Here is a 72,089-nt window from a genome sequence, read left to right on the forward strand (position 1 = left end):
TCTCTTTAACAAGTGGTGCTGGGAAATCTGGTCAACCACTTGTAAAAGAATGAAACTAGAACACTTTCTAACACCATACACAAAAATAGACTCAAAATGGATTAAAGATCTAAACATAAGACCAGAAACTATAAAACTCCTAGAGGAGAACATAGGCAAAACACTCTCTGACATACATCACAGCAGGATCCTCTATGACCCACCTCCCAGAATATTGGAAATAAAAGCAAAAATAAACAAATGGGACCTAATTAACCTTAAAAGCTTCTGCACATCAAAGGAAACTATTAGCAAGGTGAAAAGACAACCTTCAGAATGGGAGAAAATAATAGCAAATGAAGCAACAGACACACAACTAATCTCAAAAATATACAAGCAACTCCTACAGCTCAACTCCAGAAAAATAAATGACCCAGTCAAAAAATGAGCCAAAGAACTAAATAGACATTTCTCCAAAGAAGACATACAGATGGCTAACAAACACATGAAAAGATGCTCAACATCACTCATTATCAGAGAAATGCAAATCAAAACCACTATGAGGTACCACTTCACACCAGTCAGAATGGCTGCGATCCAAAAGTCTACAAATAATAAATGCTGGAGAGGGTGTGGAGAAAAGGGAACCCTCTTACACTGTTGGTGGGAATGCAAACTAGTACAGCCACTATAGAGAACAGTGTGGAGATTCCTTAAAAAAACTGGAAATAGAACTGCCTTATGATCCAGCAATCCCACTGCTGGGCATACACACTGAGGAAACCAGAAAGGAAAGAGACACGTGTACCCCAATGTTCATCGCAGCACTGTTTATAATAGCCAGGACATGGAAGCAACCTAGATGTCCATCAGCAGATGAATGGACAAGAAAGCTGTGGTACATATACACAATGGAGTATTACTCAGCCATTAAAAAGAATACATTTGAATCAGTTCTAATGAGGTGGATGAAACTGGAGCCTATTATACAGAGGGAAGTAAGCCAGAAGGAAAAACACCAATACAGTATACTAACGCATATATATGGAATTTAGAAAGATGGTAACAATAACCCTGTGTACGAGACAGCAAAAGAGACACTGATGTATAGAACAGTCTTATGGACTCTGTGGGAGAGGGAGAGGGTGGGAAGATTTGGAAGAATGGCATTGAAACATGTAAAATATCATGTATGAAACGAGATGCCAGTCCAGGTTCGATGCACAATACTGGATGCTTGGGGCTGGTGCACTGGGACGACCCAGAGGGATGGTGTGGGGAGGGAGGAGGGAGGAGGGTTCAGGATGGGGAGCACGTGTATACCTGTGGCGGATTCATTTTGATATTTGGCAAAACTAATACAATTATGTAAAGTTTAAAAATAAAATAAAATTAAAAAAAATCAATATCAAATAGTGTAAAATACTTAAAAATAAGTTTAAATATATGTATTGAACAATAAAATTCCACAAACATACTATAAAAAAAAAAGAAACAGACAATGTGAATAGGCCTATATCTTTTGAAGAAATTGAATTAATAAACAATAACTTTCCAAAATAAAAAGCCCCAGGCCCACCCAGATGGATTCACTGATATTCTTATAAATATTAAAGGGAGAATTATACCAATTTTCTACAATCTCTTTCAGCAGATAGAAGCAGAAGAAATACAGCTTAAATCATTCTATTAGTCAAAATTACCCTAATACCAAAATCAGACAAAGACTTCAAAGAAAAACTAAAGACCAATTTTCTCATGAACATAGATGCAAAAATATTCAACAAAATAGCAGATTTTATCCAACAATGTATAAAAAGAATTATATATCACAACCAAGTGGGATTTACCTAGGTACACATAGCTGGTTCAACATTCAAAAATCAATTACTACACTCTGTCATGGGGGCTTCCCTCATAGCTCAGTTGGTAAAGAATCCACCTGTAATACAGGAGACCCTAGTTTGATTCCTGTAGGGAAGATCCGCTACAGAAGGGATAGGCTACCCACTCAAGTATTTTCAGGTTTCACTTGTGGCTCAGCTAGTAAAGAATCTGCCCAAAATGCGGGAGACCTGGGTTCAATCATTGGTTTGGGAAGATCCCCTGGAGAAGGGGAAGGCTACCCACCCCAGTATTCTGACTTGGAGAATTCCATGGACTAAATAGTCCATGGGGTCACAAAGAGTCAGACATGACTGAGTGACTTTTACTTTCACTTTTCACTTTCACTTTCACAATCCATCACATCAACAACCTAAAGAAGAGAAATTAGATGATCATATCAACATGTGCAGAAATTTCTTTCGACAAATCCAACACTCATTCATGATAAGCAATCTAAGCAACAAGGAATGTGGGGGAGGGGATTTCCTTAGCTTGACAAAGGACATTTACAAAAAGCCTACAGCTAACATCACACAGTTAATAAATCACTATCACTAATGGCGAGAAACTAGAATCTTTCCTTCTAAGATCAGGAACAAGGCAAGGATATCCTCTCATTACTCTTTTCAACATTTTACTGGATGTCCTAGCTAATGCAGCAAGACAAAGAGAGGAAATACAAGGAAAACTGATTGGGAAGAAAGAAATTAAGCTGTCTTTGTTCACAAATGACATGATTGTCTATGTAGAAAACCCAAAAAATTGATAAAAAAAAAAAACTCTTGGAACTAATAAGCAATTATAGCAGGATTGCATGATACAAAGTTAATCTGTGAAAGTCAATCACTTTCCTATACACCAACAACAAATAAGTGGAATTTGAAATTTCAAATGCAATACCATTTGCACCAGCATCCAAAGAAATGGAATTCTAAGGCATAAGTCCAGCAAAATATGTATACGATCTATATGAAGAAACTTATAAGACTTTGATGAAGACAATCTAAAGACTGAATAAATGGAGAGACAGTCCGTATACAAGGATAAGAAGACTCAATGTTGTCAAAATGTTACTTCTTTCCAAATTAATCTATAGATTCAATGCAAGCCAAATCCAAATACCAGTAGGTTGTTTTGTGGCTATTGACAAACTAACTCTAAAGTTTATTTGGAGAAGCAAAAGACCCAGAATAGCCAGCTCAACACTAAAGAAGAACAAAATTAAAGGACTGACACTATCTAATTTCAAGACTTACTATAATTCTATGATAATCAAGACAGTGTAGTATTGGTGAAAGAACAGACAGATAGATTGATGGAACAAAACAGAGAGCCCAGAAATATACCCCTATAAATACAGTCAACTGACCTTCGATGAAGGAACAATAGCAATACAAGGGATAAAAGATAGTCTTGTCAACAAACAGTTCTAGACCAACTAGATATCCACATACCAAAAATATGAATCTAGACACAGACTTTATTCCTTTCACCAAAAAAGATCAACTCAGAATGGATAGTAGACCTAAATGTAAAATGGAAAACTATAAAAGAAGATAACACAGAAGAAATCCTAAATGGCTTTGGGTATGATGATGACTTTTTGAATATAACACCAAAGCACAACCCTTGAAATAAACCATTGATAAGCTAGATTACATTAAACTTTAAAAATTTTGCTCTGCTAAAGACAATGTCAAGAGGATTGAGAAGACAAGCCATATATTCAGATCAGATCAGTCGCTCAGTCGTGTCTGACTCTTTGCGACCCCATGAATCGCAGCACACCAGGCCTCCCTGTCCATCACCAAGTCCCGGAGTTCATTCAGACTCACGTCCATCGAGTCAGTGATGCCATCCAGCCATCTCATCCTCTGTTGTTCCCTTCTCCTCTTGCCCCCAATTCCTCCCAGCCATATATTAGGAGAAAACATTTGCAAAAGACACATCTAATAGGTGAAAAGTAAAAGTGAAATTCGCTCAGTCATGTCCAACTCTTTGCGACCCTAGGGACTGTACAGTCCATGGAATTCTCCAGGCCAGAATACTGGAGTAGGTAGCTGTTCCCTTCTCTAGGGGATCTTTCCAACCCAGGAATCAAACTCAGGTCTCCCACATTTAATAAACTATTATTCAAAGTAACAAAGAGCCCTTAAAACTCAGCAATAAGAACAGAAACAGTGTGACTTTAAAAATGGGTCAAACAACAGGTACATGAAAAGATGCTCATCACTAATCGTCAGGGAAATGGGAATCAGAATCACACTGCGATGTCACCTCACATTTGTTAGAGTGGTAATTAACAAAAAGGCAAGAAATAACAAGTATTGGCAAGGATGTAAAGGGTACCCTGATACATTGTTAGTGAGAACATAAATTCATGCAGTAATTGTGGAAAGCAGTATAGAGGTTCTTCAGAAAATTAAAAATAGAACTACCATATCACCCAACAATCCCACTTCTGAGTATCTACCCGAAGAAAACAAAAACACTCAAAGAGATACCTGTGCCCGCCCGTCACTTGCCACACGATTCACACCAGGAGAACAACCAGTGCTCATCTACAGATGAGTGAGTGGGTAAAGGAAATACATATACACACACAATGGAATAATATCCTTCCATAAGAAAGGAGAAAATTCTGCTATTTTTGACAACATGGATGAACCGGGAGGGCATTATGATAAGTGAAATTAGACCCAGGATGACAAACACTGTATACTATCACTTAACAGATGAAATCTCAAAAACAAACTCATAGACGTGGAGAGCAGATTGGTGGTTTGCCAGAGGCCAAGAGTAGGGAGATTGGGTGGAACTGGTCAAAGGGCACAAACTTCCAGTTATACGATGAACAAGTTTTGGGAATCCAATGTGCAGCATGGTAACTATAGCCAACCATGTTGTATTATACATCTGAAAGTTGCTATGAAAGTAGATCTTAAAAGTTCTCACCAGAGGGAGGAAAAATAGGTAAGAGATGCTTTAACTAATCTTATTATGGTAATCATTTCACAACACAGATCTTCTTTGATTTATAGTGGGGTTAGGTCCCGACAAACCACTTTAAGTAGAAAATACCATTAAGTCCAAAAAGCATTAAGTGCACATACCCTACAAACATCATAGCTTAGCCTAACCTATATTAAACATGTTCAGAACACTTGAATTAGCCTACAGTTGGACAAAATCAGCTAACACAAAGCCTACTTTATAATAAAATATTGAATATCTCACATTTTTGTTGGCTATTGCATTGAAAGAAAAATATCAAATACAATATCACATATATGTGGGAATCTAAAATACGACACAGATGAACCCATCTACAAAGCAGAAACAGAAATAGACTCACTGACACACTCACACAGACTTGGCATAAACCTGGGTGAAGGCAGTTCATAGCCAAGAAGTCCATTTGATTTTGACTTGGGATGGGCCTCCCAAACTTTTGCAAGCCCTGTACAAACTTTTGGCTTCCCAGGTGGCTGAGTGGTAAAGAATCTGCCTGCCAATGCAGGAGACACAGGAGACTTGGGTTCAGTCCCTGGGTGGGGAAGATCTCCTGGAGAAGGGCATGGCAATCCACTCCAGTATTTTTGCCTGGAGAATCTCATGTTCAGAAGAGCCTGGTGGGCTACAGTCTATGGGGTCTCAAAGAATCAGACACAGCGTAGCGACTGAGCACACATGTATAAATTTTAACAGTGGTCAGTCAGTGAGTGGTTAGAGCTATTTCTTAATATCTCGAAACTTGACAAAAATGGTGAGACTTCTTGGTGGCCCACTCCTAGTGCAGGGAGGCCCATGTTCAATCCCTGGCCAAGGAACTAAATCCTGCATGCCGCAACAAAGACCCCACATGCTGCAACTAAGACCCAGTGTGGCCAAATAAATAAATTTTTTAAAAAATTGACAAAAACAGTACCTTCCTCTCAATAAATCCACATGGGCTAATTAAAATGTCTATGCCGTTGGTTGAGGTTATCCCAACTCCATGAGGTAATGGGGTTTGGTCCTGCAATCCAGTTGGTAACTACACGTGACTTTTTATTAATAAAAGATTAGGGGGAAATTAAACACCTTTAATAAGCATAGTTTTATAAAGAAAACATTTTTACAGAAAAAAATATTGACAGATTCTTCAATGGAAGTCCATCTTCATGATGAAGCCCTACTTCGTCACTTGCAGCCACTTTATTTGCTGAATCTTCTCAACTCAGCTGTGTAACCCACACAACCACTCCAGCACCCTGTCTGACCCGGTCAGACATTGAGCCAACCTGACCCGACTCCCCCACAGCCTGCCCTTTGGTATCTGGTGATAGCAGGTGGCTCTTCTGGCAGCAGCAGACCACTGCCCCTGTGATGTCAGCACTCCCAGCTTCAGCACCCCAGCCACCTGCCCCCGCTACCAGTGAAAGTTGCTCAGTTCGTGTCTGATTCTTTGTGACCCATGGACTGTAGCCCACCTGGCTCCTCTGTCCACAGGATTCTCCAGGCAAGAATACTGGAGTGGGTCACTATTCCCTTCTCCAGGGGATCTTCCCAACCCAGGGATCGAATCTCAGTCTTCTGCATTGCAGACAGATTCTTTACCATCTGAGCCACCAGGGAAGCCACCAAGCCTTAAGTCAAAAGCCAAGCGTGTGGTCCAATGGGGACACGAAAGCAGGAGTTCAGGACATCTACTTCTGCTTGTCTCTAAGTGAAAGCCAAGTCAGTAGACTGTTTTCCACTAGCAAGTTGTCAGGTTCCAAGAAATAAGGTGAGCTAACATGCACTTCCATGTGGAAATACAAGTAGCACATTGTACACATAAGAAACATACTACACAAACATCTACCTAAAGAAACTAAAGACCTATATATAGAAAACTATAAAACACTGGTGAAAGAAATCAAAGAGGACACTAATAGATGGAGAAATATACCATGTTCATGGATTGAAAGAATCAATATAGTGAAAATGAGTATACTACCCAAAGCAATTTATAGATTCAATGCAATCCCTATCAAGCTACCAACAGTATTCTTCACAGAGCTAGAACAAATAATTTCACAATTTGTATGGAAATACAAAAAACCTCGAATAGCCAAAGCGATCTTGAGAAAGAAAAATGGAACTGGAGGAATCAACCTACCTGACTTCAGGCTCTACTACAAAGCCACAGTTATCAAGACAGTATGGTACTGGCACAAAGACAGAAATATAGATCAATGGAACAAAATAGAAAGCCCAGAGATAAATCCACACACATATGGACACCTTATCTTTGACAAGGGAGGCAAGAATATACAATGGATTAAAGACAATCTCTTTAACAAGTGGTGCTGGGAAATCTGGTCAACCACTTGTAAAAGAATGAAACTAGAACACTTTCTAACACCATATACAAAAATAGACTCAAAATGGATTAAAGATCTCAACATAAGACCAGAAACTATAAAACTCCTAGAGGAGAACATAGGCAAAACACTCTCTGACATACATCACAGCAGGATCCTCTATGACCCACCTCCCAGAATATTGGAAATAAAAGCAAAAATAAACAAATGGGACCTAATTAACCTTAAAAGCTTCTGCACATCAAAGGAAACTATTAGCAAGGTGAAAAGACAGCCTTCAGAATGGGAGAAAATAATAGCAAATGAAGCAACAGACACACAACTAATCTCAAAAATATACAAGCAACTCCTACAGCTCAACTCCAGAAAAATAAATGACCCAATCAAAAAATGGGCCAAAGATCTAAATAGACATTTCTCCAAAGAAGACATACAGATGGCTAACAAACACATGAAAAGATGCTCAACATCACTCATTATAAGAGAAATGCAAATCAAAACCACTATGAGGTACCATTTCACACCAGTCAGAATGGCTGCAATCCAAAAGTCTACAAATAATAAATGCTGGAGAGGGTGTGGAGAAAAGGGAACCCTCTTACACTGTTGGTGGGAATGCAAATTAGTACAGCCACTATGGAGAACAGTGTGGAGATTCCTTAAAAAACTGGAAATAGAACTGCCTTATGATCCAGCAATCCCACTGCTGGGCATACACACTGAGGAAACCAGAAGGGAAAGAGACACGTGTACCCCAATGTTCATCGCAGCACTGTTTATAATAGCCAGGACATGGAAGCAACCTAGATGTCCATCAGCAGATGAATGGATAAGAAAGCAGTGGTACATATACACAATGGAGTATTACTCAGCCATTAAAAAGAATACATTTGAATCAGTTCTAATGAGGTGGGTGAAACTGGAGCCTATTATACAGAGTGAAGTAAGCCAGAAGGAAAAACACCAATACAGTATACTAACGCATATATATGGAATTTAGAAAGATGGTAACAATAACCCTGTATATGAGACAGCAAAAGAGACACTGACGTATAGAACAGTCTTATGGACTTTGTGGGAGAGGGAGAGGGTGGGAAGATTTGGGAGAATGGCATTGAAACATGTAAAATATCATGTATGAAACGAGATGCCAGTCCAGGTTCAATGCACGATACTGGATGCTTGGGGCTAGTGCACTGGGACGACCCAGAGGGATGGTATGGGGAGGGAGGAGGGAGGAGGGTTCAGGATGGGGAACACATGTATTAAATTTAAAGAAGAGAGAAAAAAAAAAAATCTAACCAGTAAAAAAAAAAAAAGAAAGAAACATACTACACAAACAGACAAAATAGTCACCCAGGATGACTTGCCTATCACAAATCACAAAAATCATCTTCTAAAAGAGTGCAAGGCACCAGACGCATCAAGTAGTGAAGACCCAATCCTTGCTTTCTGCGTGCCTTCAATCTAAATAAAGAACAACTGCAGAAGCGCACAAATGACTATAAGGTGGCCTCGACTGAGAGAGAGTGTCTCCTAAGATGCAACCATGACAGGTTCAAAGTGGGGAGCAGTTTCCTCAGGTTTCATGGAGGAGCTAGTGTCTGGGAACTCAGCCAGGAGAGCTGGAGAAAGTTTGGTGAGTGAAAGGAAGAGCAACAGCAAGGGCACAAATCCCAGGAAGCAGGGGAGGTGATCTGGAAACCACAAGCCGTTCAGTTCCCTGGGATGCGCAAGGAGCGAGCACTGGAAAAAGAAGGTGGCGAGGGATGTGGGGCCCACCCTAGAGAAGCGGGATCTGAGTCAAGAAAGGGCGTAAACTCCCAGCACCACACTGCATGGGATCAAACCCCCATGACTCCTCCTGAGAGATTTGTGACCTTAGATATAATTTCTTTGTAGCTCAGCTCCTTCAGCTGTAAAGTGAGGACAATAATCGTGCCTGCTACATAGGGTTGTGAGAATGAAACTGATTGCTGCTGCTACTGCTGCTGCTAAGTCGCTTCAGTCATGTCCGATTCTATGCGACCCCATAGACAGCAGCCCATTAGGCTCCCCCGTCCCTGGGATTCTCCAGGCAAGAACACTGGAGTGGGTTGCCATTTCCTTCTCCAATGCATGAAAGTAAAAGGTGAAAGTGAAGTCGCTCAGTCGTGTCCGACTCTTAGCGACCCCATGGACTGCACCCTACCAGGCTCCTCCGTCCATGGATTTTCCAGGCAAGAGTCCTGGAGTGGGGTGCCATTGCCTTCTCCATGAAACTGATTACTCTGTGCAAAGTGCTTAGAACAATGCATGAGTGGTGCCCACTCATGGGTGCCTGACTCTTTGTGACCCCATGGCCTACAGCCCACCAGGCTCCTCTGTCCCTGGGATTTTCCCAGGGAGTGGGTTGCCATTTCCTCCTTCAGGGGACTTCCCGACCCAGGGGTTGAACCCACGCCTCCCAAATCGGCAGGCGGCTTTGCCACTGAGCCAGCTGGGAAACCACAGCGTGTGGCGCGTAGCAAACGCGGTGTGAGTGACAGGCGCCAACGCTGTGCTTGTGCGAGGGTCTCAGAGGCCGGAGTGAAGCGTCTGCACTCGGTTTAGACAGGGAGCCAGGGAAGCTTTTCTGAGCTGGGAGGCGATAAGATGAGAACTGGAGGTAAGAGAAGTCTGGCCAGCTGTAAGGGATGAAATGAGACAGAAGTCGGGCTGAGGAAGGGGATGGGGAGTGGACCCAGAGCAAGTAGTGGGCACCAGGCTGTGAAAGAGGGACTGAGCTCTCTCCCTGAGGTTGATGTGAGTGGTTCCGAGGGGACCCTGAACATGTGGATTGCTGTCTTCTCTCAGAGTCTGCCTCCTCATTCAACTCACCTGATTAAAATGTAGAGGAAACTGAAAAGGGTTTAATTCATGTGGCAAGGAGCTTCTACCAGTCTGAACCCAATGATGGAAAGCAACTCCTGATATAGCAAAAGGCAAACTGACTCTAAAAGCTTCCAGCGTTCCTTCCGTGGCCTGAACTAAGACTGAAAGGAAATTAAGAGTCTTGTTTAAAAGGACACAGAGTTCTTTACTTCTTTACCCTGCAGAAGGTGTTGAGGTTTGCTAAAAGCTTCTGCAGAGCAAAGAAACCATAAAGAAATGAAAAGACAACCCACAGAATGGGAAAAAAATATTTGCAAATGAAGCGATTGACAAGAGATTAATCTCCAAAATATAAAATAGCTCATGCAGATCAATATCAAAAAGACAAACAACCCAATCAAAAAATGTGCAGATCTAAACAGACATTTCTCCAAAGAAGACATACAGATGGCCAAAAAGCACGTGCAAAGAGACTCCACATCCCTAATTATTAGAGAAATGCAAATCAAAGCTACAATGAGGTATCATCTCACACTGGTCAGAATGGCCATCATCAAAAAATCTATAAACAATAAATGCTGGAGAGGATATGGAGAAAAGAATGAAATAATGCCATTTTCTGCAGCAACATGGATGGATCCAGAGATTATCATACTATGTGAAGTAAGTCAGAGAAAGACAAATACCATATGATAACACTCGTGTGGAATCTAATTTTTTAAATGATATAGATGAACTTATTACAAAATGGGAACAGATGCACAGACTTTGAAAACAAATTTATGTTTACCAAAAGGGAAGGAGGGAGGGATAAATTAGGAGTCTGGGATTATCATATACACACAACTACATATAAAATAGGTAATCAACAAGGACCTACTGTATACCACGGGGAACTCTACTCAATATTCTGTATTAACTTATACAACAAAAGAATCTGAAAAGGAAAGGATATTTGTATATGTACAACTGAATCACCTCGCTGCACACCTGAAAATAACACAGCATTGTAATCAACTATGCTCCTGAGTGGGGCGAGGGTACAGACGAAAACACACGGTGGGGAGGGGCGGAGCGGAGCCCACATTTAGGAAGGAAGCAAATGTCGAAAGGGGAGCAAAAGGGTTAGGGAATCTATTTGCCAACCTCAAAATCTTGTTGGAAACCTCCCCTGACATGCCTAGTGGAAGCCTACATCTGCCTCCCGAACTATACACCCTGGACGATCCCTGGCATTGGATTCAGTGCTCTCTCCCTCTGGGTGCGTGTACACCCCTGCCAGGGACCTCTACTCACTCATTTCTCCAGGGAAAAGGAAAAAGAGAGACAAAGAGAGACAGTAAGAAAGTGTGAGATCAAGAAAGAGTGAGAGACCAACCAAGAGGGAGAGATTATGTATAACTTTAATCCTCTGGGATTTCAGATGGTCTGAAGGGCTGGATGTCATCCTTCCCACTGGCCCCAGATGCCACTAAAATCATAGACCTCCAAACTCCTCTGTGTTTCATGGGAAGACTATGTCAGGCTACATGGCAAGAGAGAATAAAGATCCAATGTAGGAAAAAGAAATTGCTTTAAGCCGAGTTATAAAGAGGCTTGTTGCTAACAACTCCAGGAATTAAATGAAGAGTTTCTCTTGCATCCTTAAATGGGAACAGCAGTGAATCCCACAGATCTCTTTGGGAAGGCAGCAGACTTCTTTCCCCCACTCCCCGCCCTCCGGCAATAGGTGACCATTGCCCCCTTTCCCCGGGGAGGAAAACCACAAGCACTTAATTAGGGAAGAAATAGCCAGCTCAGCCAGAAAGGGAGTCATGCAGTGATAGACTGGCCAACTCATTGGACATGACAGAGCACATCCTCAGCCTGCTCAGGAAAGCCTGGGGTCCCTGGGGTGAGGGGGTATCCCCAAGAGACTGCTCTTTAATTGGCTCCCCCACATTGCTGAGAGCTGGCTGGGCACTCGGGGCAGAGATGACTGCTTCAGGGGCACCGCGACACACTGGCTGACTAATGAGTCATGGTCACCCACACACACTCGCTGATGCCACCACAGCTAACAAATCCCACGTGTGCTGCCAACCCGGGAGGAGAGGGAGCCGCGCTCTGCAGCTCCTCGGCCCTTCCGCCAGAGCTAAAAGAGGATGATGACCCAGTAAGGGTGAGGACTGACATCTTTTTAGGACGGTGCCGAAGCAGGCAGTATCCCCACGTGAAAAATCCATGTGCCCTTCCATCAGTTGTGAATCAATAACACCCCCTCCCCCGCCCAGCCCAGGGGTCAGAGCCTCAGCCTCTCACTTCCATGGAAACTAGTCTTCAGAAGCTTTAACTCCAGACTGACTTTGATACACTGTGCAAAAGAGACATCATCTGCCTGTATTAGCTGATCCAGTCCCATTTAATTCATCGTGATTCCTATCAATAGAGAAACACTCTTGCAGGCAGAGCTTTGTACAAAATGAATTTCAGAGTTAAGCCATGGGAGTGAGTTGCTTTTCCTTGGGCTTTCTATGTGGGTTACCATGGTACTCCCTCTGAGCAGATTTCATATTTTCAATACACAAAAATCCAGCAGACACTGTTTGGACAGTGTCTGGAGAGAACCGCCCACAGCTAGCGCACATGCATCTCACACTGTTTCATTGCTGGTTAAATTGACTTCAAGCAAACTTGTTTATTCACTGTTTTATGAAATCACACAATCCTTATTCCTGTAACCTTCCGTCTGGAGGAGCTGGAGCAGAGTGAAGGGTCTCAGGTCGCCCCCGAGCTACTCTGAGCGGAGGAAGAATCAGGCTCTGGTGGAAGGAGAGCCCGTGGTGCCCCTTTCTCAGACTCCTCTCCCCTGGGGATGGAGACAAGGACTGGAGGACCGAAAGCCTCTCTCACCTTATACGAGTCCTACCTTCTGTCCCAGATGCAACCATGTCTGAACTATTTTCAATTACTTTAAAACAATTAATTCCATTGCCTTGTTCATGGGATCGATCCCCTTTTAAAATAAAACTCTCCTTAGAAGCTGAGTGTCCTGGGAGAACCTCACTGGAATGAGTTCATGAATAGACTTCTTTAGAAGGAATCCCAGGCGATAGGAGAGGACTGGGTCCAGTGGCTAGGAAAGTCAAGGAAGCTGAAATAGAGGGACAGGATCTAAAAAAAGTTTGGGGCAGGGGGTGGGGGGGAGAAGGCGTAGTTTGTCTGTTTTACAACTTTGCCAGAGATTGTTGGCCCTTCCCAACTTAACCTCAAAGAAGGAGTTTTCCAGAAAAGTCTGATTTGTTCGTCACGATTCAGGAATGGAAAAAACATCTATTGTATAAACCAAAAGAAACATGCAGGTCTCCAACAGATGTGTAATTCAAATACCTGCACAGGCTAATATCTTGATCAAAAGTCAAAGGATTTCTGAGTTTGTCTGGGACATTTCCCCTGTGGCAGGGACAACACGTGCTGCAAATTCTACCAGTGAACTTGCCAAGAGCAGCAACCCACAGGCCTTCAACAGCAAGATCCCTTCTCTCACACGCGTGCTTCAGAGATACAGGTAGCCATTGGCTACCTTGTAGATTCCCAGAGCACACCAGTGTGTAGTCTTCAGATTGTTTCAGGAGTTGGTGTGTACCTGTACACTGGATTTTCAGAGCTAAGGTACAAAAGAGGAAGGAACACAGTTACATGAACTCAGTCAATACCCCCCCCTGCTTTTGCCTTGTCCTGAAAGACCAAGCAGCTCTAAAGTATGACCAAGGAAATTCAACTCCAAAAATCTTGTCCCATGAAGAGGTACCTCAGGGCACATCACAGCAAACATCCTGATGTGCTTCACATAACATCCTATAGCTGATTAGCTTTTCCCAGTATAGTTGGGTGGCAAGGGCTGCTGACCTGGGAAAACCTTGTATATTCTGGAGAAAAGTTGACAACCTCATCTCTAGCAGGTAGCAACATCAAGATCTGGACTCAGGCAATCTGGTTTCAGACCCCAACTTTCTAATCCTCAAGCTAAATTTCCTCTCTTTGTAAAAGAAGGAAGACAGGACTGATGTTAAGTAAAGAGGGGTACCAAGAGAGGTTTTTCTATCCATGTCTGATTTTGGATGGGAAAGTTATTATTGTGGGTCTAGACTGAGAAAAGCGATCAATGGAGAAAATATAAAGACCCTAAAAAGAAAAGCAAATCAAAGGAACAAGTCCCCAGAGGAAGAAGGTGGAAGCAGAAACCATTCCTTATCTATTAATATTACTAATTCCTCCAGCCCTTAGTGAATGCCTACATGCCAGACTCTGCTTGGAATCAGGGATTCAGTGGGGAACTACAGACATGGGGTCCCTGACCCCAGGAAGCTTCCAGCCTCGCAGTGAGGAGACATGTGAAAAACGAAAAAACAGACCAACAACATAAACCATGGTGTGTGTGATGAAGGAAACGAATGGGGTGCTGGGAGAGAAAACATTCTCCCATAGATGGTGACATTTAAGCAAACCTGCCGTTTGGGAAAGAGGCAGCTTTGTGAAGACTGGAGGGAAGGAGTCAAGGTGGTGAGTAAGGGGGAGAGTGGCATGAGGGGCCACTTTCTCAAGGTTTTTGTATTTCCATACAAATTGTGAAATTAAGTCACCATTGCATTGAATCTATAAATTGCTTTGGGTAGTTTTAAAATACCGCTGGGACTTCCCTGGTGGTCCAGTGGTTTGGACTCCATTCTCTTCGTTGCAATTAATGGAATTGTTTCTTTAATTTCTCTTTCTGTTTTCTCATTATTAGTGTATAGGAATGCAAGGGTTCATTTTATATCCCTGTCAGGGAATTAAGATCCGCATGTTGTGTGTGGTACTGTCAAATTAGACAAATAAATAAATAAAAATACTGTTGACCAGGGAGTCAGAATGTCTGGTGGAGGTGCCTAGGCAGGTTAGTTTTTTTAAGTTCTGCAGTGCAGCCTGGGGTGAAAAATACTGTTTTCGTATAGACATTTCTAGAAAACCACAATGAAGGGTTTGCTTTTTAGTCAGGATACAACAGAAAGCATCTAACACCATATACAAAAATAAACTCAAAATTTAAAGATCTCAAATAAGACCAGAAAAGCATTTCAAGTAGAGAAATGATCTTACAAGCAACTCCTACAGCTCAACTCCAGAAAAATAAATGACCCAATCAAAAATGGGCCAAAGATCTAAATAGACATTTCTCCAAAGAAGACTACAGGATGAAAAGATGTTCAAATCCTCGTCTCCAAAAGTCTACAAATAATAAATGCATTGCAGGCAGATTCTTTACCAGCTGAGCCACAAGGGGAACCCCAATGTTCATCGCAGCACTGTTTATAATAGCCAGGAAGAATACTGGAGAATGGGTAGCCTATCCCTTCTCCAGGGGATCTTCCTGACCCAGAATACATTTGAATCAGTTCAGAGGTGGATGAAACTCCTGCAGAGTGAAGTGCAGGTGGATTCTTTACCAACTGAGCCATGAGGGAAACCAGAGAAACAATATCACATTTATGCTTTTAAACAATCAAGCAAACTAAACAGGAAGTAAATCAGTTTTATGGGGGGGGGGGAAGTGCAGCTCTTTTTTAAAACAGGAAAGAAAGAATGAAATACTTTTATAGACAAGGTGAAATGTGAAAGGGAGAGTTCATGCCTAAGGACCTCTACTACCTCTAAGAAAAATGGAATTCCCTGGTGATCCAGTCATTAGGACTCTGCTTTCACTGCCGAGGGCCCAGGTTCAATCCCTGGTGGGGAACTATGATCCCACAAGCCACGCAGCATAGCCCTCCAAAAAAAAAAAAAAAAAGAAAAGAAGAAAGGAAAGATACAGTCTCACCTGCAGTGAATGAAGGGCGTGGGGATGGGGCTTGAAGCAGAGATGGGGGATCAGAAACAGCCAACAAAGGGGAGCAAGAAAGACATCTGGAAAAATGAAAGACCTACAGGGTAGCCTCAGAAGATGCCAGGAACCAGCTCTTCTGGTGGAGTCATTGTTGCCAGTAAGGTTGGGTAATCACCTCGACTGTGCCGAAGAAGAGTGTGGAGACGGCTAGACTAGCTGAGAGGTGTGAACCAGAGAGCAGGAGCAGAGGAAAAACCTGGGAGTGGAGAATTTATGATTAAAAAAAACCATAATCGAGATTGATGGTGTATTCCAGACCATGTCAGATAGCAAGCCGGGAACATGGGTTAACCTGGAGCGGTTGCTCTTTAGGAGCTTTGAGGCAGTTGAAGAACAAACAGATGTAGTGATGGGGAAGAAGAGGGGTGTAAGCGTGTGGACGCTGGGTGGGGATTCTTAACAAGAGCTGTTTCGAGCAAAGCCAAGGTCTTGACTATGACCAGAGGAGTGGAACTGGCAACATGCTGTTCACCCACTGCTTTCTCCAGGGAGCCTGGCAAGCAGCTGGGCTTTTGTTTATGGACATAATTTAGAGTCCAAATTAAAGTTAAAAGTGCTGTATGTACTTTTTACTCTTAACATTCTGATACAACCACTAAGTATCAGAGCGTTATTGTGAAGGGATGCTGGGGAGATGGCTTCAGATCATAGGCTTAATGGTTGCCTGGCATCTTCCCTGTAGCACTTAAACCCTGAATACAAACAACCACGAACCTATATTATCTCAGCAGGTGGGAAAGGTCTATTTAAGAACAAGAAACCATTACGCCATCGAGAAACCAAAATCACTGTCTCAATTGAAAATGTCACACTGTGGCTAACACACAATTCTTACAACCCCTGGTTATTTCTCAATCTTGGAGGAAATGCCTGGCAAGATCTCAGTTGGCTTACTACAAGATGATTACCCCTGGGTTGTCAGCTTATGTATTTGTTTTTCCAGTCAGCTGGAGGCTTGGCTGTGAGAATTAGCTGACAATCCAGTGACTGCTTTGTGAGGAGTGAGGAGTGAGGGTGAGGGTGAGAAGTAGGAACTGAAGCCCAGTGCATCTGGCTGTGAGAGGCAGCAGAGGAAAGAGTCAAGCGCACTGACTCATAGTCCGACCTGGGTGCCTCAAACTCCATGGCCACCTGCCTGATGAATAGATGAATCCCATTCTCAGTGTCCTCTTCTGTGCTTTGGGCTGTTAGTCTACTTTGTCTGGATACATTTTTAAATGAAGAAAATCCCAGGTGGATGAATGCCGATACAAGAGACACAAGAGAGGTGGGTCTGATCCCTGGGTGGGGCAGATCTCCTGGAATAGGAAACGGCAACCCATTCCAGTATTCATGCCTTGAGAATCCCATGGACTGGTGGGCTACAGAATTGCAGAGAGTCGGACAAGACTTAGCAACTGAGCATGCACTAACTAGCTACAGCATGGACAAAGAAGGAGAGGGATGGACAAGACCACAGCTAGGGAATCCTCTTGGAGGCTGTTACTACAACCTGGGAAGGAGGTGGCGGTGACCTGTCCCCGAGTCTTGTCAAGATGGAAAAGAGGCAGCAGATCTGAAAGATGTTTAGGAGACAGAGCTACCGGACCTGGTGACTGATAGGAGTGGGGTGTGAAGGATAAGGGTGTCTGACTTGGCCACCAGGTGGGTGAGGGGGCCTTTCTCTGAAATACTGAAAACCGGAGGAGGAAGAGGAATACCGGAGGAGAAAGAATATGGGCTTCAGTATTGAGGTGGAGGCACCTGAGAGAGGGGGACAATCCCCTTGGGGCTCAGGAGATAATTCTGAGCTGGTGATAAAGCCTTCAGGGTCTCGGGCACATTAGTCATGGCATAATCCCTGGGAATAGCTGAGACTATTTGTGGGGGTGTGTAGAGTTAGAAGAGGAGGGGGCTGAAGGTAGAACTCTCAGGGTCATCAGCATGAAGGCCCTGGAAGGAAAAGCCCCTGGAGGAGCCTGAGGAGGAGCACCAGGAGGAGTCAAAGGAAAACCAGGTAAGTGAAGTCACGAAACTCAAGAGAAAACTGTTTCTAGAAGGAGGAATCAGTCAGCAAAGTTATATGCTCCTGAAAGATCAAGACAAGGAGGATTGGGAAATATTATTGGAGGTCCCTGCTGACTTTGGCAAGGCTCCTGTGTCCATGGGATTCTCCAGGGAAGAATACTGGAGTGGGTTGCCATTTCCCACTCCAAGAAATCTTCCCGACCCAGCATTGAACCCAAATCTTTTATGTCTCCTGCATTCGCAAGCAGGTTCTTTACCACTAGCACCACCCGGGGAGCCCAGAGAGCATGCTTAAGTGCTGATGGGGAGGAGCCAGTAGAGGAGAAGGCTGATGGAAGAGGACAAAAGATGTAATGTGGGCCAAGCTGGACCTGAGATGCATCCTGGGTCTCATATCACCTCTCCAGGATGGAATTAGCACCTAAGGGTCTCAGAGCACCCCCAGAGTTCACCGTCCCACTGAGGAGAAGAAGGGACACCGGGGAAAATGCATAAGTTAGACAACTTGGATCACACTAGTACCAAGCCTCGATTTTAGTCAAAGCACTGCCATTTGGGGAAAATGTGACTAAAACTTTCTTTTTAAGCTATGCTAAGAATAACTTTCCATGAATATCTTTACCAAAATAAATCTTTACATCCTTTAAAGCTTAGAAAAGGGGTCCAAACTAGCAGCCTGTAGGTCCAATCTGCCAGGCAGACAAATATTTTGCCTAAATAGTATTATACAATTCAGGAAATTCCACATGAAAATCTAGACTACTTTTTTCAAAAGTATTTTAATATTTACTTATTTGGCTGTGCTGCATCTTAGCAGCAGCATTCAGGATCTTCGATCTTCCTTGCAACATGTGGGATCTAATTCCCCGTTCAGAGACTGAACCCGGCCTCCTGCATCGGGAGCTTGGAATCTCAGCCACTGGACCACCAGGGAAATCCCTAAAATCTGAACTTCTGAATTCTCTTGCAAACCTGAAATCTGGAAACGCTGGGACTGCATGGCATCCATCAGGTGAGCCGAGTGGTTGCTGAACTCATGGGAAAGAGGTAAATGCCATCTAGACTACCCTAGCCTCACCCAGCCTCTTTCCTTTCCTGCCTGGCCTCTTGAGGGGGACTCTCCCACGCAGACATCAGGTTGGGTGAGGTGATTCTGTCGGCTGTCCCAGCCCTGCTTTATCATCAGGCACCTTCTGTGTGCTGGGCAGAGGGCTAAGGCGCCGGGGATACAACTGTGAGCATGGCACTGTCCAGGCTCATGGAGCATGGAAGTTAGAGAGGCTGTGTGCATGCATGCTAAGTCGCTTCAGTCATGTCCGACTCTGTGACCCCATGGACTCTAGCCCACCAGGCTCCCCTCTCCATGGGATTCTCCAGGCAAGAATATTGGAGTGGGTTGCCCTGCCCTCTTCCAGGGGATCTTCCCAACCCAGGGATCGAACCCAAGTCTCTTATGTCTCTTGCATTGACAGGTGGGTCCTTTAGCATTGGCGCCATGTGGGAAGCACAAGGAGCCCAGCATGCTGGGCACCTGGGGAATAATACAGGGCTTCTGGCGCCCTTTGACAGCACAGATTTCACTTTACATTTAGAAAACCTTCCAGCTGTCTGCTCATCCCACATACCCACTGATGAACAAAAGCCCATTCAGGATGGATGTTCAACCGGCTATAGAAATTTTGACACGAATTTCTTTCAGCTTGACATTGTACTGTAACTCCTTGCATGAGGAGTCAGGCCAGACCACTGTCTGAATGAGGTGTGGAGGCGGGGGGAGTCCAGCTTAGCACAATACGAGAGAATTTCAAAGAGCACTGGAATATTTTCGTTAGTAGCAGTCTCCTTGTATTCCTTCCTTTTTCTTTCCAAGTTGAAGTCATTTCTGATGCTGTGTCAATACCTGACCCCGTCCTTGCCAGAAGACAACTGAAGAGAGAATAAAACCACAGAACATGTATGACTCGTAGGACTCAAAAGATTTGTTTGTTTTGCTAAAACTCCTGCACCTGGTCGTTTGGCCAAGGTAAGCATGTGTGGCTGCCTGTGTCCCTTGAGGGGACTATTTTAAGGAGAAGATGCTCCTTGGAACAGAAAGGCTTTATCACTGCTGCTGCTGCTGCTAAGTCCCTTCAGTCGTGTCCGACTCTGTGCGACCCCATAGACGGCAGCCCACCAGGCTCCCCCGTCCCTGGGATTCTCTAGGCAAGAACACTGGAGTGGATTGCCATTTCCTTCTCCAATGCATGAAAGTGAAAAGTCAAAGTGAAGTCGCTCAGTCGTGTCCGACTCTTAGCGACCCCATGGACTGCAGCCTACCAGGCTCCTCCATCCATGGGATTTTCCCTTATTCCTGCTGTGGAGCGATGAGGAAATTAAATGTGATAAAGCTTTAATGTGAACTGAAAAAAAGGCGTTTCACACATAAGGAAGAACTTTATCTTTTGCAGGAGAATTAGTTTTTCACTGAATAAGAAACAAAAATGAAAACAGAGGAGGTCCCAAAATATTTCATACAATAAGAATATTCTTGTTTTTTTCCATCTGGAAAAAGAATCCTCCTGTTTTGAGAACTCATACTAACCAAAGACTCCGAAGGGGTGTGGGGTCAAAGTAAAGGAGACAAATTGGTCTGTTTGGGGCTAAAACAATTGCAGGATTTAGAAAGGAGCTCACATTGGCTGCTCTGTGGGCCTAGTGGTCCTCCGTCTGAGCCTCTCTTCCCAATCAAGACAACAGCATAGCTTGGTGCACCACAGATCAGGGGTCCTGCGTTTATCTGGTATACAACTGGATTTGAACCCCTGCTCTGGTGCTCACTTCAGCAGCACATATACTAAAATTGAACCCCACCTCTGCTACCGATTAGCTCAGTGACTGGTGCACTGACTAGCTGTTAACCTTGTCACTTCACATTTCTAATCTTCACTTTGCTCATTGGTTAAGCAAGACGATTAATAAACATTCCAGAGGGCTGTGGTGAGGATAGGATGAGGAGCCTTGCAAAGTAGTTGGTCCATAGCAAGCACTCGGCATGGGCTGCCAAAAAAAACAGCATATGGCCAAATAATTTGGGGAATCTTTTTATCATATCCATTATGAAAATTTGACAACTGAATTCTAGTATTCTTAGCCAAATTTTCAAACTCTTGAAGTGCCCATTATGTAAATCTAAAGAAACTCTGCTGCTGCTGCTAAGTCGGTTCAGTCGTGTCCGACTCTGTGGGACCCCATAGACGGAAGCCCACCAGGCTCCCCCGTCCCTGGGATTCTCCAGGCAAGAACACTGGAGTGGGTTGCCATTTCCTTCTCCAATGCATGAAAGTGAAAAGTGAAAGTGAAGTCGCTCAGTCATGTCTGACTCTTACAAAATCTAAATACGGTCAAGGGGTGGTAGAGCACATGGACTGGGGGACAAAAGGGAAAAAGATAGGTGTGAGAAGGAGAATTACTTTTTTACTCTTTATACGCTTTTCCACATGGGATTTTTTTCAACTTTACTGAGATATAATTTACATACAATAAAATTCACCTATTTTTAAGTGCACAGGTTAATAAACTGAAGCAATGTATATAGTAATGTAATTGTATAACCATTTAATCAAGATATACAACAGTTTTAGCACCCTAAAAATTCCCTTTTTCTCCTTCAGTCAATACCCTCCACCATCAGGGCCCCAGTCAACCACTCATCTGCTGTCTGTCATAACTGTTTCATGTTTTCTAGAATGTCATACAAATAAAATATGGAGCATTTGACCTTCATGCTTCAGTATATTTTAAAAATTTACCCACATTACTGCAAGTGCTATTTCATTCCTTTTTAAACGCTGAGTAATAATTCATAGTATGGACGGAGGACAATTGGTTTATCCATTCACCAGGCAATGAACATTGGGTTGATTCCAGTTTGGGGCTACTAGAAATAATGCTGTTCCCGATACGTGTATACAAGTCTTTGTATTCTATCCTTTAACTTGTGTTCCAAATGTATGTATTCCCATTTCTTAAATCAGGGTGTGTGAAGACACCTCTCTGAATAACTAGAACCTGGAATAAATGAATATAATTACAGCTTGACCAAGATTTATATAACTGCTCTTAGCATGCAATACTCGGTGTCTTTTTATGCACTATGTACGTAAATACTCAAGCACGACTTGGCTTCCTCTAAGCAGTGTATCTGGTTGATTTCCTCAATAGACAAAATTCATCAAATCACTATGATGGGACTTCCCTGGTCGTTCCAGTGGTTAAGAATCCACCTGCAATGGCAGGGGACACAGCTTCTATCCTAATCCGGGACGATTTCACATGCCACAGGGCACCTAAGCCCATGCCCCACAGCTATTGAGTCCACATGCTGCCACTACAAAGCCTGTGTGCCTGGAGCCTGTGCTCCACAACAGGAGCGGCCGCCACAGGGAGAAGCCTGTGCACCACAGCTAGTGAGCAGCCCGCACTGGCTGTGACTAGAAAAAGCCCGCCTGCAGCAACAAAGACCCAGACAACCAAAATACATACATGAATTGTTTTTTAAATATTTAAATCATTATGATGATATCAAATGCTTCCCTGTGGCCTTAAAGACGTTTGATTTTCTCTTAAAAAAAAAAAAAAACTTTAACTGCTACATACAACACATGTGCTACTCAATCAGTCGTGTCCAACTCTTTGCGAGCCCAGCAGACACCACTGTCCATGGATATTCTCCAGGCAAGAATACTGGAGTGGGTTCCATTTCCTTCCCTAACAACAGCACATTCAGTTCAGTTCAGTTCAGTCGCTCAGTTGTGTCTGACTCTTTGCGACCCCATGAATCACAGCACGCCAGGCCTCCCTGTTCATCACCAACTCCCAGAGTTTACCCAAACTCATGTCCATCGAGTCAGTGATGCCATCCAGCCATCTCATCCTCTGTCGTCCCCTTCTCCTCCTGCCCGCAATCCTTCCCAGCATCAGGGTCTTTTCCAGTGAGTCAACTCTTTGCATAAGGTGGCCAAAGTATTGGAGTTTCAGCTTCAGCATCAGTCCTTCCAATGAACACCCAGGACTGATCTCCTTTAGGATGGTTGGATCTCCTTCAAGAGTCTTCAAGACCACAGTTCAAAAGGATCAATTCTTCGCCAGTCAGCCTTCTTCACAGTCCAACTCTCACATCCATACATGACCACTGGAAAAACCATAGCCTTGACTAGATGGACTTTATTGGCAATGTCTCTGCTTTTGAATATGCTATCTAGGTTGGTCATAACTTTTCTTCCAAGGAGTAAGCGTCTTTTAATTTCATGGCTGTAATCACCATCTGCAGTGATTTTGGAGCCCCCAAAATAAAGTCTGATACTGTTTCCACTGTTTCCCCATCTATGCCATGAAGTGATGGGACCAGATACCATGATCTTAGTTTTCTGAATGTTGAGCTTTAAGCCAACTTTTTCACTCTCCTCTTTCACTTTCATCAAGAGGCTTTTTAGTTCCTCTTCACTTTCTGCTATAAGGGTGGTGTCATCTGCATATCTGAGGTTATTGATATTTCTCCAGGCAATCTTGATTCCAGCTTGTGCTTCCTCCAGTCCAGCATTTCTCATGATGTACTCTGCATATAAGTTAAATAAGCAGGGCAACAATATTCAGCCTTGACGAACTCCTTTTCCTATTTGGAACCAGTCTGTTGTTCCATGTCCAGTTCTAACTGTTGCTTCCTGACCTGCATATAAGTTTCTCAAGAGGCAGGTCAGGTGGTCTGGTATTCCCATCTCTTGAAAAAGTTTCCACAGTTTATTGTGATCCACACAGTCAAAGGCTTTGGCCTAGTCAATAAAGCAGAAATAGATGTTTTTCTGGAACTGTCTTTTTTTTTCGATGATCCAGTGGATGTTGGCAATTTGATCTCTGGTTCCTCTGCCTTTTCTAAAACCACATAGGGGATGGGAAATATATGCATTTGGAATGAAAGAATACATAAATTCAAATACAGGTAAAATTAATCTATGAAGCAACTTAGTAGCAGAAGCAGCAATCTATGGAGAAAAAGTCAGATAGGTGGTTACCTCTAGCAAGGGTCAGTGGTATTGATAGGAATTAGGCTTGGGGAGGGGTGTGATCAAGTCTTAGGGCACTGGAACTCTATCATCATCTGAGTACTGGTTCCAGGAATGTACACGTGGATAAAAATTCACCAGGCTGTGCAAGTAACATTAATGCACTTTACTATCCATATGCTCACCTCCATTAAAGAAAAGTATAAAGCAAATACTAGTAATAATCTTTAATCTTGGGTCAAATGAGATCATATGTACAACTACCTGGTATCATGGTGGTAGTGGGTTTAGTTGCTCCGTTGTGTCCAACTCTTGTGACCCTGTGGACCATAGCCCACCAGGCTCCTCCGTCCATGGGATTTCCCAGGGAAAAAGACAGGAGTGGGTTGCCATTTCCTTCTCCAGCAGATCTTCCCAATCCAGTGACGGAACCCATGTCTCCTGCATTGCAGGCAGATTCTTTACTGCTGAGCCACCAGGGAAGCCCTTGCTAACATTACAGTCATGAAGTTCGAATATTTGTTCTTTTTAGTCTGTATAGATGGTGTCACATTGTCTGCCCTGAAAACTGACACCTCATGGGGTGTGGGGAGAAGCGCAGCTCTTGGCCCATCCTGTCTTGTCTCACCTGAATGGATCCCAGCATGGATTTTCAGCTGGACATTGAGCTTACATGGAATTGCAAAGGTCTTACACATAGTAACCAGGTCCAGGGCTGTGCTTTGCTACATTCCCAAAGTGGAGGATCCCATTGACCTTAGGCATCCCAGATACCACCATGTCTAAAAACGACAGCACAGTTGAATGAGCTCAGTGAGGCACGTATGATTTTCTAAGGCTGCGAGCAGCACCTTGCTATCCCAAACCTTTACCTAGACCTTCCCTGGCAGTTTAGAAAGTTCATGTAGGGCATCGAGTCCAGAAAGACTTCCAGAAATAAGTCTTTGAGAGCAAAAAGTCAACAAGCTTGGGTGGTTTGGACATGAACCCATCCAACAGTTTTTTGTTTTGTTTTTTTTTTTGCCCCACCACACTGCATGAGAAACTTCCTCCACTGAGGATTGAACCCATGCTCCCTGTAGTGGAAACATGGAGTCTTACTCACCGAACCAACAGGAAAGTCCCTGATCCAACAAGTCTTTCTGGTCCACAGTGTGAACAGATTACCTCTTGGCAGCTGTTGGTCAATGCCTCTTATGTTTAAGTAGTATTGCCTTCCTTGTCTTTCTGAAATAGCCTTGTTCTCTCATACTCAGTTTCAAGACAGATAAGAGAAACACTTTGAGGCAAACAGCTATGTTTGAGTCATTTTCTTTTCTTTTTTTTATACTTTTTCTTCTTTCTAAATTTTATTTTATTTTTTAACTTTACAATATTGTATTGATTTTGCCATATATCAACATGAATCCGCCACAGGTATACATGTGCTCCCCATCCTGAACCCTCCTCCCTCCTGCCTCCCTGTACCATCCCTCTGGGTCGTCCCAGTGCACCAGCCCCAAGCATCCAGTATCGTGCATTTCACACCAAAATAAGGACTCTTGGCCTAAGTCCCTGAGGGTCACAAGAAATAATGAAATGATGTATCAAATATTAATTCTTTGACTTCCACAAGACCATTTATGCTGGGAGAGGGACATGTAACAAAATAGTTGCTGCTGCTGCTAAGTCCCTTCAGTCGTATCCGACTCTGTGTGACCCCATAGACGGCAGCCCACCAGGCTCCCCTGTCCCTGGGATTCTCCAGGCAAGAACATTGGAGTGGGTTGCCATTTCCTTCTCCAATGCATGAAAGTGAAAAGTGAAAGTGAAGTCACTCAGTCGTATGACCTGTCTTTAAAACCCTGAACTTCCTTAGGGAAATGTGACAAAAATCTCAGATGTCTGAAACAGTGCAATGTGTAAGTAAGTGGTTCTCCAGAGTGGGGATCCAGGATGTTAGAAGTTCCTGCAAGAGATGAAGCTGGAAAAGTTGGAGGGGAGAAGGCTGACACAGCAGGGTCAGCAGGGTCAGAACACGGTAGAATGGTGATGGGCACTGATACATACAGAATGAGAATGTGGACCCTGACCTTGAACACGCCTACTCCGCTCTGCTGGAGATACCAGCTGGTTGTTTGGGATTTTAATTGAAGAGGTGATGCTGAATGACGGTTTCAATCTTTTCTGACATCATTGTTTAATGGGTAGGGAAACACTGTTGGCTTTGCACCGTCACTCCTTTCTGCCTGAATACTGAAGGAGCTGCTTCTGGACACCGTCCAGTAGGCATGCATACACACACACACACACACACACACACACACACACACAGGAATATTATTGTCATGACGACTGAGGCATGGTCTAAGTAAAATACATATCAAGGTCTCATCTGATTGAAGCCAGTAATTCAACCTTTCACTAAAGACATCTTTTACTTGTTTGTCTACCCTGAAGCAATAAAAATCCATCTGTCTACACTACAGACAGTGGTCCCCCGACTCCTCCGCCCCAAGTGCTGGATCCTGGGGTCTCAGGATACTAAAATCAAAGCACTGGTATTTAAGGCATCAATTATTTTTCAGAAGAGTTCTCTGGATGGGGTTCAACCATGTTTTCTAGATTCTAACCCACCTGGGCTCACAGAAAATAGACCACAATAAAAATAACTGCCAAAAGAGTCTAGCACTGAGTTCTGGTTTCTGGGAAATATTTTGGGTCATTTTGTTTTGTGGGAAACATGAAGGTGCACAAATATCAATCCACTACCTTTTTTTTTCTTCAACATTCTGAATCTCAGTTTGAATTTGATTGTCTTAGGGTCTGATGGCTCATTTAGGTAGCAGCTTATCTAAATTACAGCCCATGTAATCAGAAAGAGTGAGATACAGCCAACAAAGATGCCTAATTTACAACCAAAGGAAAACTTAGCTCAGATCATTTCCACAGAGATTTACTGAATTCCTTAGACACTAGGAAAATTACCATCATTATTAATAAGGATTTTCTGAGTAATTACTTTGTGGTGGACACCCACGCTACAGAGATGTAAAGCTCGGGGAAGGCTATAAATACAGCCACATCACAGGGCCACACAAGGCAAATATTCAACTAGTTAGAAAAGCTTGGCACGAATTTTTAGAGGGCAAGTGAGACTTGAGCTGAATCTCATATAAAGTGTGACATTTAAGGATCCTAGAAGGAAAGGAAGAAATACTACAGGTTAAGAAAAAACTGCATGAAAGCATGGGATGGTTTGGATGTTGTCTTGTTTGGTGGGCGATACCCTATTAAAACTCAACATTCAGAAAACTAAGATCATGGCATCTAGTCCCATCACTTCATGGCAAATAGATGGGGAAACAATGGAAATGGTGAGAGACTTTATTTTGAGGGGTTCCAAAATCACTGCAGATGGTGACTGCAGCCATGAAATTAAGACTCTTGTTTCTTGGAAGAAAAGCTATGACAAACCTAGACAGCATATTAAAAAGCAGAGACATTACTTTGCCAACAAAGATCCATCTAGTCAAGGCCATGGTTTTTCCAGTAGTCATGTATGGATGTGAGAGTTGGACTATAAAGAAAGCTGAGTGCCAAAGAATTGATGCTTTTGAACTATGGTGTTGGAGAAGATTCTTGAGGGTCCCTTGGACTGCAAGGAGATCCAACCAGTCAGTTCTAAAGGAAATCAGTCTTGAACATTCATTGGAAGGACTGATGCTGAAGCTGAAACTCCAATACTTTGGCCACCTAATGGGAAGAACTGCTGCTGCTGCTAAGTCACTTCAGTCATGTCCGACTCTGTGCGACCCCATAGACGGCAGCCCACCAGGCTCCCCCGTCCCTGGGATTCTCCAGGCAAGAACACTGGAGTGGGTTGCCATTTCCTTCTCCAATGCATGAAAGTGAAAAGTCAAAGTGAAGTCACTCAGTCGTGTCCGACTCTTAGCGACCCCATGGACTGCAGCCTACCAGGCTCCTCCGTCCATGGGATTTTCCAGGCAAGAGTACTGGAGTGGGGTGCTGTTGCCTTCTCCGAATGGGAAGAACTGACTCATTTGAAAAGTGAGTCCTGATGCTGGGAAAGATTGAAGGCAGAAGGAGAAGGGGATGACAGAGGATGAGATGGTTGAATGGCATCACCGACTTGATGGGCATGAGTTTGAGCAAGGTCTGGGAGTTGGTGATGGACAGGGAAGCCTGGCGTGCTGCAGTCCATGGGGTCACAAAGAGTCGGACATGACTGAACAACTAAACTGAACTGAAACCTGTGGAAGAGCAATGGGAAACAAGGCAGTCCAGTGAAGAATTAACCTTACTAGAAAAGAAGTCTGGCCTTTGGCCTTGGCTACTAGGAGCTGACCTCTAGGCCTCTGGGATGTCCTGCCCTATAGGAAGGTCTTTGTGGCTGGGGGGCTTTGGCCACCAGCCATCTAACAGTGTGATTTATGAGCAAGGCCTCAGGGCCATGTGGTTATGTCAGTTATGTGTCAGTTGTGACCTCCAGGAACTGATGACTGGAGGTATCAGCCTAACCTGAAGTAGCTAGAGACTAAAAGGTCAGCCATGGGAGCAGTGTGTGATGGAGCCCCAATAATAACTCTGGACACCAAAGGCTCAAGTGAGCTTCCCCAGATGGCAATAGTTAGTGAGCATGGTCACACATGGCGACTGGGAAGGGCGGAGCTTCTGTGACTCCACAGGGAGAGAATGAGAGGACCCCTCTTGGACTCGGCTCTAGCTGTCTCTTCCCTTGGCTGATTTTAATGTGTATCCTTTTGCTATAATAAAACTGTACTAATAAGGATAGGACTCCTGAGTTCTGTAAGTCCTTCTAGTGAATGACCAAACCCAAGAACAGTTGTGGAGACCCTCGGATTTGTAGCCAGCTGGCCTGAAGTGAGGATAGCCCTAGGACTGCTAAACCTGTGACCGGCATCTGAAGTGAGGGCAGTCTTGTGGGGACTGTTCTATCAAAGCATACAGTGGGCAAAACTCACAGCAGAGTCTGCAGAAGCAGTTACATGGGGCACCATCTGCAAGCCTGGAGAGTCTGAACATGATGTTGTGGTCAATTAAGTTCTTGAACAAAAGAACTAGCTCTGCAAAGTACAGTTTCATCTCATAATCATGCAAAAGACAGAGGCCAGAAGATGAGTTAGGGGCTGTTTTTGTCCAGATGTGGGAAGATGAAGATCTGGACCAGGGCTCAGGCTGAGAAAGGGAAAGGTTGTGTGAATAATAATGATTATGAGGGCATGTGCTGCACCAGTCATCAGCATATGCTCCATACACTTTGTGCATATGTGCTTCCTTGTTTTGCATTTCATTTTAATGATCATGGTCATTGCTTTATTTTTATTTGGTCACACTCTAAAATAAAACATATGCACATAACTTGAAAAACACCCAAACATTAGGAATTAGAAGGGCATTAAAAGGGGGCTTACCAGCTGAAGGAATATCCTATACTTCAGAACAAAACAATACCAATCAATAACTTAAAAGTCCTTTGTTCAACACACAAATCTTTGTCTTATTGGGAAATATTTAGGGACTCGATTCTCCTGCTGCCTGAGGCAGGGCCTGGCTCCCTTCATATGTTTTTAATCCTCAAAACAACCCTATAAGGTAGGTCATGTTATTATCACCATTTTACAGACAAAAAAAAATTTTTTTAACACAGACAGATTAATTAATTTGTCCCAAATCACCCAGCAGGCAAAGCTGAGATTTGACCCAGCTGGAATCTGCCGGCAGAGCCTGACTCATAACTGTTCTTTTGCATGAGCTCTCCCACCATAAGACACTGTCATAGAAAGATCGATGGCAATTGCTGGCCGATTGGATATGAGAGGAGAGAGTCAGGAAGAGTAAAGGGGGACTCCAAGGTTTAGCACATTGATATAGGGAATGGTGTGGATGCCCCCAGGGCCCAGTTCTTCTATTTTACCATCAGCAGGAAGGATGTGAACCCAGGTCCAATCTGCACTAACAAGGGAACCCTAAGTCTTTGGGCCTCTAGTTCCTTGGTTAGTGTAACCCCTAAATTCTCTACCAACTGTGAGAAGTCACACCGTGTGCAGTCAGCAGCACGACTCTTAAAACAGATACATTTGGGTGGATCCCACTCTGCATTTACTCTGTGGCCTTCGGAAAGTAACTGAGTCTCGGCATTCTCATCCTGGAAATGGGGATTATAACATCTAGGTCAAAGAGATGCTGTGAGGATAATTTACTATTTTGAAATAATCTGTGTGAAGCCCCTGGCACACTGCCTGACATATGGCTAAGCATTCGATACATGACAGTTTTATTATAAGTATTACAGCTCTCACATGCTATAAGATAATGTAGAACCACCGTTTCAAATAATTTCTTTAGCCAAACTCAAAGGTGAACAATTTATTTATCAATCTGTATTCATAAAAATATAGGGGAAACTAACATTTTTTAGATGTGCTTGTGCGTATGTACATTCTGTATTCTACTGCATGACATGTATTGCTGTCCGGTGCTGTGTTAATACGTATGATAAGCGTACAAGTCCACACTGACACATAAATTGTGCAACAATAAAATAGATGATATTATAAAGATTCAGCTTCACCTCAAGCATTCACCAAAACGCAAATGAATCAGCACTTCCCTAAAGTGTAACAAAGCAGAACCTTGGTTACAATCAAGTCCTAGATGCTTAAATACTTAATCCATTTTTTTGTCAACCCCAAGCAAAATTTCCTTCAAATTTAGCCAAAGAATTATTTCAATTTTATTCTCTTCTTTTTACCATAGTGGCCAAAAGAGATAGTATTATGACTTCATCCACATTTCTGTATAATGAGCTTACTCTTGGTGAATGAAAGAAAATCTTTTAAATCTGAGGATTATTGAAAATAAGCACCCCTGCTTACTATGTATCTAGTGCCCTATATTCACCCATTACTGAGTTTAGTGAAAACTCAACATAGTTGGGTCTAAACGCCTGTTCGTCGGTTCTCATTTTTGAGGCAAAGATGAAAAGCCCGTCCAGAGATTAAAAAGTGAAATGCAAAGCAAACGTGGTTAATTACATGATTGTGTATGATAGCAATTTTAATTTCCTGATGCAGTGGTTTCCAGTAATGACAGGAAATGCAAGGACTGTATAAACAAAAGAGTCCCATCAACACTGACCCCATAATGCAGCATTTCTCAGCAAAGAATAAAAAGAGAAGGAATGACAGGTGCAGGGAAGCGCAGGGTGGCCTGCAGGAGCAGGAGCTCAGGAAACAAAGGTGAAGTGGAGAAGCATCCTCCCCCTAACACGGTTACTGGTCTGTCTTTCCCTTTATCACCAGACTCTAAGTTCCCTGCAAGCAGAGATCCTGTCTATCACGTTCAGCCTTATGACCTCCAGAGCTCTATGATGACACAGTGCTGCGCATAATTAGATTCTTAATAACTATGCCTTGAATAGATGAACTTTAATATTTTCTAAATCTACTTTCAGTTTGCCTGGTGTCCAATGAAGCATTTCACTGATGCCTTCTCAATGTATACAATTAAAATTAGAATTAGAAAATTTAATGACTATTGATATTTTCTCTAATTATTCTTCCATGTTTGCCACCTCATATTTCAAAATTCACATCTTTCCCTCACTGGCCATGAAGAAAGGGAAAATACCAACATGAATAAATGGGCAGTTAGAGCTCACTGAGCTAAGTGCCTGAGAATCTAACCACAAAAAAAGCATAAACCAGTTTCTTTCCCTTAGTATAGAACAAAGATGGTTCTCAAATCAAATCAATAGACATTTTCTGGGTGCCCTCTACAAGAAAAGCCATGCACACAATGGAGGTTACTAAGCAGATTCGCTTCCTGAGACCTTATGACTTAGGAGAGTTAGAAATTTTATATAAATTATTTGCTTCTGTTAATTCCTAGCTTTGTGCCCAGTGCAACTCGGTATCATTCCACGTTAAGGAAGGGCCCATTCATCCATAACCACTCATGTACATCTCCATTAGCTGTGGACAAAATCCTGATCTATAATTTCATCAGTGGTACATCTTGTTCAGAAAGTCCACTACCTGAGTTGGCATTCTGGGTCTGCAGAGCTGAGTGAAACCCACAATGTCACTGGAAAGGGGCAGTGAGGTAGAAGAAAAGTTAAATCAGGCAAAATAATTGGTAAGACCTGATTAAGCAACGGCACCTCTTTGCTCAGCACAATTTTTTGAAGTTCTCAGAATTCTAAGCCAGGGAAGCTAGGACTCATGGGCCAGTTAATTGCTTTAGAAAATATTCTTAGTTGTTTCATATGCTTGGTTAGTTTTTCTGCTTAGTTTGGTATTTGAGGTTTGGGGGGTTTGTTTTTGTTCATGTTTTGCTTGCTTTGCCTAAGACTGTATTGGCATATTCAAAGCTAGGCAGCTTGTTTGATGAGAACTTCATCCCCTAACATCTGGCCTTGCCCTGTTTCTGCCAATCAAGTCACTGGGTTTACATAACAAAAGATTTACACAGATTGAGACAGCCATGCAAAGCTCATTTAGAGAAGTCCCAGGTCGAGGTTAATTTGCTTACAGGTTATCCTGATTCCTACCTACATTCCAGGTCTTTTATTTGGCTGTTAGTGGGGCTTTCATTTTTTCAGATGAATCACTTTGAGTTTATACTCATCCACCTGAGGAGAGAGGCTTCATCAGTGCCAGGGCAGGACCCAGTGCATCTTTGACCCCGGGCTCACTTTCTCATCAGTAAGGTAAGGAAAGTCCCTTCACCCCCAGACTGGAGTGCCTGCAGCAAACTGCCCCTGTGCAAATCACAAATCATTTAGAATGTTTCAGCCTCACAGCTTACAACTTCGATTTATAGGTTTTAGTCTGAATTTTCAAAACTTGCCCCCCGGCAAGGCAATCTTTGTTCTCCCTCACCATTCCTGTGGCCATTGTATCCTTTGCTGTGAAAGGCACGAACGATTTGGCCTATTTACTCCTTCAAAACACATACCCTAAGATGAAGAAGCATACTTTTCTAAAGCAATTTCCCACTGTTTTTGCTAAACTGAATGCCTTTCAGCTCTAAGAAATTGATTTAAGTTAAAGAGAAACAGTGGTGGGAGTGAAGGGACTTAACCAAATTCCGCCAACGTACCTTATTAACAATGTGCCTAAGTGGTAAACTTGCTGCCACGTCACTCAAACACCTGCATTTTCTTCTGTTTCCAATGGTATTTACTCTCCAGCTAATAACAGGCAGGCATAAACTGTATGAAAATGTAGATTGCTTCATCTCTCTGACTTTTGAGTTGAAATCCGAATTCCAACGATGTTAATTTACCTGAAAAAGATGGATGCACTCAGGTAACTGTGCTTAGCAAGGTCAGCAAGGTCTCTTAGTCATCAGTAACTTGTTTCAGCAACCTGCTTATTTTCAGGTATAAATTCAGTTCAGTTCAGTTCAGTTCAGTTCAGTCGCTCAATCATGTCTGACTCTTTGCAACCCCATGAATCGCAGCACACCAGGCCTCCCTGTCCATCACCAACTCCCAGAGTTCACCCAGACTCAGGTCCATCGAGTCCGTGATGCCATCCAGCCATCTCATCCTCTGTCATCCCCTTCTCCTCCTGCCCCCAATCCCTCCCAGCAACAGAGTCTTTTCCAATGAGTCAACTCTTTGCATGAGGTGGCCAAAGCTTTAGCATCATTCCTTCCAAAGAACACCCAGGACTGATCTCCTTTAGAGTGGACTGGTTGGATCTCCTTGCAGTCCAAGGGACTCTCAAGAGTCTTCTCCAACACCACAGTTCAAAAGCATCAATTCTTCGGTGCTCAGCTTTCTTCACAGTCCAACTCTCGCATCTATACATGACCAACTGGAAAAACCATAGCCTTGATTAGACGGATTTTTGTTGGCAAAGTAATGTCTCTGCTTTTCATATGCTATCTAGGTTGGTCATAACTTTCCTTCCAAGGAGTAAGCGTCTTTTAATTTCATGGCTGTAATCACCATCTGCAGTGATTTTGGAGCCCCTCAAAATAAAGTCTGACACTGTTTCCACTATTTCCCCATCTATTTCCCATGAAGTGATGGGACCAGATGCCACGATTTTACTTTTCTGAATGTTGAGCTTTAAGCCAACTTTTTCACTCTCCTCTTTCACTCTCATCAAGAGGCTTTTTAGTTCCTCTTCACTGTCTGCCATAAGGGTGGTGTCATCTGCATATCTGAGGTTATTAATATTTCTCCCAGTAATCTTGATTCCAGCTTGTGCTTCTTCCAGCCTAGCGTTTCTCATGATGTACTCTGCATGTAAGTTAAATAAGCAGGGTGACAATATTCAGCCTTGACGAACTCCTTTTCCTATTTGGAACCAGTCTGTTGTTCCATGTCCAGTTCTAACTGTTGCTTCCTGACCTGTTTCTCAAGAGGCAGGTCAGGTGGTCTGGTATTCCCATCTCTTTCAGAATTCTCCACAGTTTATTGTGATCCACACAGTCAAAGGCTTTGGCATAGTCAATAGAGCAGAAATAGATGTTTTTCTGGAACTCTCTTGCTTTTTCCATGATCCAGCGGATGTTGGCAATTTGATCTTTGGTTCCTTTGCCTTTTCTAAAACCAGCTTGAACATCAGGAAGTTCACAGTTCACATATTGCTGAAGCCTGGCTTGGAGAATTTTGAGCATTACTTTACTAGTGTGTGAGATGAGTGCAATTGTGTGGTAGTTTGAGCATTCTTTGGTATTGCCTTTCTTTGGGATTGGAATGAAAACTGACCTTTTCCAGTCCTGTAGCCACTGCTGTTTTCCAAATTTGCTGGCATATTGAGTGCAGCACTTTCACAGCAGCATCTTTCAGGATTTGAAATAGCTCCACTGGAATTCCATCACCTCCACTAGCTTTGTTCGTAGTGATGCTTCCTAAGGCCCACTTGACTTCACATTCCAGGATGTCTGGCTCCAGGTGAGTGACCACACCATCGTGATTATCTGGGTTGTGAAGACCTTTTTTAGAACAGCCAACTATCCTCAAGGAAAAGGACACACCAGGTCCAGTCCTCACGTCTGCAGCATCGTGTGTCACCACTGGCATTCTCAGTTGCTCTTCCCGCCGCACACCATAGTGAAATGTTGTCTGTATTGTTTGCCTGGCCCTGATGGGTTTGTAACAAGCCTAAGACATTACCTTACCTAAGCTCTCCCAGGACCATGTTGAGTGGGGTCATGGGTGCTGTTAAGTGTAGCGAAACAAATTTTAATTGGAGGAGTGGAAGCTCCCATTTGCACTGGGCTTTACTGGTGGAGCACTTTGATCTTTTTTTTTAAGCTTTTATGTATTTATTTTTGACTGTGTTGGGTCTTCATGGATATATGCAAGCTTTCTCTGGTTGTGGCAAATGGGGGCTACTCGTTGTTGAGGTGCACGGGCTTCTCACTGCAGGGACTCCTCTTGTTGTGGAGCACGGGCTCTAGAGTGTGGGCTCAATAGTTGTGGCTCCTGGGCTCTGGGGTTGTGAAGCACAGGGTTAGTTGCCCTAACGCTTGGGATCTTCTCAGGCCAGGGATGGAACCCATGTCCCCCACATTGCCAGGTGGACCACCATGGGAGCCCCCACTTTGATCACTGAGACTGATGCCTCCCTGAACTGGAGATGCTATTATGGGAACCAGGGCCTCTCAGAGTGAGTAAACCAGGCCCAGCTGCTGCCTTGCAGGGATTTGCAATTCAGGGGTTTCAAGCAGTTGAGTATTGTTGGAGAGCTCTGGGACTTTGAACTTGGGCAGGAGAGGTTATGGAAGATTTTGTTCCCAAGAGCTGGCACTTTCTTCACAGGGCATTTGGCGGTGCAAGAACAATTGTATCTGCCTCCTCTAGTCTTGGGAATTTAAAAAAATCTAATGTTACTTGAATTTTCAGGCTGTTGAAAGAAGCAAACCAACTAAGATCTCCATTCTGGCTAGAGGGTGAAAACCATCAGAGTGATTTACCAGGCACATTTAGCACTCATTTCAGTTGCAAGAAGCTTGGGACACCTCCTGGAGAGATAAAGGATGAATATATATTGGAGTCTAATAATAGTGGAAAATCAAATTTTGTATTTTTCAGTGAAAGAAATGGGGTAATATTCTTGTATTCCCCCCAGAAATTTCTGTCTCAGTAGACCACTTTTGATATACATATTCATAATCTACCCTGGTAATAAGCTAAATACTTATAAATGTCTCACAATCTGACGGTATTGCTATTTCTTGTATTTGTAGTTCATTGAGGCATACAAAATGCAGTCAGGCTTCCAATCAATGCTTACAGAGCAGTGACCATGTCCCAGTCACTGGGACACAAAAATAAATAATATTCAGTCCCCACACACTAGTAACACATTCATTAAACAAACAGAAATGTGTACAACTAATCACATGTATGTGTTAGCTGAACATAAAGCCCCAGCTTCCTCTGGCTGGGAGAAGGTTTAAAGGGTTACACAGAAGTACTGACATGTCTCTGCCCAAAGGGGAATCATTTCAGGTGGATTTGGAAAGTAACTCACCCCACTGAAAGGGAAAAACCAACTCCTCTATGTCAGAACCATCACAGACTCCAAAGGCTGATAAATAAACCACTCAGATTAGCTTGATTCTCCATTTTTGAGCCCCCTTTGAGAATATGGATAAAAACAGGGGCCTTCTCCTCGGAAATGTGTTCATCTTGCATGAACTTCAGGGATTCATGGACTACCTGAGCCCAGGCTGGGACTGTCTAGGGCACCAAGCTTAGACAAGCAGACAACAGCCAGCAGTAATATTTGGTAAACATCAATATTTAGGGGTGAAAAGCATTAAAGAGAAGTAGATCAGAGAAGAACCATCGAAGGAAACAGTAGTATCCTCAGAACTGGGGTGGATGGAGGGGGGTAGTCATCCAGGGCAGCATTGGTCACCACTGGTCAATAAAATATCAATGCAGATGCAATGAGATGGAGAAAACTACATTCATTAAATTCCTCTAGAGGGGCTTACCATATATGATTGAAAGGGATAATTAGGTAATCCACTTGGAAGGACAGTGATTGCCCTAAAGAACATGCTGTAAAATAAAAGATAGTCCCCCACCAGCCTTCTAGGGAAGGCAGATCAGATTAACCACAGCAGGTTTGGTTTTACTGAGTACCATTTGCAGTTTTGGGGCCAAAGTTGAACTGCCTGGGGCATGGGACGTGGGAACCTGGAAGCCTTCAAACCTACATAGTTAGTGCTCAGCCCCTCCTCTTCATCATATCACCACCATCATCATTATCATCATTATTATCATTATCGACATCATCACTAACACTTATTTTGCCCCAGAAAATAATACTTTATATGGACTAACTCACTGAATCCTAACAAACACTCTATGACATCAAGTATTAGGAGCCCCATTTTACAGATGGGGAAGAGACGAAGAGTGGAAAGCTGAGATTTAAATTCAGGGAGTCTAAATCTAGAGCCTTCTTTCCTAGCTACATTGTGATACAGGCAACACTCAAATAAAATAGTTCTGAAAGGACACATTTTGGTCTTTCCAGAATACCCATATGTCTTGGTTTGAACCCATGTGTCTTGGACTTTCCTTGAGTCGGAGAAGATGGGAAGAGAAACGAAAGTGCATCGTGTCCTAGAAGCTAAGGGACAAAAAGGAAAGAGCGATCATCTTCTCGAATTGTTTAGAGACATCAACTAGGGTGAGGACTGTCAGATAACCTCTGGTATAAGTCATGGCCTTGGTGAGGGCATTTCTTATGGAACGATGACAGCGGGAACCAAATGCAATGGGTTGAGGAACGCATACCAGCTAAAAAGAAATCACTGAGCATATATCACTTTTTAACAAGTTCTCTAGCTTAGAGGACAGAAAACAAATTCACTTCTGGATGAGGAGGCTCGATTTAAACCGCTCTACACCCCTAGCCCCTACCTTCTACCTCCCACCCACACCCACACCTTGCTCTTTTGTAGGGAACTAACATTTGCAGCACTCCTATTAAGAGACAGGCCCTGAGTTCCTCATATTCATTATCTCACTTTATTTTCACACTAGCCTTGTTAGGATTATTTCAAGGTTCAAAGAGATTGAGTCACACAACCAAGAAAGTGGAAGAAACCAAATCTGAACTCAGGATGGCATGTTTCCAAAGCTCTCAGGATTTCATTTACATGAAGAAAAGAAAAACTATACTTATTAGTCAACTGAGGTGAAGGAGCAAAAGCCAAAGGACAGCCTGGAGGTTCAGTGTATGGTGGAGAGAGGAGACCGCCATGGAGCCAAGGTCCATCAGTTTTTTTCCCTTTCTATTGGGTCCTTCCTTTAGATACGGCATCTCCTAAATTTAATTTAAAAACAAAACTCATTGATTGCTTTAGATACAGCCTCGTTTCTCTACTCCTTTTCAGGGCAAAACTCCGTGAAGTAGTTGCCTGTACTTGCTGTCTCTACTTCCTCTTATCCTGCTGCTGCTGAGTTGCTTCAGTCGTGTCCGATTCTGTGCGACACCATATTGTCCCCTAAATGTTTCCTCCAAACTCCCCCAAAACTGCTCTTGTTATTTGGAATCTCCACATTGCCAAATTCAGTGCTTGATTTAAGAATCAATCTCACCTTTTATTTAATAATTTTATTTATCCCTCTTTGGCTGTGCTGGGTCTTCACTGCTGCTCAGGCTTTCCTCTAGTCTCAGAGAGCAGGGGCTAATCTCTAGCTGTCGGGCGCGGTGGCTTCTCCTCGTAGTGGCTTCTCTTGGGGCACAGGCTCTAGCGCACATGAGCTCAGTAGTTGCGGCTCAGAGGCTCCAGAGCACAGGCTCAATAATTGCTGTGCAGGCTTAGTTACTCTGCGGCAACCAACCCAGGGATGGAACCTGTGTCTCCTGCCTTGGCAGGCAGACTGTTTATCTCTGAGCCACCAGGGAAGCCCCAACCTCAACTTAGCTGCAGAAGCAACGGGGAATTCCCAGGTGGTCCAGTGGTTAAGCATCCTCAGGGGACATGGGTTTAATCCCTGGTCAGGGAACTAAGACCCCCACATCCTGTGGGGTAAGCCCGCAGGCCACAGCTACTGAGCCAGGGCTTCAGGGCCTGTGCTCCGCGACAAGAGAAGCTCCCAAGTGCCCCAACAAAGAGCCTGAACTTTACAGTGAAGACCTAATAGGCAAAATAAATGATAATAATAAACAGCAGCAGCTCTGAACACACTTTCTCATTCCCTCCTCCAGGAGACACTGTCCCCCCCTCGGCTCCTGAAACAGCAGCTAATCTTGATTCTACCAGCTCCTTCTCTGTCTCTTCTGCTGACTTGTCCTCTCCCTCCCTCTGACCTCGACATTGAGGAGCCAAAGAGAGCAGGCCTAAGCTTATCCCTGCTGCCTCTTTAGCATTTACTTTATCTCCTACTTCTTTGCCCCACTGTCCCACTCCACTGACCCCCTTGCTGTCCCTCCAGCTCCAAGCATGCTCCTGCCGCTGTAGCTCCTGTCCCCTCCGCCCCAGGTTCCTCACTTCATTCTGGAATCTGACCACACCATAGACAACAGCAGCCCAGTCACTCTCTCAGTCCTTCCGTGGCTTTCTTTTTCTCCTAGTACTTATCACTACCTGATACGTTATATAATTCTTCATCAGTCTGTGCATTTTCTGTCTTTCTTCACTAGATTCTGAGCTCCAGGTGAGCAGAGAATCAGCCTGTCTTGTGTACTGGGGTATTGCCTGCCTGGGACAATGACAGCACATGGTAAACAGTTAGTAAGCGCCGGTTCAATGACTACAGGAGGCAGCAAGATGGGATCCGCAACCCAGGTGGAGAGGTTGGTCTCGGAAAGCAGAAGGCACAAGCCTTCCACAGAGGAAAGAAGAAACGAGGTAAAGACAGGCCTTTAATTGGTAAGTTTGATGCTAGTTGGAAGTGGGGAACGTGGGCCGATTTCAGCCTATAATTAGGAAGATGGGATGGTGGAGGAACGTGATCCACGGACAGTGAGGACAGATGAGATTAAGAAGGAATATAAGGGCGGACTTCCCTGGTGGTCCAGTGGCTAAGAATCGCCTGCCGATGCAGGGCAAGTGGGTTCAATCCCAGGTCCAGAAAGAGTCCACATGCCATGGAGCAACTAAGCCCATGTGCCACAAGTACCGAAGCCTGCACCCTCTAGAGCCTGTGCTCCGCAAAAAGAAGTCACCACAACGAGAAGCCCCACCCTGAAACTAGGGAGTAGCCCTGCTCACCACAACTAGAAAAAGCCTGTGAGCAGCAGTGAAGACCCAGCACAGCTATAAATTAATACATTGAAAAGAAGGAATGTCAGGAAAGCAGTAAAGGCTAGGAGTTACCGTAAGGCAATTAGGGATAAATAATAAGACTGCCTCACAGCTGTATTCTATGTGGCCCAGAATATCCAGGTCAATGGAACTGGTGGATTTCAAGACAGACAGAGAATCAGCAAAATTCTGTAAAGCAATTATCCTTCAATAAAAAAATTAATTAAAAAAAACCTCCAGGTTTGGAAATCACTAGCACATAGGTAGTGGCGGAAGCTGAGAGCAGGAGCTAAATCAGAGAGTTTGAACAAGTAAAACACGTGCAGGATAGACCCCAGGAAGCTGTCAATACCCAAGGTGTGCATGACGGATGCAGAGTGGCGGAAAGGACTGTGAGGAAGCCTGCAGGGCAGCGGGAGGTGAAGAGGAGAGAGAGTAGGGAATCCAGAGAGGAGAGAGCTTCAGCAAGAAGGGAAGTCAGAGGTGTCGATGCTGGAACACGGTTAAATAGAAGGACCAATGATTCTATCTGGTTATTAAAGAATTATGGGTTTGGCAACTGCTGCTGCTGCTGCTGCTGCTAAGTCACTTCAGTCGTGTTCGACTCTGTGCGACCCCATAGATGGCAGCCCGTCAGGCTCCCCCGTTCCTGGGATTCTCCAGGCAGGAACATTGGAGTGGGTTGCCATTTCCTTCTCCAATGCATGAAGGTGAAAAGTGAAAGTGAAGTCGCTCAGGCAACTACCTTGCTGCTAAACGTTTACTGATTCCATTGCACTAGAACAATGCCTAGTTTACTTGCTGAGCTACTAGTTAGTAGTTTTCCAAGCACGGATGCAAGTTAGTATCTACAGGGAGCCTGTTTTTTCACCGATGATCTAAATTTTTTTTAAGAACTTTTTTAGAAGATAATTACTTTACAATATTGTGGTTTTGCCATATATCAGCATGAATTGGCCATAGGTATACATATGCCCCCTCCCTCTTGAACCTCCCCCCCTCATCTTGCACTCCATCCCACCCCTCTATATCGTCACAGAGCGCTGGATTTGGGTTCCCTGTGTCATGCATCAAATTCCCCCTGGCTATCTGTTTTACACGTGGTAATGTATGTGTTTCAATGCTACTCTCTCAAATCATCCCACTCTCTCCTTCCCCCACTGTGTCCAAAAGTCGGCTCTTATGTCTGTATCTCCTTTGCTGCCCTGCAAGTGGGATCATCAGTACTATCTTTCTCAATTCCACGTATATGTGTTAATATATTATATTTGCCTTTCTCTTTCTGACTTACTTCACTCTGTATAATAGCACCTGTGAGCTTTTAAAATATTAATGCCTGAATTTTCCCCTTGAAAATTATAGCACTTTGTCCGAAGGATTGGGCCCAGGCATGAATCTATTATGAAAGTCCCAGGGGATTGTAACATGCAACCAGGATTGAGAAGTACTTTGTCAGGGAAACCAGGCCTTCTACAATAACCACATGGGGAACCTCCATGCCTGGCACATATGGGCAACCCACCAGGACAAAGGACAGAACACTCTGGTCCTTGAGATAATGGGAACAGTCTGTTGGGATGCTGGGGGACCTTGCCTAGGCACCTAGGCCTGGAGATATGATGGTCACCCTCTCTGCTAGGTATCCACTGTCTATTTCTTCCCTGCTTTAGCAAATCCTTCAAAGATCCTGGTCTATTACCACCACCGTCATCAGCACCATCATACCTATTGAGTGTTTCACTGTACCAGGCACTTGCTTAGAGCATTACATGCATTAACTCGTTTAATACAGCACCCCTATCAAGCAGGTACAGCTTTCAATCTTTCTTTTATGAGATAAAGAAGTGGAGGTTCATAAAGTGACTTGCCCAAGGATCATAAAGCTAGAAAAAGGCCAAGCTGGGCCCTTAATCCAGCCCTGGTTCATACCACAACCCAAGCTCTAAGTCATGCCTCCATCAATTCTGCACCATACCTCACTGCTGGGAGTGGGGTCTTCTACCTGAGCACCTCTGCCTGCAGCTTCCTTGGTAGGCTGCTGTCTCAGCTATCCCCGCCCCTCACCCAGGCTGGGCTCTTCTCTAGGAGACTTATGCCCAGCTGCCCCTGAATCCACTGCTTATACTAAGTCCTTTTCTTGGCATCACAGGTAAAGATTAGTCTTCTACCTTCAAACTCGCACAACATTAACTTCTTTTGAAGGGACTCAAGCATTATCGAATTCTACTGCAAATGAGAAATGACCTTTTAGAATTCATACAAACTCCTAGAGGAGAACATAGGCAAAACACTCTGACATACATCACAGCAGGATCCTCTATGACCCACCTCCCAGAATATTGGAAATAAAAGCAAAAATAAACAAATGGGACCTAATTAACCTTAAAAGCTTCTGCACATCAAAGGAAACTATCAGCAAGGTGAAAAGACAGCCTTCAGAATGGGAGAAAATAATAGCAAATGAAGCAACTGACAAACAACTAATCTCAAAAATATACAAGCAACTCCTACAGCTCAACTCCAGAAAAATAAACGACCCAATCAAAAAATGGGCCAAAGAACAAAATAGACATTTCTCCAAAGAAGACATACAGATGGCTAACAAACACATGAAAAGATGCTCAACATCACTCATTATCAGAGAAATGCAAATCAAGACCACTATGAGGTACCATTTCACACCAGTCAGAATGGCTGCGATCCAGAAGTCTACAAATAATAAATGCTGGAGAGGGTGTGGAGAAAAGGGAACCCTCTTACACTGTTGGTGGGAATGCAAACTAGTACAGCCACTATGGAGAACAGTGTGGAGATTCCTTAAAAAACTGGAAATAGAACTGCCTTATGATCCAGCAATCCCACTGCTGGGCATACACACTGAGGAAACCAGAAGGGAAAGAGACACGTGTACCCCAATGTTCATCGCAGCACTGTTTATAATAGCCAGGACATGGAAGCAACCTAGATGTCCATCAGCAGATGAATGGATAAGAAAGCTGTGGTACATATACACAATGGAGTATTACTCAGCCATTAAAAAGAATACATTTGAATCAGTTCTAATGAGGTGGATGAAACTGGAGCCTATGATACAGAGTGAAGTAAGCCAGAAAGAAAAATACCAATACAGTATACTAACGCATATATATGGAATTTAGAAAGATGGTAACAATAACCTTATGTACGAGACAGCAAAAGAGACACTGATGTATAGAACAGTCTTATGGACTCTGTGGGAGAGGGAGAGGGTGGGAAGATTTGGGAGAATGGCATTGAAACATGTAAAATATCATGTATGAAACGAGATGCCAGTCCAGGTTCAATGCATGATGCTGGATGCTTGGGGCTGGTGCACTGGGATAACCCAGAGGGATGGTATGGGGAGGGAGGAGGGAGGAGGGTTCAGGATGGGGAACACATGTATACCTGTGGTGGATTCATTTTGATATTTGGCAAAACTAATACAATTATGTAAAGTTTAAAAATAAAATAAAATTTAAAAAAAAAGAACATGGGATTTTAAAACAAAAATGTAAAATTGTTATTTCCATGGCTACCACAATTAACTCTCAGATAAGAGCATTCCAGAAAAACAAGGCAAATAGACATGCATGCTATGCTATGCTACGCTATGCTAAGTCACTTCAGTCGTGTCCGACTCTGTGTGACCCCACAGACGGTAGCCCATCAGGCTCCCCCATCCCTGGGATTCTCCAGGCAAGAACACTGGAGTGGGTTGCCATTGCCTTCTCCAATGCATGAAAGTGAAAAGGGAAAGTGAAGTCGCTCAGTCGTGTCTGACTCTTAGCGACCCCATGGACTGCAGCCTACCAGGCTCCTCTGTCCATGGGATTTTCCAGGCAAGAGTACTGGAGTGGGGTGCCATTGCCTTCTCCCATAGAAATGCATGAACTAACTAAATTGGCTTTTATTACTGACATTGCACTTCAATAAGGCGTTGCTTACTGTAGAGCAGAAGGTCAGTTCTTTTGGCTTTCAGACATTAGGTTTTGGGTCCTTTTTGTTGCAAGGACTTCCAAGTGTTTCCTTTGCTTCTCCATCTAAACATCCCTCATAAAGAGAAATTGTTTTATGGGAACACTTTGCTCCCTGCATATTAAGCTCTTCCTCTTTGAAAGCTCCTAGAAGGCAGGGACTTGCTCTGAATTCTGGGTACATCCATACCTGAATAGTGCAGTTAGTGAGGGCTGGGAAGTCACCCAAGCTTACCAGAGACATCATCAAATTCACTGGAAAACTTTGTCAGGATTTATCTTGCATAAAAGCTTCTTTATTTGTTTAAAGTGGATCTTTAGGATGGTTGTTTTTCCTGCAATTCCTCATAACTGTAGTGATGAAGAGTAACCATCATTTAGTGACTTATGGATATTCTAGAAAGAATTGTAGAACTGAACTTTAGCCCCACCAGCCAGGAAGATTTGGTTGAGCTTTGCATTCAGTAGCTACAACTGCTAAATCAATATGCATGATTTTTGTTCATTTTACAAATATGAAATTTGATAACATCACACAAGATACGTACTCTTTTAGGGGCCCTTCCCAGTTCTGATGCACAGCCTATGTTTGCCCCCTTGGACTCATTGATGTACTGAGGTATCCTTTTTTATCTTAAAGGAAAACAAAAGGAATTCCCTTGTGGTCCAGTGGTTAGGTCTCCACACTATCACTGCTGAGGGCCTGGGTTCAATCTCTGGCTTATGGATTTAGGGAACTAAAATTTCACAAGTGGTGGCCAAAAAAAGGGGGGGACCTAAAACCCAGAGATCCTCAGATGCCAGAGACCTGGGGGTTTAGGGTCAGGAGGGCAGTTAACACCATGGCTGGGGCTAGATCAGTGAACTCTGTAACACCCGGCTGCTCCATTCTACTCCACCACTGTCCTGTGAACTGCACCCAACACTTCCAAAGTCACAATTCTGATTTCCTGGTAAATTAATTGGTAAATTAATTCTTATCAATTATACAAATTATCGTAAGCCCATATGCATGTGTAAATCCCAAAGTGATAGATGCTATGGCTCCACAGCTGTACCTACATGTGCTGCATATGAACATGCTTGCTTTCTCTTCATCATCATATATGTCACTTGGTCATGTTTTATGGCACCAGAATTCTGCAGGAATGCTGGGCTCCCAGCTTGAATTCTGCCCTCTCTCTTCTCTTTCCATGTCTTCTCTCGAGGAGGCTTCATCCCCATCTATGGCTACATTACAGCATAGACAGTGATGATCCCCAAATTCCTATTTCCCTGTAAGCCTGTTTCAGGTTCCTGATATATATTCCAGTTGCCTACTGGGTCATCTCTACCTGGAGGGTAAGTTTGGGAAAGCCAGAAAAATACCAAGAAGTTGTCACTTGAGGCAACAGCCTACTCTTGTTGATATATCTCTTTGCAAGACACAACATGAGCTGGTGCTTAACCAATGTGATGGCTCCAGGGTCAAGTTCCCTTTTCCTCCTCACCCCCACTTCCCTCTGCATACTCTGAGAGGCAAGGACAGAGATTCTTAGGCTTTTCCTTCCTCAAAAGGGATGCACAAGGAATGCCCCACAGAATGAGGCTTCTTTCTGTGGGAGGGGAGGAAAGAAAAGGAGAATAGTAAAAAGCAATTTGGTATTAAAAATTGTCAAAACAGAAGCATGAGGCCTTCCTTGGCAGTCCCGTGGTTAAGAATCCACCTGCCACGCAGGGCACATGCATCCAATCCCTGGTCCAGGAAGATTCCCACACACCTCGGGGCAATTCAGCTCGTGTACCGCAACGAAGAGTAGCATGCCACCCACCCCCCACTGCAACTAGAGAAAGCCCATGAGCAGCAATGAAGACGTAGCACAGCCAAAAACCAGAATCATGTGCCAAACACTCTAGAGCAAAACATAATTCAAAGTTACCCTTGTTTTCTAATTTACTTATTCAAATAATACTTACTCAAATAATATTTACTGAGCACCTACTATGTGCAAACCATATCTTAGGGTACTCATGACACAGGGGGGAGAGGGGGGCAGAGCAGACAAAGGTCCTGCCTGCAAGGAGCTTATAGTCCAGAGGTGGGACATGGCAATCCACCAAACCCAGAAAATCTGCTAGTTTGTGATAAGATGACAGAAGAGAATTTAGGAAAAGGAGTCTATATCAATGATGGACCATGGACTCTAAGGCAAGTATGGAGGAAAAGTAAATTGCAGTCAGGTCAATGGATTGGACATCCCAGCCTGATATATTGGTGGAGTCAGGAAACTAAAGGGAAGTTGCTAGAAAAATCGGAGGTGGACATCAAAGAGAGAGATATTGACATGGACACTGTGGAGGGGATACAGCATGGGGCAATAAAAATATCTCAGGTGTGATATAGAAGTGGGTAGTTGAGGCAGGGGGAGGACAACATCGCAGGAGGAGACAGAGGTCAGAAACTGACAGGTATTGGACACGTCTTCTTCATGGATGTTGAGGTCATGCAGAATTATAAAGGAAGTAGAACCGGAGTGAGAGAGAAAGAGGGCGCCCAGGGCTGACTTGGTGTCCTCCCACCAAAGAACTGAATGGGAGTAAGGGAGAGAGCTGGAGCCTTGAACTGCTCTCTCAATCTCTCCAGGTCTCAGCTGTCACAGCTGAAAACAAAATGGCACAAATATTCTATAAGGTAACTTTTACCTAATAGCTCTAGTTTGGGATGCCCCCAAAGGGACAAGCCAAGATGACTGATTCAACCCCTCAGCCTCCCTCTGACAGGTAAAAAGGGGTCAAGTTAGCAGGTACATCAATTTATCTGTTAGCATTTGGAATTATACTGTGCGTTAGGCATGCCTTTATGAGGTCCACTCTACAGCCCTTACTAAGTACTTTAACCACGAAGGAGAGGAAATTCAGTTCTGCCACCAATACCTGTCTCTCTCTCCTTTCCACGAAGCCATTCCCACCATTTAAGCACTGTCAGTCTCCTTTCTGATCAAGCACGACCTTCTCAATCTGGCATTTAAGGATCTCCACCCATTGGCCCTCGCAGACACCCAGTCATTCCAGTGCTCTGACACCGCTGCTCAGGCCCTTTCCTCCCCACTGCCCCCCAAAACCCACACCCTCTGTCTCCCCACCACACACACTCACCCCACTCCTACAGAGGACAGTGATGTCAGCCTAGCCTGCAATTGACAAGATCCATATATGGTTACTGCTCACTACAGAAATGACCTTGCTCATCTGCACTTGTCTGAGAAAGTCTATTTTCAGATACACGACAAATGGTAACTAATATAAGCCAATCCCCACAGAGAGTGTGAGTTCGTTGTTTTGGTTCATTTTAGTCCCTGTGGGATTACACTTAAACCGTGTAGTTGCTGTTGAAAATTAATTTGCTTAATTATATATTAAAGCTGCTGCTGCTAAGTCGCTTCAGTCGTGTCCGACTCTGTGCGACCCCATGTCTATGTAGCCATGTAGCCCACCAGGCTCCCCCATCCCTGGGATTCTCCAGGCAAGAACACTGGAGTGGGTTGCCATTTCCCTCTCCATAACCAGCTAATAGGGCAATAACTAGATAATCAGGAGAAATAGGAATAGTGTATGAACCCAAATAATAGTATAGTTATTAGTATAAAGTAAATTCTCTACTACCATCAATATTTCATGATTCCTTTGCTCTGAATGTCGAGGTAGATTTTCTCATCATATACTATCATCTCTCCTTCTATTCTTCTTTGTGTTTATTTAAAAGTACCAAGATTAGTACTTGTAACATCTCTTGATTTACCTGTTAAATGGCATTCAGGAGCACACAAAACTGTTGGCCAATACACACAGCTCCCAAGGGTATTACATTTAAAATAAAGTTATTATTTCAAAGAACCATGCCCCACCCTCACCAGCCTATTTCTCTTACAGACAATGTCTTTATGACAGTTTTGGTCTCTGCTAAAACTGTGTGATTTTTGTGATCTGTTGGAATTTATAAACCTAGAGGGAAATTGCCTAAAATAAGTAAACAAAACCTAAGGGTAAGAAGAATTTATTTAAGGATCCACATCCTGGGGAACAAAATCCACACTCAACCTCTTCATGATTGGAATGTGGTCAAACAAAACAAATCCCAAAGGATCTCGGCATTCCAGATGCAGGGAGAGTATTTTTAGTCCTGCTCTCCTTTAAGTCAATATGTCTACATTTGGATGGGGTACTCATTCAAATACCCTGAAGACTTTACAATATGGGATTTTTTTTTCAGTGCTTTTTCAAACCAAAAGTATATGTTATTCAAATATAGATAAATAGAGAAACAGAGAGAGAGATGCTGCTGCTGCTGCTGCTAAGTCACTTCAGCTGTGTCTGACTCTGTGCAACCTCATAGACAGCAACCTAACCAGGCTCCCCCGTCCCTGGGATACTCCAGGCAAGAACTCTGGGGTGGTTTGCCATTTCCCTCTCCAATGCATGAAAGTGAAAAGTGAAAGTGAAATCGCTCAGTAGTGTCTGACTCTTCATGACCCCATGGACTGCAGCCTCCCAGGTTCCTCCGCCCATGGGATTTTCCAGGCAAGAGTACTGAAGTGGGGTGCCATTGCCTTCTCCGGAGAGATAGATGATATACATCTTATTCTCTCCCAAGGATATGTGATCAAATCAGACAGGACACTATTCTCCATTAGGGTAGGATACACTGTTCATTGCTTAGCAATGGAGACATGAGACTCTCTGATGGCTGACTTGAAAATATGTCCAGTATGGTAGCTCAGACGGTAAAGCGTCTGCCTGCAATGCAGGAGACCCGGGTTGGATTCCTGAGTTGGGAAGATCCCTTGGAGAAGGAAATGGCAATCCACTCCAGTACTCTTGCCTGGAAAATCCCATGGATGGAGGAGCCTGATAGGCTACAGTCCATGGGGTCACAAGAGTCGGACACAACTGAGCGACTTTACTTTCAACTTTCAATACCCTTATCAAGTCTAGGTCTGTTCATGTGATAGTCTCCAACAAAATGATGGCAAAGCTGCCTAAAGATACACAGGTTATTCTGATGTGAAATCTTTCATCCAGAGCAAATAAAGATCCACACAGTCTTCCTCCATGAAATGTTGAGCCACTGTTTATGGGGAAAGTGGAGACATTGCTTCAGGTAAGTGTAGCTATACCCACATTTGTGGATGCTGTGAGCTCATAATTACCCAGAAAAAAAAATATTTTGTCCAAATAAATCTGACTTATCTATATTTTTATTTCATAACAGTCAATTTAGATGTTCATAATCTTATCTCTAATTACAGACCAGCAGTTACGTGTCATGCTACTTACATTGCTGATACTTGTTAGTCTATGAATATCAACCTGAACTCTTTTGTTAGTTATACTTGTTAAGAGATCATGTTAGAAATACTTTTCCCAGATGCTCACATTCCGGTTACATTTTCACTGTGGAGTTATATAATCATATCTGAGTGTTTCCTTTTGGAGCTTCTAAAAATTTCATTTTTCATATTGAAAATGTAAAGCTGTCCCCAAATTAATTTTGGTTAAAGGTGTGGACTAGGAATCTCATGTTATTTTTTGCCAAATTATCAGTTATCCTGAATCCTTTATTCACAAATCTCTCCTTTCCTCACTTACTTGAAATTCCATTTTTATCCAATATTAAATTATCCCATCCACTTTGGCCCATTTCAGAACTATCTGCTTACTTTTCTGTCTCATTTCTCACCACTCCTAGCTCCCTCTCCACCCTCAACTCTAAACTCTGGTCATGCTTAATTGATTTACCATCCCAGACTGGACCATCTCTTCTGTATCTTCCTCACATTGTCCCCTCTATCTGGAATGACCTCTCTTCATCCCTTCTCCTGGCAAATGTCCACTCTGCCTCAGCTCACCTCCCCTGGGGAACCTCCCATGGCCATTCCCTAAGCCAGGCCTACCTAGATGCTTCCCCCAAGCAGCTGACACTCCTCTAAGACTCCCGTCAGCACTTCTGTAACTCTGCTTATTTGTCTTTCTCACCAAGCCAAGACGTTCTTGAAGGCAGGGAATATTTCTTATTTTTGTAACCTTCACTGTTCAGCACAGTGTTTGTTATATAAATTTATTCAAGCTAGCAAGTACCTACTACTTGTCTGTGGTTCTATACCTACTACTTGTCTGTGGTTCTATTCTTTAGATACTAAACAGGATTTTCTGTCAGCATCTCCAGTCAGATCTCCCCTGGGCACCAGTGGGTAAGCCTGGTTCAAAATCCTGTTCCCTCTAGGCAGTCTTGTCTAGACCATCATTCCCATTCATACCCCCAGATATAACACAAATCTTCTTCCCAGATACTGCATTCAAATGTGAATAGATCTTCGGGAACAACGATGGAAAGAGGGCTTGGTTGTGGGATTTCACTAATTGTGTCTCCCACCACTCAAATGCCTGGCTCTTACCAGAAACCCCAGTTGAGAGGAATGTCACCACTGAGCAGGACATCCATCGAGCCACCCCTGGGGCAGTATTCTGTCACAATAACCACATCTGTCACTTCAACCCGGACTCCAGTGAAACCTGCAAATGTTTGTCTCTAGTGATCTAATTCTCTGGGAAAATCAATAATACAGACCAGAAAGGATCTTTCTGGAACATGATCTCCTAATTTCCACTTTTAAATTTGACCTAGCTTTTCTGACTCATAAAAGAACAAATGTCCTCCTGGACTTAATGTTGGGCACAGATAAAGCTTACAAATCCACCCATTGTGATGCAGAATAAAGTATTAAAAAAAAAAACATACATCATCACAATTTATTCTGGGTCAAGCACTTTATTTCTTTTTTTGTACACCCTTCTCCTCACAATACATCTAGATATAACTTTCCCCAACGTCTGTTCTTTTTTAACTTATTTTATATTAATGTATAGCCGATTAACAATGTTGTGATAGTTTCAGTACGGAAAAGGGACTCAGCCATACACATACACATATCCATTCTCCCCCAGACTCCTCTCCCAACCAGGCTGGGGTGAGACACTTTACATCCCAATATCTCTAATCTGCACAAAATCCCTGCCTGGTAGCCATGAATTTCTTCACTCTGAATGAGGAAAGTGAGGCTCAGAAAGGCAAATTAACTTGGTCAAGGTCCCCCATAGGTAACAGAGCCAGATCCTAAGCTTGATTTTGCCTAATTCCAAAATTCATTCATGGTTTTTAATGTTGCCACATTGTATTCCAATGTAAAATACAAATACAAAAAGAAAAGATTTCACATTGAGAAAAGTTTCCTTTTCCTCAAAAATGTTGCTTTGGAAACAAAAAGCAATTTTCACAAGCCAAGGAGTCACAGATTTTGGAGAGTCTTTCCACACCAGCCTCTCAGATGTCTGTTTCTCTTTAAGTTGGAGTTCCCCCACTGCTGGAGAGGAAGAGGGTTCTCCCCTGATCCCACGCGTGCAGCTGGCTTTTCTGCATGGCTAATTACTGCATCTGCACCATCAGCACAGAGGCACAGGTGCTGTTTTACATAAACCAAAGACTGACTTGCAGATGATCCATGGGGAGTTTCTAGGTATAACATTTGTCTCCAATCAAAATTCCACCATCTTTCCAGCCTCAAGCTTGTTTCCCCAGTCATCAATCCTTGGATTAGATCACAAGCAAGACATCCTCCGAGGCATCCCGCAGAGCACTACTCTTCAAAACTGACGCTGGTGAGGGGAGAAATGTTGATGCTTGCTGATGAAGGACCTTCTGCCCCCTCTCCCTGCTGGTAGGAGGGCTGGGCAAATGCTCTGGTCTCTCCTACCTGTGATCCACCTTGCACTGAAAAGGTGGACCATGGGATGGGTAAGAGTTCACGCTCCCTGTGCTACAATTAATGGTGGACATCATTACTATATTAAAGTCATGATTATATTATAATTATTACTATATTAAAGACGGCCCCTTCTTTTTCTGCTCCACATGGTAGGCACCCCTGGGCTGTCTTTCCTAAGTGGGGCAGACCTGCCATTCTTGTTTGATCAGTGAGTAGGTGGGTATGGCAGGCCTGTAGTCCTGCCATGTGGATGGTTAGGGAAGTGACTCTGCAGGCCCAGTTCCTCACTTGCTCACTCTGTCATGGGCTGAGCATGTGAATCCAATACATTAGACTCGGACTGGGTGGTGGAAGCATGCACGTCAACTTCATGACAGACTCGGGTTCTTTGATTCAGCTTTTACCAAAGTTTACTCTGAGTATCGGGAGCTTGTCTATTCATGAAAAAAGTGATACTTTCCTAACTGACTACTATCCCTTTAGTGAGTTTCCCCATGGTCAGAATCCAAAAGAGAAAGTGAGGTGAATAGCACCCTGAACATTTAACAACTAACAGTCCTTGGAAACCAGATTCTGAAAATACTCTCTATCAACATTAGAGTGGCACCAAGCCGAGGGACATAAGGAAAACCCTCCTGACAGAAGATGAGACATTCAAATACCTGAGGTATGGCATGTTAAAAGAATCATCATTTCTTCCCTATTTCATATCCCATGATATGCTTTTTCTATAAATGTCAAGTCAATGATGCCTTGGTTTGCTGACCCTGGCAAGCCACGGAGCCCCTTGCAAAGGTGAAGAACTGGAAGCTGTGCAGCAAGTGGCTGCCAGGTACTGCAGGCTACCTTGTACCTGAAAGATTCGTTTCAGTATCAGGATTGTTTTGCATATCTTCAAACTTTAACCCAATCCAGAGTCTGCTAACCAATATAAACTGCTGCCAGCCCAGTGGCTCCCCCTTCATTCCCTGCTTTTTTTTATTTGAAGAAGGAAATGAATGCTGACATATTGCCCCCCTTAGTTTCGGGAGTAAGGAAAGAGGGGGAAATGCAGTGTGCATATTCCTCACTCCCCTTTTTCTCCTGAGTCTCAAGTCAACCAAGCAGGGCAGGGAGGAGTGGTGGGAAGTAGAAAGTGGTTGAATCACCGAAGGGAAATGCAATTATGATTTCTGCAAATATTAAGTTTCTAGCATAATCTAAAAGAAGGCCTTAAATGTGTTTTTTTAATGAAGTCTTTTTTAATCATAAAAAACTATTGTGCCTTTGCTGCAAACAACATTCAAGTTCTCTAAACATTTGTGATATTAATTCTATCCAGCTCTATTATACTGGTCATCACCCTAGTCTTCTAGCCCTTAATATACCCTGATTTAGCCTTTGCTATGATGGGTTGAATGTAAAATAAAATATAATATGAGTCAATGAAAAGCGAGAAGGGTCATTAGGATTGTATTCATGTGCCAACTCTGAGAGATGATTGATAATGACTAACTGAAGCACAGTGTTGGGAAGGATTCTGAGGCCTATCTGGGCCCTGTGGGAAAGGTTCTAATAAGAAGTATTGCATGTGAGCAAAGTCTATGGGCATGGGTCTTGCACACATTTCCCATCCTTAATTGAGACAGAATCTCACCCTTGAGTCCAAAAGGCCAATTTGTAAGGACATAGGTAGGAAGGTCTAATGCCACAATAATATATATTATGAAGGTATGGAGTTTGAACTCCCTACGAGCTTAATATGAGCTAGCAACATGAAAGCAGTGACAAGAGGCTGATGCTATCTAGCGTAGCGTGGGTGAAGGCATGCTGCCCAAAGTTAGGGAGGTGTGTTCTGCTCTATTCTTGAAAGATCATGGTGGCAGTGGTGGGTCTCACTCCAGTTGCCAGGAATGTTAGTCAACAGGTTGAAGATCAGTGTACTCCCAGACAACCACGATGGTGTGATCACTCACCTAGAGCCAGACATCCTGGAATGTGAAGTCCAGTGGGCCTTAGGAAGGACCTCTACAAACAAAGCTAGTGGAAGTGATGGAATTCCAGTTGAGCTATTTCAAATCCTAAAAGATGATGCTGTGAAAATGCTGCACTCAATATGCCAGCAAATTTGGAAAACTCAGCAGTGGCCACAGGACTGGAAAAGGTCAGTTTTCATTCCAATCCCAATGAAAGGCAATGCCAAAGAATGTTCAAACTACTGTACAATTGCATTCATCTAACATGCTAAGTCTCCAAGCCACACTTCAACAGTACATAAACTGTGAACTTCCAGATGTTCAAGCTAGATTTAGAAAAGCCAGAATAACCAGATATCAAATTGCCAACATCCATTGGATTATCAAAATTACAGAAAAACTCCTACTTCTGCTTTATTGATTACACCAAAGCCTTTGACTGTATAGATCACAATAAACTGTGGGAAATTCTGAAAGAGATGGGAATACCAGACCACCTTACCTGCCTCCTGAGAAATGTGTATGCAGGTCAAGAAGCAACAGTTAGAACTGGACATGGAACAACAGACTGGTTCCAAATTGGGAAAGGAGTATGTCAAGGCTGTATATTGTCACCCTGCTTATTTAACTTTTATGCAGAGAGCATCATGCAAAATGCCAGGCTGATGAAGCAGCAGCTGGAATCAAGATTGCCGGGAGAAATATCAATAACCTCAGATATGCAGATGACACCACCCTTATGGCAGAAAGTGAAGAGGAACTCAAAAGCCTCTTGATGAAAGTGAAAGAGAAGAGTGAAAAGGCTGGCTTAAAACTCAGCATTCAAAAAATGAAGATCATGGCATCCAGTCCCATCACTTCATGGCAAATAGATGGGGAAACAATGAAAACAGTGACAGACTTGCTTTTTGGGGCTACAAAATCACTGCAGATAGTGACTGCAGTCATGAAATTGAAAGACGCTTGCTCCTTGGAAGAAAAGCTATGACCAACCTAGACAGCATATTAAAAAGAAGGACATTATTTGTCAACAAAGGTCCATCTAGTCAAAGCTATGGTTTTTCCAGTAGTCATTTATGGATGTGAGAGTTGGACTATAAAGAAAGCTGAGCGCTGAAGAATTGATGCTTTTGAACTGTGGTGTTGGAGAAGACTCTTGAGAATCCCTTGGACTGCAAGGAGGTCCAGCCAGTCCATCCTTAAAGAAATCAGTCCTGAATATTCATTGGAAGGACTGATGCTGAAGCTGAAACTTCAATACTTTTGGCCACCTGATTCAAAAAACTGACTCATCTGAAAAGACCCTGACGCTGGGAAAGATTGAAGGTGGGAGGAGAAGGGGACGACAGAGGATGAGATGGTTGGATGGCATCACCAACTCAATGGACATGAGTTTGAGTAAGCTCCAGGAGTTAGTGATGGACAGGGAGGCCTGGCATGCTGCAGTCCATGGGGTCACAAAGAGTTGGATACAACTGAGCAAATGAACTGAACTGAACTGCACTCAACAAAAGGCTCTAGAACTTGTGCTTTATGAAGGAAAACAAGAACGCTCCTCTTGGAGCTTCACTGCTGGCTCAGTGGTAACACGTCTGCCTGCCAATGCAGGTAACATGGGTTCGATCCCTGGTCTGTGAAGATCCCACATGTCACTGAGCACCTAAGCCTGTGTGCCACAACTATTGAGTCTGTGCTTTAGAGCCTGGAAGCCACAATTACTGAGCCCATGTGCCGCAGCTACTGAAGCTCGGGGGCCCTAGAGCCCGTGCTCACCAACTAGAGAAGCCATGGCAGTGAGAAGATTGCACAACGCGACTAGAGAGTAGCCCCTGCTTGCTGCAACTAGAGAAAAGCCCAAGCAACAGTGAAGACCCAGTATAGCCAAAAATTTTTTAAAATTCATTATAAATCATTTAATTAAATAATAAAAATAAAATTTAAAAAAAAAATTTTAAATAGAGTGTTCAGACTGGTGAAGAGAAAACTTAAGGAAGCCCTGATACCCATCCTTCCCATAAAACTAGCATGCTGCTGACCCCAAAGTGGACTACCCGAGGTCTTTAGCACCACTAATTTATCTAATTAGGTAATCCATATGAGCTCTCCAGTGTATGTACCTGCCTGCCTCTACCATGGCATGCCTGCTACACCCAGATGTTCAGCTAGTGGGCTGGAATCAATTAGCAATTATAATTAAAGCTGAACATAAGAGTGAGATGTTCTTGTTTAATTTCCTGAAGTTGGAAGACTATGATGTTCCTGACAGAAGATAATAAATAGAAATAAAATTTCCAAGTTCAGATAAGTATTTGAGTCAGCGCTGAATAATTGTTCAGCAAGCCATTGTCACCAAGAAGGAATTCACTGGCCCACACAAACGTAGATTAATTATCTTAATTAAGGATCTTGTGGCCCCCTACCGATAGACTTGGATATCCCTCCTGCCTTTAAAAACTAGATAGCTGATAATTGCACAACAATTTGAATGTACTTAGTGCCGCTGAACTGCACACTTCAGAAAATTTAAAATGGGGAGTTCCCTGGTGGTCCAGTGGTTGAGACACTGCGCTTCCACGGCGGGCACACAGGTTTGATCCCTGGTCAAGGAATTGGGATCCTGCATGTGGCACAGCCAAAAAAAAGGGGTTAAAATGGTAAATTGTATGCTTTGTATATTTTATCACAATAAAGAAAAAGACTGGTTTTTAAAAATAGCATAATATAAAAGTATAGACTGTTGAGTCAATCAGAGAAGAGCATAAATCCTGACTGGGCCACTTACTGGCTCTGGGACCTTGAGCAAGTTGATAAACCTCTCTGAATCCCCATTTCTTCCTCTGCAAAATCTAGGAATAATGCCTACCCATGGCTGCTGAGGACAGATTAGATTCAGCCTAAGGACCAGCCTAAAGATCCATTGGCTTTCAGGATAAGGAAGATTTGCAGACCTAGAGTTGTCTGACAATACAAGAGGTAACCTCCACAGAAAATCTGCAGCTCTGCAAAACTCCAGCCCTGAAAACCACAGCAGTGGAGAAATGATAACCTAAGAAGCAGAGATTCTAAAACAATGGTTCATTCTCCGAGGTTAAGGCTCCCAATCCATTCCAGAGTATGAAGGGCCACTTGTTAACAGCAGACAGCCACTGTGCAGCTCAGGCTTCCCAACAGGGGTCATTCCTCCAGGTCACCAGCCCCGTGTTTCCGCTTATCTTCCTTACTCTACTTCCCTATGGATCACTTTGGAGAGAGTGAATTTCTTCTTGATCCTTCTATGGCCACAGCCCTACCACCACTATATTAAAAAATGCCACTTAATGAGGCCCTGGCACCTCCATCAAAAAGAAAAAGAAAAAAGGAAAGAAAGAGAGAAATGCCACTTAGACTCTTATTTGTGTGAGGTCAGAACCATATTCCTTCCTCATCCATGGGTAAAGCTGAAGTAGTGTCCTCCCAAGACACACTGGGGAAGATTTGATGGGTGCATCAATTTGCTCAAGAATGTAGAAGACACATTCTTTGATGGGGGCAAGGGGAGGGGTGTTAAGAATTTGGAGCAGCACCAACAACATTAACATGCTGTAGTCTTTCTCGATGAACACCTTACTTTGGGTTTTCATTGTTACTTTCAAGCCTCTAAGAGGAATAAGAGGTGCGGAGGTAGAGGTGAGGATTACCACTTTAGTACAAAATTCTGATAACATTTCCTAAATTGTTTTCCCAGCTTCTTCAAGCACTACCTTCTCAGAGCTCCCAAAGAATTGTATAAGCCTCTCTTAATGCCTTATTTGGGCTTCCCTGGTGGCTCAGTGGTAAAGAATCCACCTGCCAATGCAGGTGACACAGGCTTGATCCCTAGGCTGGAAAGATCCCCTGGAGAAGGAAATGGCAACCCACTCCAGTATTCTTACCTGGGGAATTCCATGGACAGAGGAGCCTGGCAGGGCTATAGTCCATGGGGTCACAAAAGAATCTGACATGACTTAGCAACTAAACAACAACAATAATAATGCCTTATTTTGGTACATAGTTCTTATATCCAGGTCTCCAGATACTGTGAGAAAATGAACCACCTTGACTTTTTCTTGTTTGTAATCCCTGTACCTTCCAGAAGGCAAGTACTGTCCAGAGAAAGCTTTCAGTATAAGGTTGTTGAATAAGAAAATTAGGCTAGGGAGTTAGGGCTGAATGGCTAAAAAATAGTCCAAGAAAGAAAGGCAAGAAAAGAGAAGGGAACTATCACAGGATACTTTATCCACTTCCTTGTGGGTAATAGAAAATCCTAATAACAACCCAACCAGGCTAGGCACAGTTAGTATTTTCTTTGAACAGAACAGAAGTAACTGTCTCAGAGATGTCCATTAGCGACTGAGAAGTCAAGATTCAGCCCAGATTTGCCTATTCCAAGGCCGTGCCATTTTTCCCAAGGAAAACACAATTTACCCCAGTCCTTTTCCCTGGTCCTATGACTCTTCTCTGTCTCCACTTCGAATGACTCCATCCATAACCTTAAAACTTCTCCAAAAACCCAGAGACAGGGACTTCCCAAGTGGTCCAGTGGTTAAGATTCTGCACTTCCAGTGCAATCAGCATGGGTTTGATCCCTCATCCGGAATCTAAGATCACACCTGCTGTGTGATCAAAGGAAAAACAAACCAACCAACCAACCTGGAGACCCTTTAGTTTTACTACTATTCCAAGTCCTGAGAATCTATGCCAAAGCATTTCTGTGTTCCTCAAGTAGCAAATATTTTAAATACTAGATTGGTAGCTCAGTGGTAAAGAATCTGCCTCCCAATGCAAGAGTTCTATTCCTGAATTGGGAAGATCCCCTGGAGAAGGACATGGCAGCTTACTCCAGTATTCTTCCCTGGGAAATCCCATGGATGGAGGAGCCTGGCAGGCTACAGTCCATGGGGTCGCAAAAGAATCAGACCCCACTTAGCAACTGAACAACAAAAACCAGTGACTCCAAGTATTTTTAAATTATCCCACTTTGCAAAGCAAAGCATTTTTAATACTTATTAATCTACCTGGATATTCCTAGAAGTCAAATGAGTAAGATATATTTTCACCTTTTAATGCAGACATATCTATCAATATTTTCAAGTTTATCCACTGCTTTTTTCATTTATACAAGGCTTTCTAAAATTTTCTAAAAATTTATTTCACTTTCATTTTTTAAAATGAATTATTTAAACCATTAGGAAATAGAGTGAATTAAGGATAAAATTTGATTTTTTCCATATACCTAACCTATTGTTCTGGCACTATTTATTAAATAATCTTTCCCTCTCTTGTGGAGGAAGAAATTTTCCTCTATGCTCCTAAATCCTTTTAGCTGGTCTAAGAATTAAATTGACATGAGGCAGATTAACAGGAGAAAATCAAACAAAAGTTTAATAATGTGTATACATGGGAGAGACCAAGGAGAACTGAGTAACTCACCAAAATGGCCCAAACCCTCACCTGAAATACCGTTTTCAGCTAAAGACGAAGGATGTTGAGGATGTGGTTTGGGACTTCAAAGAGAAGGAAAGCACTTTACACAGAGATAGAAGAGCAAATCTTTGGTAAATGAATACTTTCTGGGCCATGTGGAGACAATGGAACACAGAAAAGAATTTCAACAAACGGATTTTGCTAGGCTCTTCCATGTCCACACCCCAATACCTATATAGTCATCAAAACGGTGACAGCTCCCTTCCTGGACAGGTCCTCTATCTACATTCTTTCAGGCAGTTTGGGGGGAAGTTAAAGGTTCTTTCTGAGTCCTTTAGACCTTGATTGTTTTCATCTAAAAATAATCCTCATGCCAAAGTGATATTCTGGGGTGGCAGATTTGCTCCCCTATACTTGCTTCACCAGTATTTTTCTGTCATGTATTTATTTCATATATATCCTTTTGTCCATTTCAAACTACCCATTCTATTCCAAATCTATTTGCCAAATCTTTTTTTTTAGCAACACTCTTTTATATTTAATTTCTTATTATTTTCTAATATCAAAGAGTGAAAATACTCCCCTTTGTTACTATTTTTTTAAGTTCATGAATGTTCTCATTTGTCGATTTTTCCAGTGAAATTGAGAATCATTTTGTTAGCATGGTCCTGAGGCTTCTGAGGTAGGGAAACAGCAAAAGGTCTTCTCCCCTTGTCCCTTCTCCTTCTTAGGCAAGCAGCCCTGAGCTTTTATAGGAGTTGAAGCAAAGGCAGTCCACAAATGGTTTTTGTCAACCCAACTTCCCTGTTCCTACAATTTTTGGAAATCCACACTTTCAGAAGCTGCTTCATGTCAAGCAGGATTTAGCAAAGCCTGTTCTAGCTAAACCCATACTAGACCTGTTAGAACGGACTGGATGGTCCGTTTACGCATGGTAAATACCTGAAGAGTTCATTCCCAGCTAACTCAACAGACAGCACTCATCTACACCAAGCAGTGTAGAAGTGACCAACGGTATATACGGCAATTTTTACTTTTTTTTTTTCAGAAAGAACATCATGAGATGGTTAGAATTTTACCTCCACTACTTGTAAGTTCCCGACCACGTGACAGCTTCTCTGACTCTCAGTTTCTTCATTCTACAAGGGGACAATGATAATCCACAATACCCATCTGACCGGACTGTGCTCTGGGTTGAAACATGTACAGAAAGCCTCTAGCACAGCATCGGGCACAAAGTAACCACCTAAGGAGTGTAGGTTCCCTTTCTTTCCCAGGAGAGTAGCAAGTGAAATAACCTGGGAGAGCTGAATGGCTTTATTTGGTAAGACTTTGTCTGGTTTATTTCCTAGAGCCACTCCAATCACTCACTAATTTGCAGTGAATTGGGGCCAGAAGCCTAGAAGGCTGCAGTCCACGGGGTCGCTGAGGGTCGGACACGACTGAGCGACTTCACTTTCACTTTTCACTTTCATGCACTGGAAAAGGAAATGGCAACCCACTCCAGTGTTCTTGCCTGGAGAATCCCAGGGACGGCAGAGCCTGGTGGGCTGCCGTCTATGGGGTTGCACAGAGTCGAACACGACTGAAATGACTTAGCATAGCATAGCATAGCATTTTTCTTCAAACTTGGCTGCAAGCCTGCTTATCTTTCCAAACCATAACTAGGGGACATGATCATTCTGAAGATCGAGATGGAATTTGTTTTTTGAAGCTTTTATTCATTTATTTGGCTGCATGAGGTCTTAGCTGTAGCACATGGGATCTTTGCTGTGGAATCTTTCGTTACGGCTTCTCTCTAGTTGTGGCACATGGGCTCAGTACTTGCAGCACTCATGCTTAGCTGCTCCACAGCATGTGGAATCTTAGTTCCCCAACCAGGGGTCAAACCTGCGTCCCCTGCGTTAGACAGCAGACCACCGGACCACCAGGCAAGTCCCAAGGCAAGGTTTCTGACTGAAAAAGCAGAGCCATCACTGTTAGTTTTCTAAGTACAGCAGGCTTCTGGGATTCCCAAGGGCTAAGGTAGTCTGCCTTCTGGGGGCCCTGAGGAGGGCAGGTTGGGCTTTAACCTGGGGGACCCCAGGATGCTTGGATGCTTAAGTGGACAGAATTTCAGCAGAAAAGTATCAACCATCACCATCACTGTCAAAAGCACTGGGACCTTTGAACTCAGGCTCCATACTAGAAGAAACAGTAGGAAAAGTTGAGCTGGAACGCACACAGTCCTAATGAGGTGGACTGGTGGGCAAAGCTTTATTTGCATTCATTTCACTCATTATTATGCAGCATTAGGAGATTTTCTGCTGAGCAGAGTGACCTTGACATGTGATTTTCTGTGTTCTCTGGGTATATGCAGAGCATTATAAGAAGTAATGATTCCCAAAGAGCCCATCTAATCTGACAATTTTCATCAGCCTCCAAAGGGAGATTTTAACTTTTGTCCATTTCTCCCATTTTTTTTTAGAGTGTTACTATTTAAAAAAGAGACAGACACTGAGAGAGAACAATATCTATAACCTTCAGCCTTGTCCTTCTGAAAGTCAGAAGTGTGACATAAGAGCTCTCTTTCACGCATCTTTACCACCAGTCAGCATTTCTCAGCAGGTGTATTAAATATACTCTTATCTTTCTCTAAATCTTTGTTGTACTCTCCAGAAGCCTCATGTGAGCGTGGCCTAAAACCGCAGGCACAAGACTGTCAGGACCAAATAGCATGAACCTAAGCTGTCAGATCCTGATTCGTTTCAAATGATTTTAACCATGTTAGGAAATATGGGTTGTGAAGGGCTTGGGAATAAAATTCTGATTCTGGTCATTTACAAACCTTTTTTGGTATGAGTGAAATCTACTGTCCAACTTTCATTGTCAAACACCTTTTGTATCTGCTACTGAAACCACTAAAGAAAATAGGAAGAAAGGAAAGAAAACAAAAAATAGAAATAGGATTTAAATATTTTATAGTAAAAAATTAATCAAAACAGTAGCCTTCAGCACAAAATCAATACTTAACTATTCATCACTAGCAACAGTGAGACTACCAATAAGATGGCAGTGCTCATTCTTGTTTATTGTCCCTGGATGTGTTCCAGTGTCTCCTAGTTTATAGTCTATGGGAACCTGAACAGGATTTGTATCACTGTGTCACTGTTGTGATAATTGTATACATCTTCAGTTCAGTTCAGTTCAGTCACTCAGTCGTGTCCAACTGTTTGTGACCCCATGAATCACAGCACACCAGGCCTCCCTGTCCATCACCAACTCCCAGAGTTCACCCAAACTCAAGTCCATCAAATCAGTGATGCCATCCAGCCATCTCATCCTCTGTCATCCCCTTCTCGTTCTGCCCCCAATTCCTCCCAGCATCAGGGTCTTTTCCAATGAGTCAACTCTTCGCATGAGGTGGCCAAAGTACTGGAGTTTCAGCCTCAGCATCAGTGCTTCCAATGAACACCCAGGACTGGTCTCCTTTAGGATGGACTTGTTGGATCTCCTTGAAGTCCAAGGGACTCTCAAGAGTCTTCTCCAGCACCACAGTCCAAAAGCATCAATTCTTCAGCACTCAGCTTTCTTCACAGTCCAACTCTCACATCCAATTATGTTAAATTGGTTCATGGTGCTTTTCAGATCTATTACATCTTTTTACTTCTCTGTATATTCATCCTATTATTTTTGAGAGCTTGATACTGAAACTCCAACTAAAAAAATCTTAATTTATCTAGATAAAAAATAATTGTAATATATAGTGGAGCTATATGTAACCTTGTTCTTTATTTTCCAGTCAGCCAGTTCAGTCGCTCAGTCGTGTCCAGCTCTTTGCAATCCCATGAATCGCAGCACACCAGGCCTCCCTGTCCATCACCAACTCCCAGAGTTCACTCAAACTCACATCCATCGAGTCGGTGATGCCATCCAGCCATCTCATCCTCTGTTGTCCCCTTCTCCTCCTGCCCCCAATCCCTCCCAGCATCAGAGTCTTTTCCAATGAGTCAACTCTTTGCATGAGGTGGCCAAAGTACTGGAGTTTCAGCTTTAGCATCATTCCTTCCAAAGAAACCCAGGGCTGATCTCCTTTAAAATAGACTGGTTGGATCTCCTTATTTTCCAAGTCTTCTGTAAATGTGTTTTCATACTTTCATAATTTAAAAAAAAGGAAAAAAAAATTTTTTAAAGATGATGGTGTTCATTAGCAAAGTCAACTACAATGGGTTTAATAAGGATTTCAATTAAAAAGATATAAAGGTCATTATAGGACATTGAGAAGAGTTCCCTAACTTAACATTTTAAATCAACTATACACTAATAAAAATTTAAAAAAATAAAAACAAGAAAAATATAAATGAAAGGCCAAAGATTTGAGAATTAAATACAAATTTTAGACTTGTCAAAATCCTGAATTTTGATACACTGAACATTTCACCTTCAAAATAAAAACATACTTAGTTTTCTAGCCCTCCAAAAGCTATTGGTACTTTTCCTCTCCACCCTGTCCCTGCTTCTCTAGAATCATTCTTTAGCAATCTTGTGACCGTCTTTCATTCTCTTACTAAAGATTCCAATGAACTATTTCTCTCTTACACACACACACACCCCACCCACACTTTCCCCCAAAACCACAGTCAATGAGCTGTATTATCTACCCCAGGGAGGAAAACATTAGCATCAACAATCCAAGACAATAGAAAATGCCAACCACTGGCTTTTTATTTCAGAATATACTATATATATTTTGGATATAACTGGGCCTTTATTAATATAGTTTTTAGAATAATGTTTAGATGTTCTTTTTCAATTTTTCTAGATACACATCAAGTGACAGGAGAGGAACCCATATATTAGAGCATAAGGTGGTAAAAATTTGAGATTTTAAATTTAACACAATGGATACACTTAAAGTTGATTTGACAGGGGACCAAAACATGCATGAGTAGCCAAGGTCTTCCCCAGATCACTCCCATCCCTATATAAAGAGGAAGTTAGCTTCCAGATCAGCTCCTAGATCTTTCTGTATTGTGTGGAACCGAGATAATGGGAGAGAAGGAAAATTAAAATCACCAAAACGGCTATCAGTTCAGTTCAGTTCAGTCACTCAGTCGTGTCCGACTCTTTGTGACCCCATGAATCACAGCACGCCAGGCCTCCCCGTCCATCACCAACTCCTGGAGTTCATTGAGTGACCCACATAATGAAGAACTGAGCAAAGAAGAGAGAGTGAAGAGATAACTGAGTACATGTGAGTTCAGTTGAGTAAAGATTTGGGAAGCAGCTTTTATGGGAGAGAAGAAAGACTTTGGAGCACCTACTGTGTTAGGGAGATACTTGGAGATAGAAAAAGATAGAATCTTTAAGATGCTCTGCTATGGCATTTTCAGAAGAGATAGCGAGAATGCTTTAATTTGTTTATAATTGTTATTTGCTCATCTGTTATTCATTGAATGGGACTCCATGGTGGACTGGACGACAAGATGATTATCCCCTCAACTTTTATGTTATCAAGTGTCAATAAAAATCCAAGTCACCAGGTTAGCTGTCAATTGTTGATATGCTTGTGTGTGTGTGTGTGTGTGTGTGTGTGTGTGTTGTTCTTTTAACACAGCTCTCCTCTCTCTGTTAGACATTAAGCTGGTTGACATCACAACTCTGTCTTTTGTTAAATAAGAATAAAAAGTGCAGAGTTCTTTACATAGTGTGGGAGGATATGCTTATTAAAGTTTACTGCTTAGCTATAAAAATGGGCTGTTAATGCTGGTCTCAGAGACATATTGTTAGAACTAAACAGAACCTGCTAAAATACATTAAATGTAAAATAATATAAATAGCATATAGTTCATAGAACTATCTGATTGGTTCTATGGAATGGAAAGACATTCTATAATAAATATCATAGAAGTTGAATTGCTGCTGCTAAGTCACTTCAGTCATGTCTGACTCTGTGCAACCCCATGGACTGCAGCCCACCAGGCTCCTCCGTCCATGGGATTTTCCAGGCAAGAGTACTGGAGTGGGGTGCCATTGCCTTCTCTGAGAAGTTGAATTACTTCATATTATTTGTGGAACATGGTGGTGTATAACTTCGTAAGTAAATAAATACTGTTTAAATATAACAAAAAGTTTACTGCTTGATGCAGAGATAGGATTGAGGCCAGTTAGCTCCAATGGCCTCCATGCAGAATGAGCTGTACACCCTATTCCTGTCAATGAGTTCTGGGAGAGGTCCCAGCTGAAATTCCCAGGTGCACCAGCCCCAGGTTACTTTACCATAAAATCCTGGCACATGAAAACTCATTTCCCCACACAGTACATCTTAATAGCATGGCTGAGAACCACAGATATAAACTATTTGTTTGACAACCAAAGGATCCATTTGAAAATCACAAATATCTATAGAGACAGACTCCACTGATCAAAAAAAAAAAAAAAAATCCCCTAAAAGCAGGGCCAGACAGTGGTGGTCAAGCTCAGTGTGGACCTTTCCAAACTCTGGGATGAGTCTTGCACACCTCTCCTGCTCAAGGGAGCTGGGCCCCAAGACTGTCTTTAAAGTGTAGTGGGAAGAGCACTAGTCTCAGAGCCCAGAGAACTGGATCCAATCAGAGCTCTGTCACCATCTGAAGAGGCAGCCCTGGGTGGAAGGTTGTGGAAAGAAAGAGACTTTGGACCTAGACAGACTGGATTCAAGTCCCAGTTCGTTCACTTAACTCTTCTTGTGACCCTGGGGAAAGCACTTCACGTTTTGATGCCTCATTTCCTCAACTGTAAAAAGGGATAATATTTAGTAATCAAGATTTGTAGTAAGAACAATAAGGACATATGTAGGGGCTCAATAAAGATCATTTGCTGCTGTGTGGCCTTGGGCAAGTAACTTAAGAGCTCTGGACCTCAGTTTCCTTATTTGTAAAGCAATAGAGATGGATAATACATTTCAAGGACTTTTGACAACAGAGAATTCAAGAAAGATGACAGATCTTGACACAGCATAGTAAACATAAGGAACAAACAGCTCATCATGAGACAGCATGAGATGTTGATTCAATTTTCCTAGAAGGGTCAAGGTGGAGGAGGCAGTAGAGACCAAGCTGATTGGAAAAGCAGTCATAACCCAGGCATCTAAGCAGACCTTTCCCAGTCAACTGGGCCCGTGCAGCAGCTCTCACTCTCCTCACAAAGGTGAGCCCCACAAACTGAACCAATGAAGAGGAAGAAAAAGAATGCTAAGAACAAAAGAAGTCTTAATCTAGAAGAATGGTACTAACAGACCTATCTGCAGGCCAGTACTAGAGACACGACGTTAAGAACAGACTTGTGGGCGTGGCAGGGGAAGGACAGCATGGAACGAACTGAGATGGTAGCACTGACCTATAACACCAGCGTGTGTAAAATAGCTAGCTAGCAGGAAGCTGCTATACAGCACAGGGAGCTCAGCTCGGTGCTCTGTGACGACTAGAGGACTGGGATGGGATGGGGCAGGGGAGGGAAGCTCACGAGGGAGGGGATACATGTATACTTATACTGAGTCATGTGTTGTATAGCAGAAACCAATACAGCATTGAAGAAATTATCCTTCAATTAAAAATAAAATTTAAGACCAAAAAACTTCAATTTCAATAAAAAGAAATTTTAAAATGGAACAAAAAGCAAACTGACCTAAGACTAGGTTCTGACACTGGTTCTATCACTAGCCCGGTTTCCACTTTTGCTTTGGATGGTCAGGAAGCTCACAGCCAAAGTTATTGTTCATTTTTAATTGACCCTATAAAAGTTATATACTGTCACTGTAACTCCACTCCCCCTTTTACTTGGCCATTATACTTTAACTCATTCCCCATCATACCCTCACTTTTATTTGAGATTTCCCTATTCCATTGTACCTATCCTTACAATCCACTTGAAATCCTTCATGAAGTAAGACAAAGTATAAATAAATAGAAATCATTTTTCCAGTCAATTACATTGCACATCATTTCTCTATGTATAAAATAAGAGCTTAGGACTCAAGGTCCAATCTCTTTCAGCTCTAAATCTGTTCTTCTAATCCTTTATTTCTAAAACTCCAAGTCCATCTTAGGTTGTCTTTTAGAGCTTTGACTCTATGTATATCTACTAGGCATTCCACTAATATCCTAGAATAGGATGACTCTAACAGTTGAATGGGGATTAACATTTGTAGGGAACCTATCGTCTTGAGTTTGAAATGATCTCACTCTGGTCTTCAGTAATCCTGTGTGATAAGGGAAGCAGGGACATGTCTCCATTTTATAGATGTGGAAACAGAAATATAAAAATTAAGTGACTAGCTCCCAGTCTCATAAGTAACGACTGACCCCGGGACTCAAGCTCTGATTTTCTGACTCTGAACTCTCTCCAATCTCCCAGCCTCATGAAAGATCCCTCCAGCTCCCACTGGATGCTTCCAGTCATACATCTTCCAGGACAGCCTCTTTGATATGACATTCTGGAGAATTTTCCGCTCCAGGACAGTGGCATACCACAGAATTGGTCTTTTTCCTCTTTGACATGACAGACTTTTAAATTTTGAAACAGTAATCCTATAATCTTTAAATCTTTATTCCGGCCAAACATCAGAGTCAAATCATGCAGGGCTGTTTGACCCGTTAGACCCAAAAAGCCCAGTGCTTGAGGCCCACAAGCTTTCCAGGGGGCAATGGGAGAAAAAAATAATTGGCTCCAAGCTACACAAAAGCAAACTGAAATTAACAAACATTTAGTTAACTGCCTGCAAAATGTGACATTATGTCAACTTCATTAATTACTCTATTATTCATAAAAAATTTCATTACATATAAGAATAATTAATGAATTAGATTCTTTTATAAGAATTCTTGAGTAGGCACATGATAAGAAGACAAAAGCAACTGTAAATGCAACACAGTATTCATAAGCAAATCATTTTAAAAGCAAAATTACAAAAATACTTTCAGTGCTTTTACAGAAAATTTTACATTTAATTGATATGTGGGTGCACCGTAGTATGTGTGGTCTAAGTGATGAAGCCTCTGAAATAATTTGTGGAAAATCTTAAATGGCCCTGAAGTCTCCCCTTCCTAAATTTCTGCGTGCAAATCAACGCGATATGCCTTCTAGTCACATGGCTCCCTCAGTTTATGCACTTTCTTCCAGTTGCTGGATTTGCCCAGTAAACTGAACCTCACTGGTCTGAAAGGAAATGAAGGTGCTGGGGAGCACCTGGGGCCCTGCCACATCACCACCAACACAGCTTCTGGTGTGCCAGAGACAGTAGGTAACCAAGAATTCTGAAGTACCCCGGGACTCCCCTGGGGTCCAGCGTCTAAGACTCCAAGCTCCCAACGCAGGGGGCCTGGGTTTGATCCCTGGCCAGGAAACTAGATCCCACATACCACAGCTATAGATCCCACATGCCAGAACAAGGATCCTGAACACAGCCGTAGCCAAAAACAAAAGGCCCTCCCCCACCATAGGAAGCTTCTTCTCTGTGCACCCAGTCAAACCTATTCCAAATGTGATGAAACGTTGCACTGAGAGAAATGCAAACTCTGACAAAACAGCATGCGTGTTGCCGAGGGCATGGTTTTAATTGCCTCAAGGAACCTTGGGGTATACTGGCAGGATCCTAAAAACGTAGGTTAAAAATCATCTTGTATCTAAAGATACTGCTGTTAAACTTCTTGCATTCAAGCAGTAAGCTCACACCAAAAATGGGCAGTTCTTTAAAGGCTCAGAAGTTCATGTGCTGCCTTCACAGAGCTTAGGTGAGACCATCTGGCATGAAGTCTTTACTTTCAGGGCCTCCAGAAGCCACCAAGGGGGGAAGCTAAGGGGACCAGCTTGTGAATCCCAAGGGCTGGTAATGATGCCAAACCTACTTCCTGGAAGGTTGAACCTGTGACCGTTGGCTTTAGTCCCAGGCCCCTGGACGTCCTGAGGAGCTGAATTACTGAAACAACATTTGGAGAGCAACTGCCGAAGTCACAGCCAATTCTAGAACTTGCTACTCTGCCTGGAAAAGAAAAGCTGAAACTTTATTTGGATTCTACAGGCACTTCCTGGGTCCTTCCTGAGGCAGGAAATAAAGCAAGTTCCTGAGAGAGGAAGGAGGGTGGAGAGGGGACCCTGCATCAAGAAGATGTGTAGAAAAGGCTTCCACTCAGCCGTACTCTATGTTCTCAGAAGCAGTATTCTGAGGTCTGACCCAGGAGGGTATAACCTTTCTTATTCTCTGTACCAGGATGTATCAGTGTCCTTGTTGTTTAGTCACTCAGTTGTCTCAAATTCTTTGTGACCCCATGGACTGCAGCACGCCAGGCTTCCCTGTCCATCACCAACTTCCAGAGCTGACTCAAACTCATGTCCATGGAGTCGGTGATGCCATCCAATCATCTCATCTTCTGCCACCCCCTTCTCCTCCTGCCTTCAATCTTTCCCAACATTAGGGTCTTTTTCAATGAGTAAGTTCTTTGCATCAGGTGGCTGAAGTATTGGAGTTTCAGCTTCAGCATCAGTCTTCCCAATGAATATTCAGGACTGATTTCCTTTAGGATTGACTGGTTGGATCTCCTTGCAGTCCAAGGGACTCTCAAGAGTCTTCTCCAACACCACAGTTCAAAACCATCAATTCTTCAGCGCTCAGCTTTCTTTACAGTCCAACTCTCATATCCAGACATGACTACTGGAAAAACCATAGCCTTGACTAGACAGACCTTTGTTATCAAAGCAATGTCTTTGCTTTTTAGTATGCTGTCTAGGTTGGTCATAACTTTCCTTCCAAGTAGTAAGCATCCCTTTTAATTTCATGGCTGCAGTCACTATCTGCAGTGATTTTGGAGTCCCCCCAAAAATAAAGTCAGCCACTGTTTCCACTATTCCCCCATCTATTTGCCATGAAGTGATGGGACTGGATGCCATGATCTTAGTTTTCTGAATGTTGAGCTTTAAGCCAACTTTTTCACTCTCCTCTTTCACTTTCATCAAGAGGCTCTTTAGTTCTTCTTCACTTTCTGCCATAAGTATGGTGTCATCTGCATATCTGAGATTTTTTATATTTCTCCCTGCAATCCTGATTCCAGCTTGTGCTTCTTCCAGCCCAGCGTTTCTCATGATGTACTCTGCACATAAGGTAAATAAGCAGGGTGATAATATACAGCCTTGACATACTCCTTTTCTTGTTTGGAACCAGTCTGTTGTTCCATGTCCAGTTCTAACTGTTGCTTCCTGACCTGCATACAGGTTTCTCAAGAGGCAGGTCAGGTGGTCCGGTATTCCCATCTCTTGAAGAATTTTCCACAGTTTCTTGTGATCCACACAGTCAAAGGCTTTGGCATAGTCAATAAAGTAGATATAGATGTTATTCTGGAACTCTCTTGCTTTTTCGATGATCCAGCGAATATTGGCAATTTGATCTCTGGTTCCTTTGCCTTTTCTAAAATTAGCTTGAACATCTGGAAGTTCATGGTTCGTGTATTGGTGGAGCCTGGCTTGGAGAATTTTGAGCATTATTTTACTAGCGTGTGAGATGAGTGCAATTGTGTGGTAGTTTGAGCATTTTTTGGCATTGACTTTCTTTGGGATTGGAATGAAAACTGACCTTTTCCAGTCCTGTGGCCACTGCTGAGTTTTCCAAATTTGCTGGCATATTGAGTGCAGCACTTTCACAGCATCATCTTTTAGGATTTGAAATAGTTCAACTGGAATTCCATCACCTCCACTAGCTTTGTTCATAGTGATGCTTCCTAAGGCCCACTTGACTTCACATTCCAGGATGTCTGGCTCTAGGTGAGTGATCACACCATCGTGATTATCTGGGTCATGAAGATTGTTTTTGTATAGTTCTTCTGTGTATTCTTGCCACCTCTTCTTAATATCTTCTGCTTCTGTTAGGTCCATACCATTTCTGTCCTTTATTGAGCCCATCTTTGCATGAAATGTTCCCTTGGTATCTCTAATTTTCTTGAAGAGATCTCTAGTCTTTTCCATTCTGTTGTTTTCCTCTATTTCTTTGCATTGATCGCTGAGGAAGGCTTTCTTATCTCTCCTTGCTATTCTTTGGAACTTTGCATTCAAATGGGTATATCTTTCCTTTTCTCCTTTTGCTCCTCTTCTTTTCTCAGCTATTTGTAAGGCCTCCTCAGACAACCATTTTGCCTTTTTGCATTTGTTTTCCTTAGGGATGGTCTTGATCACTGCCTCCTGTACAATGTCATGAACCTCCTCCCATAGTTCTTCAGGCACTGTCTATCAAATCTAATCTCTTGAATCTCTTTATCACTTCCACTGTATTACTCTAAGGAATTTTATTTAGATCATCCCTGAATGGTAGGAATGATGCTAAAGCTGAAACTCCAGTACTTTGGCCACCTCATGCGAAGAGTTGACTCATTGGAAAAGACTCTGATGCTGGGAGGGATTGGGGGCAGGAGGAGAAGGGGACAACAGAGGATGAGATGGCTGGATGGCATCACTGACTCAATGGACGTGAGTTTGAGTGAACTCCGGGAGTTGGTGATGGACAGGGAGGCCTGGTGTGCTGCGATTCATGGGGTCGCAGAGAGTCGGACATGACTGAGTGACTGAAATGAACTGAACTGAACTGAACTGAATGGTCTAGTGGTCTTCCATACTTTATTCAGT

Source organism: Bos mutus, chromosome 8 (assembly GCF_027580195.1).
Source record: "Bos mutus isolate GX-2022 chromosome 8, NWIPB_WYAK_1.1, whole genome shotgun sequence".
NCBI lineage: Eukaryota > Metazoa > Chordata > Mammalia > Artiodactyla > Bovidae > Bos > Bos mutus.